This window comes from Pleurodeles waltl, chromosome 3_1, assembly GCF_031143425.1.
Source record: "Pleurodeles waltl isolate 20211129_DDA chromosome 3_1, aPleWal1.hap1.20221129, whole genome shotgun sequence".
Classification (NCBI taxonomy): Eukaryota; Metazoa; Chordata; class Amphibia; order Caudata; family Salamandridae; genus Pleurodeles; species Pleurodeles waltl.
Window position 1 is genome coordinate 960,268,647 of NC_090440.1, and position 72,089 is coordinate 960,340,735.

Genomic DNA, 72,089 nt, shown 5'->3' on the forward strand with positions numbered 1-72,089 from the left:
TCGCTTCCCAGACATGAGAAAACCCCAACCCACCGGACCTTCCCAAACAAAGAAATAACCCAAAACTACCCCCAACTAACCCATATTACAGAACTACCGCAAAGACAGACACCCCACAATACAATGACAAAACAATACAGTGCACAATGATACAGGACAAAATAGATGCAAGAGAAACTACAGCAACAGAAGACAGCACAAAAAACCAGTCCACCAGCACTCCAAACCACAGATCCAAACACACACAACCTCACTCTAAGACAGCCAAAAAAACAGTGACTAAAACAGAAAGTGAAACTAACTTTGTAGTTCTTGGTGTGCAGCCTGGCAGCACCATTACCGCACTTCCTGTGGTGATGTGTCATGTTTTTTGTAATGGGTCATTTTTTCTGACGCTACAGGCCAATGCGTTGTTATTTTTATGTCGCTTGACAACACAACATGAGGACGTTCATATGCATCTCATGGTATGCGTCATTTTTGGCAGATGCAATGCTTTAAAAAAACAGGCATTGGGATAATGTGTCATTTATTTTCACACAATGTCTGTAATAGGTGTGAAGATGTATGTTGTCATGTGTACCACATGTATACATTTTCACAGAGATGTGGATTGTTGTCTTGCCTGTCAATGTTTGTGTTGCACATACCTCTCCCTTGAAATGTGTCCAATGTATATGTTGTAAGTATACATGGGTCATAATACATGCCTTACAAGGATCAGACAATACATTGCCCTAATTTAATATACTTCATGAACACAACAACTTCAGAGGGTTGCCTCATGTGCAAACAATGTGTTGGCACCTCAATGCATTGCTTACTTTACACCCAGGGATGCCATGGACTAGCCATGGAAAGTGGTCCGTGCACCCACATGTAGGACTTCTCCCATGTAAAACAATATGTGCTGTATCCCAAAGTGTAGAGAGCAGGCTTTCACACAAGGATGGTGGGAGGAGGTTACAATGTGTGTTGTAGGAAAGTGCTGTGATGCTTACGGTCTCAATTACAAACTTCTAGCGTCAGAGAAGCGTATCTATTTCCCACTTTCATGTCTTCCCATGAGTACAGTATGTGTACTGTGACTGTTCAGATGTGAGTTATATGCATTATTGGAATCACACTCCGCAGAGAACACATTTGGTAAGTTTGCATTGCCAAACAGCTTGGAATAGTTGGCCCATGTGTACAACATGTTTATGCACATGATACCCTTGCTAACTGTACATCCAGGGATGCTGATGACTTCCCCTGGAATGTAGGCCGATTACCCACCCCTCTGGCAGTGCATTAATGTGACAATTTGATGTGTGCCCCAAGGGGCATACATCAGGCTGTTATGTAACAGGGTTAACTTACAGTTCCACATGCAGGCAATTGTTGGGAAGTGGTGGACACACATTTGGCACGGATATGTTTATATACATGACATGCATGTGAGTGGTATGTGTTCTTCATGTGTAATATTTTCAGCCAACTACAGTGAACTGTTCTGGGATATGACTTCAACAACCCTACAGATCCATTTATGGGTAATTTCACTCTTTCAGAACAACATCTTTGCTCATGTCGGTGAACAACATGTTACTCTCTGTTGATACATCCTACTGTATGTAAGTGTTAAGAGGTTGTTTCCACAAATACCAGGCCTTATGATGCATATTTGCATTTGTCCATATTCAAAGTTGTGGACTACACAAAGCCTGGGGCACCTAAGGGGTACATTGAGTTTGCATTTTGTGACAATGTTCTTTGCACATACACTTTGATTGTGCAATTATGCACCAAGTAGTTTTCCTCAGACCTCTTCTTTTAGCACACAGTCTGCATGGCATGGCTGCCGTCAGACAGGGATGGTTGGCTACACATCAGTGCACAGTCACATGCAGGAATCCAACTGAACAAATGAATGCCATGCCCTATTATCTACTAGGGACTTATAGGTTCTTAAGCTCAACCTTGCCCTATTATCTACTAGGGACTTACAGAGTCTTAATGTCAGTCTTGTCCTATTATCTACTAGGGACTTACAGGGTCTTAATGTCAGTCTTACCCTGTTATCTACTAGGGACTTATAGGTTCTTTATGTTGGACTTGTCTTATTATGTACTCAGGACTTACATGAAACTGTGTTTTAGGATGGTATTTGTTCCTTTTAGGCAGTAGTACTTCTCTGAGAGGAAGTGTGACAGGGACATTTATGTAAACCCAGGGCACAGGTAGTGTCAGTTCCCACATGCATCATTCATACTTGTTTGTGCTGGCCAAGCCCACAGGGGGACTTGCTGACAGTGTGACTGGGATGTTCATTGGCCTACACAATGTGTGTGCTTATGTCTATGGCCTTACATAGTTTCAAAATTGTTTTTTGAAGTGGATGTTTGACATTGTGTATTCATTCCCACACGTTGTAGTTAGTGTACTGTGGGCCTCAGGTGCCACACTGCTGGCAGTGTTTGGTTAATATGTACTTTCTCCCCATCTTCCTCATCGTCACTGTCCAGTCCTTCATGCACATCATGGTATTTGGCACATGTGACATTTGTAAATGGACATTTGCTCTTTTACAGGCCAAGCCCTATTTGCCGTATCATGACTACTGTTTTCAGGATGAGTGACTGTCATCCACACATCTCCAGACTCCAGTCACAGCACTTGTGTAGTCTGTGAGTCACCAACACACAGTGGCTGGGCCAGGTCAGTAGACAAGTATTTCAGCTGTCCTTCAGCATGTGTGTGTTTGACATGGACACTCACACACAGCTGCAGCCAACATCCTTTGTCAGATGCACAATATGTGTGGGTGGATTGAGTGATTTGTTCTGACAGCTATGAGTACAACACGCATGTGTTAACATGTCTGTGTCTTGATTGCCACATGCAGCTGGCAAGGTTGTGAGACATGTTATGTCATTGTTTGGCATACATGCAAGATGTCAACCTAAATGAGTGCAACATGCCTAAACATGCAGGTGCAGTGTCCTCTGTAGTTCACTCAGTATGTGTCATAACTGTGTGTGCCACTGAGGGATATGTTGTAAGTTATCATCTGTGATTGTGACATTCAGACACTTAGTTGTCACATAGCTGACACTGACATACTGTTGTAGGTACTGATTACTCTTCCACTTCCAAGGCCAGGCATATGTACAGGTTTCATCACATGGATTCACAATTTGTCTGCTGTCAAGTGTCAACCAGACAAACTTGTGTGATATGTGTGTTGCTATGTTAAATGTGTGTTCAACTGGCAAAGCAAATATTACACTTGCATATAACAGTGAATTGTGTGTAGGTTTTTGTACTACCTGAGTGTGTTCCTACTTGATTTCCAATTGTTGTGGCATAGTCATGCTTTCTGAGATGTGGATGAGTTGCTGATGCATTTGAATCTGACAAATGCTCCAAGACAAATGTGTGATCAAGTAAATTATTTAGGTATTGGTGCACAGTGCGGAACTGGGTTAAATGTTTAAGCAAAGAGGTTTTGCACAATATTTGTCCATCTGCGTGCCCCCCACAGCAGTATTTTGGGCATCTCTCTCCTGAGGTGAACTGTCATTGTCCTCGTCCTCCTCTCTGATCCTCCACCTGTTCATCCCAGGGAATATTGGTTCTAACACAAATGTTATGCAATATTGCATGAGCTAGTATGTTGGTGGTGCATATAACAGTCTCCCCACTGGTAAATCGAGGCATCCGAACCTGGACTTAGGGATGCCAGATGTCCTCTCAACCACAGTCCTTGTCTTCTGTGTGCCTCAATGTATGCCTTGTCAGTGTGTGGGTTCCCATAAGGTGTCAATACCCCCGGCTGGATGCAATATCTTTGGTCCACTGCAATGGGGGAAGAATGGCAGTCAGACTTTCCCTTGTGTTTCCTCCTGACTGGTCTTGCACAGTGTTTGTCAATGACGTAGAGACTCTGACTTGCGTCTTGGCTTGTGTGGGTTCCTGTTAGCATGCATTATTGTACTGATGTGTTGTGGTGCACCTTCCAGTGAGGGGTACAGCCTCAGGGGTGCAGTGATTGCGTGATTTTTGTGGCATGACACTTCACCCATGCAGGATGTGTGTGATGTTGCAGATTAGTTTACATTTGTCCTGTCACATATGACCTGCCAATGTGTCATGTTGTTTGAATTTAAACCTAGTTTGTATGGTGTGTGCCATGAGACGGGTGCTGTGCCCTGTGTGTTGCATGTGAACAGCCCTGAACATGGTACACCTCCCTTGCACACAGACCTATTATCCATATTCCCTGACTAGCATGCATGTGTGTCTGTAGACATCATGCTAAGTGCGACATAGTAGCTTCAGATGTGTTGCCATGTATGCGGCTAGAGTACATGCCCCTGTGGCACAGGCCAGCCCGGGTAGTGTTTTGCTGCACTGCCCTGCACCACTGGTAAAGGCTAGTGATGTGCCATGTCTACTAGATACTGTGCATTTCTGTCCTCTACCAGTGCTCTAGCACTAAGTGAGCTGCCAGGCTGCAACGTGGGCACGCTTGCAGCATGGTATAGTGATGCCTGCATTGTGGGGTGATTGTTTCTGTGCAATAAGGTGTCCCTTCCTGCCAATGGTGGCAATTTCCTCTTTCGAAGTGTGCTACAGAATGCAGCACACAAAGGAAAAGTGTACACAGAGTATCAATTATTTTTGTTTGTTGGACCATGGTAATCTCACACCTAAAATGTAAATGTAAATGTAAATTAGCTCTTGTATAGCGCACTACTCACCCGTTAGGGTCTCAAGGCACTGTACTCATACCGCTATGGAACCCCTCCTGGCTTTTCCCTGTGAGGCGCCCACTCCTGAGCACCCCCAGGGTGAAGCCAGGCATCCAAGTGCTGTTGGGGCTGTTGTGGAGATTAAGCAAGCTATTGCCCAGAGTTGCAGAGTGGGACCCATAAATTAGATTAGGCACCGAGGCGAGAATTATCTGGTCAAGGGGAATTGAGCCCAAGACCTGCCAAAGCAGGACTTGAACCCTGGTCTTGAGCCAGATCTCTGCTTTAGGGTCTGCTGCTCTAACCATTGAGCCACACTTCTCCACTACCTACCTAGGGTGGCATTGTTTATTGGTTCTGCCTCAGGTTTACAGATTGTCATAAATGTGGGACAGCACCAAAATGCAAGTTGTGTTGCAGTGGCATGCCCACAGCAAAACACACTGCAGGCCCCTTCCACACTACGGGGCATATTTACAAGTCCCTAGAGCCACCGGAGCACCACTTTTTGTGACACTATGGTGGCGCAGGGGCACTGCAACATATTTTCAAGGTGGTGCTAAGCCACTTTTTATGGTGAAACTCTGCCTTGTAAATATGGGCCCTTCTGATGCAGTTTTTTTCAGCAGAAGGGCATGCAATGGGTGTTGCTGTGGACGTTCCACTGCAACACCTATTGCTTTTGACGCTGCCTCAGATTTACAAGGAATTGTAAATCTGAGGCAGCGTCAAAAACTAATGCCATCCCAGGTGTGGCGTTAGCATGGTGCAACAAGGAGAAATACTTTTATTTCTCCTTGTTTTTGCCTGTTCCATGTGTGCTGCATTCTGCCAATAAACAACCATTCAATAATGACGATTTGCTACTTCTCTGTGTGCTGCAGGATGCAGCACACATAGAATTGCCAAATCGCCATTGTAGATTGTTTATGTGCAGGAAGCAACACCTTCCTGCACATAAACAATCATTCCCTTCAACGCAGACACCCTTGCACTTTGGTGGAAGGATGCCTGCGTTGGCACTGGCACCCAAATTTAGTGCCAGTGCTACGGGAAACACAGGGGTGCGCCGTATTATTATAAATATGCTGCATCCCTGCGTTTCAGGACTGAAGCAGCACGGTGCTGCCAATTTTGGCCACCACGTGCTGCGCCGATTCCTTGTAAATCTGAACCTAAGTGATGTGTGTGAACGGGCTGAATTCTTACGGCGGCATTGAGACACAAAAAGTGGCTTAACAACACCTTGTAAATGCAGAGCAGGCATTGCTCTACCCGAGCACCATTAAAAGTGACAGTCCAGTGGTGCTAAGGGCTTGTACATGTGACCCTGTGTGAGGATGATGTGCATTGGGTGTGTGGAGTAATGCATATTGCATATGTGTTGACCAGCGGTCATCCATGATTCCCTATCCATGTGTGGGGAGCGTGGTGTGTGTATTGTTTGCCCCATATATCGGTTGATGTTTGTGTTATGTAGTTGCTGCTTGCTTATCTACAAGAAGGCCATTGCCATAATGTCCGTCCTGGAAGCATTGATTGATTATGGAGTGCCTGAAGATGAAGGCATCATGCACGCTGCCAGGATATTTTGCTAGGACGTTGATGAATAGCCCCCGATAGTCCGCAATGGCCTGCACGTTGATGGAGTGCGCGTGCTTCCTGTTCCTGTATAGATGTTCTGTTGCAGCAGGAGGGACGAGCTACACATGTGTGCAATCCATTGCACCCAGGACATACAGGAATCCCACAATTGGATAGAATCCCTGTTTGGTCTCCTGCTGCAGTTGCTGGGTGTTAGGAAACAGGATGTGATGGTGAGTGAGGTGGAAGATGGCATACAGTAAAGTTGGCAGGAAGGCAGAGAAGGATGGTTGTGAGATACCACCCAATCGGGCTGCAATAGTTTGAAAGGATCCAGATGCTAACGTGCAGCACAACCAGGAACTTGGTCATGGGTGGTATGTTTGTCCCCCTGTCCGCTCTTTCCATGATAGTGGGTGGAATCAGTGGGAGCAGCTGGACTATGGACTGCTGCTTCAGACGATAGTATTGGATACACTCTTCTTCCCTGAGGCCAAGGATTGCGGTAAGTTGGCCATATACCCGCTCTCTTCTTCTGTGTTGCTTTTATGCTGCTATTGTGGCGGATGAGGGTTCTATGGTGGCACTTTTGGTGCTCAGCATCATCACTGTCGTCTCTTCCGGTTGCCCAGCTAGAGCAGGAGCAGAGGTCCATGTTGCCCTGTTGGTTGCCAGAGTGGCTTGTTTGTGTTTTCCTTATGTAGCAGTGCTTGAGCATCATTTTAATACCTGGCGTTCAAATTTTAAAGCTAGTCAGAGTTAGCGCCATTTTTCTTAGGTGCGCGTCTTTTATTGACAGGCATGTTAAAATGGTGCTATTGGGCTAGCGTCATTTTTTAGGAGGGAATGCCTACCCTCCATATCAGCGCAGGGTAAAGCACTGCAACTAAAAAATGAGACAAGCCTAGGAAAAGTGGCACTAGAGAGGTCTAGCATCACTTTGTAACTATGGTGCTGGCTTAGCGCCCAAACAAATGACGCAAAGGCAACGCAAAATCCTTGTGAATATGCCCCAAAGATTGCCTTGTCTTAACGGACACCTTCAGATTGAAAATGTGCTCATGTGATATGCTTGTATTTGTTTTGGCTTTGATATGTTGAAAGGTGAATGGAATTATGTCACTATGAAGAACATTTTATGAAGAAATAACCTACGGATAAACCACAGTGGTTAGAAAATTGTTATTACCAATTTTATTTTGGAAAATTGTTATGAGAAATTTTATTTTAGTGTACAATAATGAAATATTACATTTTTGTTATCAGTAAACAGATAATGGTTAGTATGAAAGACAGAGTTAGGGTGGAAGTCAGACTTTAAAATAAAGGTTAGATTATGGGTTAGATTTGTGGGCATGGTAGTCTACGAATAAGGTAACAAATAGAGCTAGATATATGTTATGGGTTAACACTGGGGTTGTGGTAAAACACATTTTCTTTATAAAAGTATTCATTATGACTGTATTATTATTTTTGACCGTCAAACGTTTTTAGACAATTCTTTATGGGGGGGTTCTTCATAACAAATTTTCTCAATCAAGGCATTCCTCATAGAAACAGAACACTGGTGAATATAATCGTATTTAAAGGGACATCTGCTGACTTATGTCATAACAGGTCTCAAAAACCAAGTAGTTTACATCATTTAATAAGGGAACTATCTAGAATACCTATTGGTAGTGATTGTTAGAGATATTGGACGGTGTGAAGTTAACTAGCTTTCCCCTGAGCTGAATGGTCCCTTTGATTTACCTGGATATCCGCATATTTATAATGCTCATCAATATTTAAATAAACATTGTTATAACCACAGAGTATATGATCGGGCTAATGGTACGTCAGTGGCCTGTGACACAAGTGTAAAGTTAGAGCCGGGCACCCATATTAAATACCTGGGTCAGTGTTCAAAGGATTTGTGAAAGAGTAAGGAAAAGTTTGTGATTTTTATTTTTTTTTGCAAGAAAAAGGTTCAGGTTCTTGTATTGGGATGTACCGTTTAAGACAAAAGTCTTGGGTCAGGTGGATAAAACGTGTTCTATTATGAGATTGAATAGTTTTATGCAGAGGTATGCTAGCTGCACCTTCCATCCAGCATCATCTCCAAGATCTGCAGGAACATTGTCAAATGAATAAAGGCCATTGTACTAGCACACCGGGCTAAAAAAACTAACAATCTCAGGAAGCCGCAAGGAGCCATGACATGGTCAAACTTAAAATCTAGGAAGAAAAGACCAGGAGAGACATCTTCTCAAGCCATTTATCCCCAATGTTATGAAATGGGAGGTTTGTGCGTAGGTGGATGCTGTTTAAAATTTGCTGCTGCGGCTGCCGCAGAAGGTTTAGTTGCATATCTAACCTTAGCTGGACATGTGTTTTACTTTACCCGAGCCGTTCCAAAGGCTCACCTGCCATGTGATAGGTGTCTCTCAAGCTTACTTTCATTTCAGATGCAGCACCCATTAGGATGAAGAGAACATTGTCTGCCTATAGGTTTGACTTATGGATATTTTCTGCCTATAGGTTTGACTTATGGATATTTTAGGTTGTGCCACTAAATATGCCACTAAATATGCTTACTGAAACCAACTGTAGTGTGTTCAGACACAAAAATCACAAGAAGCCAAGAAAAGCACATACCCGTTTGTTTTATTGAAAGAAATACAGTACAACAAAAAGTCCCTGGGTTGCTTATCTTAGTGGTACCAAGGCATCCACGTTGTGAGTATAAAAAGTGCGTTGTGGGGGTGCTGATGTGGGGCAGCCGCCCCTATAAAATGTACGAAATTACACCGGACCAGGGCTCCGAGGTCCAGCCACACACCCAGATCCCATCACAAAGCTAGTGCATCCTACAGCTATGTACAGAGAGAGGAGATAAAGGACAAAAGCCCTGTAGAGAAACACAGAAAGTGTTCTTTGTCTTTGAGCACATTTTCAAAGGCTTCCAATGATTGACGGTTCCTGTAGATCATCGTGTGGGGGGGTGTACGCCTGTGCATCCACATCACACTCTGCCCACTCCCTACTGGACTCAGGGGGCAAGGGGTGGGTGCAGGATCAGGGGGCCCCCAATCCATGTCACGTCGTTTGCGCAGTGAGGGGTATCCTCATCTTCGGGACTTCAGCGGCACAATCACTGCTGTCCTGGAAAACAAAGAAATGCAATGCAGAGCGATTACTGCACTGATGAGGAATAGTCCAGGTTAGTGATGGGTGGATCTAGAGGCGGGGCTGTTAAACCACAGGGGAAGGTCTTTGATTGGTAGAGCTGGGGGCAGGGCAGTTTAGTCATAGGAAAAAGATGTGCTTATTTTCCGAATCTATCTGTACATACTGACTATTTCACAGCAGGGCTTAAGGGGAGCGTAGTTTGGCCACAAAAGCATGAAAGTGTATATTACGCAGAGCGACCCGATTATATGAACATGTGTTTGATCAGTGTAGGTAGGGGTGGGATATTACTCCACAGCTCCAGCAATGTTCTGGGCAGGGCTTTGGTTAGCGTTGCTGATCACTGAAGCGGTTGAGGATGGCAGGCCACAGAAGCTGTTGTGTGTTGGCTGGAGCTAGATGTGGGTTTGCCTGACGTCAGAAGTAGGTACGTGAAGGCTTAAGTTAAAGAGTTGTCTCACCACATGGACAGGTGTGCGATGCATGTAGCAAGAAGCATGTGATGTGATAGGAAAGGATAGGGGTAGAAATAATAAGAACATGTCGGATGGGGACATCTGAGTGAATGTGTGTGTATGTGTAAGTGAATGATTGAAAGTGAAGGTCAATGGCGTGTGACGTGATGTCGCTTCCGCTAACCCTTGCATTTTGGTGATGATGTTCACGTAGTGACTAGTGAAGCAGCTCTAAAAGACTTACAGTGGCTATTTCTCACTAGAAAGCCAAGCTAGGCTTCAAAAAACATTTTATACGAGGGTTGCAGCTGCTTCTTTTCTGCTGAGAGCTGCCTTCGCCCGTGAGAAGACCTCCGATATACTTTCAGTGCAGTATTTTGAGAGGTTTGGAAACCCTCTCTGCCTCGATCTCTCAAGGGAAGATACCTCTCCGGACACTTTAATCACTTCACCTACCCCCTCTCTCTCATTTCCTTGCCTCTCCCCATCCTGGCCCCATTCCTCAACCCACCCGCTTCTTTCTTTCCTGCCTTCCGCTCTCTTCTCTCCCCTCTGGGCTTTTTGCACTCCCCTCACTCGCTCTCCTTCACATGCTCATGTTGGTGCCTTGAGCAGCGGATTGTCATGTGACTCCTCTGGAGAGCTGAAGGCCTCCTTTGTGGCTGCGAGCAGCGATGGGCACTGTGCCCTCTGCGCTCCACACACAAGATAGCCGGCTACAGCCTTGTGATGGTCCTCGCCCCCTCTCCCCCCTGCCCCCACTCTACTGCAAGAGAATGCCTTCTTCCATTTCCAGCAGTCATCCTACCTCGATCATCCCCCATCCCTCCTCGGCCCTCTACGACCCACAGTCAGCTTCTGCCATAAAAGACTTTCAATTCCGAGTTCATGTGTCCTCTAGTGTCCCTCCATAGCTATTCTCGACCCCCTACTCCCTGGGACATGCCATATGCTTTTACTGACCCCTCTCCCATTCCATCTGAAGCCCCTTCCCTCGGCTATATTATGTGAGATATTTGTCTAGTGCGTTATGGCTACTGGTATGGGGCTGTGAGCCCCCAAAGATAGCCCTACCCAGTGAGGCCTCTCCATATTCAGATCCTGTTCCCTGTAACCATCCGCATTCAGTAACTTGTCCTGTATGACCTTTTAGATCTGGCCCTTGCTTACTCAATGCCCTTGGTATTAACCCCTATACTATATAGCCAGCCAGATCCAAGCACACCCCACTGGAGCCCCCGGTGGTCAGTGGCCAAGCATCTTTCAAATCCACACCTTGAGATTTCTGCGAGCCAGTTGGTCCCCCCTGGAAAGAGAGATCCTTACCCTCCACTGTCCCCTCTGGAATCTCTTGGTATTCTTCGTTATCATCATCATCTTCACTTTCTTCATCTTCTTCCTCTTCTCCCTCAGCTTCACCTTCATAAAGAGAGAAAAGTATTTGAAATGTAGGTTTCCACAGCTGGTATATCAGAACCCTCCTGGGCCAGAAAAGCACTTCCGTAACATGATGCTATTTTCAGATAATGTCCTGTAACTATACTTAGATCACAAGTGTTTCACAATGGGTTTCCAAGGTTTTCCAAGGTTTATTCTCGATAAATGTGACTGTGAATTACATTGTGGCGGTGTTGTGCTTAGGGAGTTCTGAAGTGTCCAAGGTAACGTGTCCCTGCTGGCTTATGATTGGGATTATGGGTAAGAGACTTGGGCCCCATAAGAGGTCCTGCGCTGTAGGGTGGTCAACAATATGGAAGACACTTAAGTTGAGCAGCTATAAATCTGCATCCTGCAAAGTGAACTGAAATATCATCTTGGATGAGATCCCAAGCTGCTGACAGTGGCGACCCAGGAGCACAGCAGGGGCGGTTTCTGTTCAAGGGAGTTGGGGCTCCGCCCCTTTATGTCCCTTTCCCAGTCCCATCTAGGGCAGCTCAAAATAAAATCATTTTTGAAGCTACAAAAGTGCTTCATAAAAAAATGGATTTGCACACAGTCGGTCTTGCTGGCTAGGAGGCATGGTTGCTGCTCTCACCCCAGTCACGCTTGTTGTCTTCTGCAGCCTGCCTCTGCATTCCTGGCACCTGTCCCTCCCCTTGGCCCAAAGTGTCTACTTGCTGGGCTGAACAACCTCAAAGCCCTGATGCCTGTGACGTCATTATCTCGACAAAGGAATAGCTTGAATGAATGATCTCCACCCACTGGCAACGTGAAGATACATTTAACCCCGGGTGTTTCAGGCTGAAGCCCTTCAGCTCTGAGGCTGCACGTCAGTCAGGGAGCAGTGTCCCCACCCTTTCCCAACTCATCACAGGGTGGGGTGTGTCCCCAGGCTGTGACGATTTGGAAAAGGGTTGGGTAGAGGCTGCAGGTGGGAGTCTGCGCAGTTTATCATCAGGAGTTTTGAAGATACTCTGCGCAGATTCGAGGTGTCTCCTTCCTGTGCTGCATTTAGTACAGGATTGAGGGGCACCATTTCAGCCCTCTTTCCATATGTGTGGACAAAGTAAGTAACTAAAGAAAGTAAAAAAACAGTACCACCATCTGGTGAAGAGAGTGCTCACACAGCCCATTTAAGGCTAACATGCTGAATTTTGGTAGTAAAATGATTGCCATTGCCGAAGTGTGTCTGAAGGTGACGCTTTTAATGGAGCGGTCAATGAAAAAAATGAACTTTGTTCGTGAAGGAGCGAACATTGCAAAGAAGCTGCCTCTTAATTAAACGAAGACTTGTCTAAACTCCAGATTTTTCAAGTCCCCGGGGTTACTGGGCACGGTTACCTTTCTTTTATTTCATTGCACTATTCATAATATCAGTATATGTATTTACAATAAGTGCCCAAACCCATGCTCACAGTGCACAGCAGGAGGCCTTGAAAAGTTTCAACCTCAAAAGAGGTATTGAAATTTGTTGTTGGTATAGATGTTCATGTAGTGTGTTTTGTTTTACTCATTTGCATATAGATTTGGATTTAGACCGCAGAGGGACTTAGAAGAGAAAGGAACATATTATATGTTACACATGTTATACCTGCAGGCTTGCTTGGTGCAGGATGACATACCAAACTCTTCTACCACCACCTAACCCTGGCACTGCGGGGTGTCACTGCATTTTGCATGCAGTGCTAACATGAGATGAGCACAGTGTCCCTGCTGGGTTTCCTTCCGCTCTCAGCCAGCTGCACTGCACCGAATCGAATCTCTAAGGGTAAGAATCCATCATAAAACCTGACTGTGATGCCGACCCCTGAACTCATGCTACTCGCTTTTAACTGCAGATTCAATAGTTGAGCTATTTCACCAGCAACCAAATGGACATGCAAGGAGGCTTGAAAGCTAGAGGCCCGGATTCAACAAACTGAGGTGTGTTGAATAAAGTCAGCGTCCCTCATCCTTCCCTCACCCTGTGGTAAAAATCCAGTGAAGACTCTGCTTCTTGACTCGTGGCCACAGATAGACACCATAACGTACATTACACAATGTGTTCTGCAGCAGGAGGAACCAAGCCTACAGAGCTATCTCAACAACTAAAATGAAGACAGAGTAAGGTAAAGTCACGTTGAGTAAACATGCGTATTTATAAACAGATGTTTGAATATCTGAATGCATATGTGTTATTCATATATGTCTGCAGAAGAATATGATTATCTCTGTACCTATGTGTCATCAAGTTGTGATAATATCAGAGTGCCTCAACGAGTCTGTGTGTGTTCGTTGAAGTATGTGATTACTATGTGTCTATGTGAGTGACAGTCAGTTTCTCAGTGTTCCAATGGTCTTCAGTCACTGGGGGGCGTGGTGAAGTGATACAGGTGTATGCCGCCTGTCCTGCAGTATTTCGGATCGGGCAGTATTTCTGGATTTTTTGGGATGTTTTGTTTATAGTTTTTTTTTTTTTTTAATACACCTCTTACAGCTCAAATATGAGATAGCCACACAATGAGAGACCTAGGAAATCTAAAGGCTTGTGGAGGTGGGATCGAGTCAGTCACAAGTGGAATGGCTTCAATGTGTCTGACATATGTCAAACTCTTCAACTCATTTTTCATACGTTAGGGGGTTGGTGATGAAAGTCTTTAGTACATTATGACTGAACACTCCATTGTGAAGGTCCTTGGTACATTTATACCCGGACACTTTTCCTACAGAACTGGTAGAGTGAGAGCAGAACTCCATGCTGAGTGCAGCAGTTTATGAGCACTTGAGAAATGCCTAAGTTTTAACCCTAGTGGCCCCTGACACTTCTTGAGAGAGTGCACAGATCACAACCACCTTGTGTACCTCAGCTGTAAAGAACTGTGCTGAGTTTGGGTGCACAAAAACCTTCCAATGATGAAAATTCCTACACTGTGTGCCCCCACTGGGCCACATGGTTCTGTGAACAGTGGGTTCATATGGTTTCTCTTTGCAAAAGGGTAGTTAACTGATTACAACAGGCTCGAGCCACAGCCTCCTTCCTCGTCCTTGTGAAAAGATAGCAGCCTGAATTTGGACGGGGAAGGTTCACATTACACTTGCTGCCCTTCTTGGTACAAGGTGAGATACCTGACTTTTCAGCTCTCGCCTCACCCTCCAGGGTGGCACTTTGTATGCAGTGCCAACATCACATGCACATGGGGGTGTCAACGGAGTGGCCCTACTGGGCTTCCTCCTGCTCCCTGCCATCTAGAATGCAAGCAGGCAAAGCACCAACAGAAATAATCAATCACAAGACCTCCACTGAGCTTATTTATTTGGGTGTGTATGTATATTTGGGTGTAGCCCATTTGGGAAAACAACTCTCTCTCTCTCTCTCTCTCTCTCTCTCTCTCTCTCTATATATATATATATATATATATATATATATATATATATATATATATATATATAGAGAGAGAGAGAGAGAGAGTTGTTTTCCCAAATGGGCTTTGGTATTGGGAGGCAGGCAGTGACTTCCACTTCGACTGAGAGTTGGAGGGCTCGCCACAATACTGCAGGCTCATGTGGACAGGGGCTGCTTTGTCTGGGGCAGACAGAAGCCCTTCTTTTCCTTTGCCTTATTTTAGGAGCGGTGGTATGATGACTATGCAGGGCCACTGGAAGTATGTGACTTTGTGGCCGTGATGTCTTTTTGCGTAATAGATTTGACACATCTGCCACATAATCCACCATCTGCTATGTAATTTGCAGATTTTAACAAAAAATTTTTCCAGGTCAAACAGATCAAAGGTTGCTAAATAACCAGAGGGCACTTCTCAAAGGTTGCTTTTTCATTTTTCAGTGGCATATTGGTCACGAGACCCTTGCCCAGCCCCACCACTCTCAAACTTCACTAGCCGCCACTGGAGCACAGTGAAGGGGAAAGACAGGAATGCGGATAAGGGAAAGTAGTGTGGCTGCAAGAGGTTTGTGGGTGAAGAAGGTGCTGTTAATAGTAGTCGGGGTGACAGGAATGGCCACTGTTTGTGGAGAAAGGGATGATGCTCATGATGAAAACAATTGGATGGGAGGATAGCATGGGCAAGAAGGTCATGTGTATCTCAGGGGGATGGTGTGGCTGGATGAGAAGGTGGGGACAAGATGTTAGCAGTGAGTGAGGGAGGTTGTGTAAGTGGTGGAAGGAAAGTGGGTGAGTGGGCAGTGTAAGTAAAGGAGGCAGTGTGGGTGAGTGGGTAGGTGTGAGCGATAGAGCTAGTGGGGGTGAAGGGAGTTGTGCGGTGGAGAGATGGAGGAGAATGTGAGAGCAGGCAGGGTGCCTGACAAGAGCTATAGGCAAGAGGAACACTAAGTGGCAGATGGAGCGTAGTGTAGATTTATGTGGTTGGTGAGAGGTTACTCGTGTGGTAGATTGGGTGGTGTCCATGAGAGGGTAATCCGAAGGGCTGAGAAGGATGAGATGCTACTGAAGGTGAAGTTGTATGGCTGAAGGGATTCACGACAGTCATAGCTAGCCGTGTGGTGAAAGCAGCTAGCGTTGCTGGCTGCGTATGATGTGAAACAGGCGTGTTGTGTGGACGACGTAGAGTTAATTTAACATAGGGCAGAGGGGGCGCTAATATAATTTACTACCCTATCACATTCTTAGGCAACTATCGGAGTTGTAAAGCCCCCAGACTCTTGCCAAACAGTTTTATAAATGAAAACGTTCCAGGGAAGAAAAAAACTGATAGGAATGCACGTGAACATTTTCATAACCCGCTACTAAAATATTTGTTAGAAGTACGGTATGGACATATGTATAGTCAGAACAACGTAATAGTGCAATCTCTAATCTAGACTAATAACCCCCTCTCATAAATGCTACAGTCATGCCCTGATATACACAAATCAAGAGGTCGGGAACCCATACACAAGATGCAATGTATTAGCACCTACAGTGTCCATCAATTTGTGACAAGAAGAAAATAACGCGTCATAAGGTTAAGCGCGCTTTGGAATTGGCGCACGAGCTTCCATGCTCGGTTACTTTTGCCAGTAGGGGGCATCAACGCCTGACAGCCCAGGGCATTAATTAAAGAGATCTGTGTGCTGCTCGAAATACGATGCCTGCAGCTGGTGCCCTGTGCCTGGCACTCACAGGGCAAATAATCGGCATCTCACGAGATTCCTGCGAAGCTGCGATACTGGCACGTGTGACGCAGTGGCTGAACAACGTCATGACAGGTGGGCTGTAACACCGGCCGATGCGCAAATCTTGCACTTCCCCTCTATCTGCAACGCCCTGCCTCCTCCTGAGAATGCCTACCTCGTACAAGTAGCCAAACTGGACTTATCAATGGAATTCACCCCTTCTCCCACACGACGCCCTTATCTTAATGTCTATTTTTATCCCAGCTATACTTGCTCCTCTGTCACAGAACAAATTACTGCTTCAATGTATTTGTGAAACCAAGTGGCAATACTATATGCGAATAAATAAACGCACATTTCGCACCTGAGTTGATTCCCCTACCAGTATTCACCTTAGTAGTGTTTCTCTGTTTCGTTTTCTGGAGTGCCCACTCTATCAGAAAAACACCTCTGACGTCCAATCTGCTTTGCTGTTTGTGGAACGTTTGTCTGTTGCTATGCCCATGTTTGGCTTGCGTCCTGGTGGCTGTCTCCAAGGGTATGTAGACACTGCTCTTGAATATTGATTTTAACCCTGATTTGATCTTACAGCTGTCTGCTTAAACTATCGTTGCCTGTTCATAAAAATAGACATCGCAGACCTGCCAAATAAAACACAAATGTAATAGTGTGAGGAGTGGGCGCGCCATCGGACGGATTAGCTCCTCCCAAGGCAGGCTAGCCTTCCCTCATGCTATTGGCTGGTTGTTGCATTTTTCTGCCTCCTGGGGAGAGTTTGCATGACAGTGCACGATGGTCTAGTATTCAGCATTGGAAAAGTGCACCGCATCTTCTTCACACGTTATTCTTTATCTCATGTAGGTAAAGCAATTTTTTTTTCTTCCGGTGTGGGGTGGGGGCCGGAGGGTGGGCTTCATTGCAGCAGGTATTTTTTAATGGTTTAGGCAGGACCCAAAATGAAGGCGGGACCTACTAGGTTTACCAATGTTTGTTTAACTGTGGCTTCTTCAGTCACTCGTCCAGAGGTATCACTTTAGTTGTCATCAATCAAACTCAAGTGCTTGTTCCGTTGCTATCCTTTCTTAAAAAGACATAATCTGATAACCACCTTTGCAGGCCTTGGCCATGGCTAATACCCGTCAACTCCTGCTGCTTCCCTGTGAGTCTGTCGGAACCTCTCTGCTTTTCCCCGCTTTCTAGTGTATGTTTCAGCAGTGGTGTTTCTTTTACCCAAAGTTCAGAATCATAAAATGCGAACAAGTATTTGTCACCAGAGCGGACGAGGCACAAAATAGCAAGCCAAATACACAGCCTGAAAACTAGGGGTAAGGGGCTAGATGTATGACCTTTTGTTTTGCGACTCGCAATTTGCAATCCGTTTGCAAATCTCATATTGCGAGTCGCACAACAAAATGTACAACAGTGTTAACCAAACTGTTTGCGCTTTCCAAATGGGTCCCAACGGATCTGGCTCATGAATATTCACGAGGCAGGTCGCAATTTGCAACCCATTTTGGAATGGTCACCTGCTGGGATCAGCAGACCACCATGTCTGTGACTGCTTTTCAAACAAGCAGTTTTTTTTTTTTTAAATGCAGCCAGTTTTCCTTAAAGGAAAAGGGGATGCAATTCAACCAATAAAATGAATAGTTTTCTTTTCATTTTTTCAGAGTAGGCAGTGGCCCATGGAACCACTGCCTGCTCTGAAAAAACATTTTTGCATGCATTCACAAAGGAGAAGGGGTTCCGTGGGAACTCCTTCCTGTTTGCGATTGCGTTAACACCAATTTGAAATTGGTGTTAACCGCAATTGGTCTCAAAACAATCATATGTAGCACTGTGAGTTGCAATTAGGAATGGACGCCCTCGGAACATCCCTTCCTAATTGAGAGTCGAAACCCTGTTTTGCGAGTTGGTAACTGGATACCGACTCGCAAAATTGGGATTTGTACATAGGGAAATGCTTTTTGTTGGTCGCAAACCGGTCGATTCACGACCAACAAAAAGCTACGTACATGTGGCCCACAGTTTGTAATGTCTGTGTTCATTTGGTGTATTTCCTCAGGTAATACTTGCCAGACTTGTCCTTCCAATAGCTCAGCACTGTATTGTGCATACTAGACACTCTGTTGAAGAGGGTCTCGAATTGGCTAATGCGACATGAAAATGCAGGAATAAATGAATGAATGATAGCAATTATACCACCTTCAAATGGTCTCTTGTCACCAATCGTTATAAAACGATCTTCTAAAATAGGTAAGCTGTAAGTGCATTTGGTAGAGTTATGAGGATTGGAAGAGTATCTCAGATGCTTTAGTAGGAATTCCAGACTGTTGGAACAGCTACAGAGAAGGCCCGGCCTCCTTTGTCATTACTTTTACCCTGTTACCCTGGGAGAGCAGAGGAGTCTTTGGTCCTGGCTGCTTAGCATTCGAGCGTGTTGTTATAGATCAAAGCGGTTAGTAACGTGGTGTGAACTAAGTTGGGATCAAGGTGTGTTAAACTGATATATGCGAATTAATAGAAAAACAGTGTTTAAGTCACACTGGTACTTTTTCAGTATGGCTGTGTGTTACATGTAACTGGGCAACATTTGTCCTCCAGTGAACTGTCAGTGTTGGTGATTCGGGGATCTGTAGGGAAATGAACAGTTTCAGTTTTGCTTCCTTCGTTTCAGATCACAGTCACGGAAGAGGGGTCTGCGTACCTGTTCCGAAGTCAAGACTTCTAATTGCAGCCGTTACGCGCTCCAGGTCGAGAGTGAAGTGCTCCATGTTTTCAAAGCCCGGCTCAAGCTTCTCGAGTCTGCAGCTGACCGAAGCCTCTGTGATCCTGTGGAGAGGAAGGCAGGTTTCATCACAATCAATGTGAAGGGAGACACAAAAGGTGGCGGTATCTGGGTGGAGAAAATGGGAAATGGCAATATTGATAAAGAAAGAGGGAGAGAGTGTGTGTGTGTGTGGAGAGAGAGAAAGAGAGAGAGAGAGCGCGTGTCCCAGCGTAATGAAACAGGACACTCTTGAATGGCCAGAAGAGATTCCCATAGATCAACAAGAGTTTCTAGGTAACTACCAATTGTATTCAACTAGGTGTCCAACCCACCATTTGCTATTCCTCTTGTCCCAACCGTCTGTCACTGGTAGTAATGTCTAGCTGCTCTAGCTGCTCTAGCTGATCATATATTATCAGACAGCACAGGTTCCCTTTGCTCCTTCCAGGACCTAGGTGCACCCCCTCAACACCTTCTAGCAGCAGAAGCAGGTTCTAGGTGCCTTATTCAATCGTAAATAATCAGAACGCACATATTCTCCTTCCACCAACCTATCATCTACTGTAGTCAGCCCCAGGGTTTAGGTGCTCGATCACATCACTTACTGCATGTAACAAGAGATTCCATGTGTCCTAACCTATCATACACAGTCATAAGTGCCAGGATGTCCCAGCCTGAACCCATCACCTTCTCTCAGCAGCAGCAGCAGATTCTAGATGCCCCCGCCCTTGTGGCCCTTGTCCTGCACTGAACCCATCAACTTCTCTCAGCAGCAGCAGACTTTAGATGCCACCCTCCTTTTGCCTCATTGCCCTGGCCGGAACCCATCACCTTTTCTCAGCAGCGGCAAGTTCTAGATGCCCCAGTCCTTGTGCCCCCTTGTCCTTGCCTGAACTCATCACCTTCTCTCAGCAGCAACGGACTCTACATGCCCCTGTCCTTGTGCCCCCTTGTCCTGGCCTGAACCCATCACCTTCTCTCAGCAGCAGCAGGCTCTGAATGCCCCTGTCCTTATGCCCCTTTTTCCCGGCCGGAACCCACCACCTTCTCTCAGCAGGTTCTAGATGCCCTGTCCTTGTGCTCCTGTGTTCTGGTCTGAACCCATCACATTCTCTCAGCAGCAGATTCCACATATCCCTGTCCTTGTGCCACCTTGTAATCCTGGCCTGTACCCATCACGTTCACTCAGCAGCAGAAGGCTCTAGATGCCCCCGTCCTTGTGCCCTCTTGTCCTGACCTTAACGTACCACCTTATTTCAGCATGAGCATGTTCTAGATGCCCCATCCTTGTGCCCCATTGTCCTGCCATAAACTCACCACTCTCTCTCAGCAGCAGCAGGCTCTAGATGCCCCAGTTCTTTTGCCTGATTGTCCTTCCGTGAATCCATCACCTTCTCTCAGCAGCAGCAGGTTCTAGATGCCTCCATCCTTGTCCCCCATTGTCCTGGCCCGAACCTATCACCTTCTCTCAGCAACAGCAGGCTCTAGATGCCCCCATCCTTGTACCCCGTTGTCTTGGCCTGAACCCATTACTTTCTTTCAGCAGCAACAGGCTCTAGATGCCCCTGTCCCTGTGCCTCATTGTCCTGCCCTGAACCTATCACCTCCTCTTTGCAGCAGCAGGCCCTAGATGCCCCTGTCCCTGTGCCTCATTGTCCTGCCCTGAACCTATCACCTTGTCTCAGCAGCAGCAGGCTCTAGATGCCCCTATCCCTGTGCCTCATTGTCCTGCCCTGAATCTATCACCTTCTCTCAGAAGCAGCAGGCTCTAGATGCCCCTGTCTCTGTGCCCCCCTTGTCCTGAACCCACCACCTTCTCTCAGCAGCAGCAGGCTCTGGATGTACCCATCCCTATGACTCACTGCCATGCCCTGAACCCATCACCTCCTCTCAGCAACTGCAGGCTCTAGATGCCCCCATCCTTGTGCCTCATTGTCTTGGCCTGAACCCATTACTTACTTTCAGCACCAATAGGCTGTAGATGCCCCTGTCCCTGTGCCTCATTGTCCTGCCCTGAACCTATCACCTCCTCTTTGCAGCAGCAGGCCCTAGATGCCCCTATCCCTGTGCCTCATTGTCCTGCCCTGAACTCATCACCTTCTCTCAGCAGCAGTAGGCTCTAGATGTTTCCATCCCTCACTGCCATGCCCTGAACCCATCACCTTCTCTCAGCAGCCGTATGCTCTAGATGTTCCCATTCCTGTGAGTCAATGCCATGCCCTGGACCCATCACCTCCTTTCGGCAGCAGCAGGCTCTGGATGTCCCCATCCCTGTGCCTCATTGTCCTGGCCTGAACCCATCACCTTCTCTCAGCAGCCGTAGGCTCTAGATGTCCCATCCCTGCGACTCACTGCCATGCCCTGAACCCATCACCTTCTCTCAGCAGCAGCAGGCTCTGGATGTCCCCGTCCTTGTGCAGCTTGAAGCTGTCCACCTCGGAAGAGGTGTGGATACACACTGTGCAGCCACATCGCCTTTGTGAGCTGTCAGCCAGTGCGGGCGGTGGGGGCCTGAATAACTCTGCATTGAACTCCACTTCCACTATGTCTAATCCCCATTAGCACGCGCCCTTTCACCGCATGCCAGTGATGGACGCTCGCCAGGAGTGCGCTGAGGAATTCGAGGGCCACAACTCCAGCAGAACCAAGACCTTGTGAGAAGGGCATTGCCGCCTTTCGCTGGCCTTATTCACATCCGGCAATAACGAAGAATTTGATAGAGAAAGATACAAAGAGGACAGAGAAAAGAATGGGGCAAAGGAAGAACGGAAAGAGGGTAAATGCAGGAGGGAGTGGAGTGAAGCTACTGTGAGGGAGGAAGGGAAAAGGTGTTGACAGATTAGACTGATCCTCTGATTTAGGGTTCAGAACAAACATAGCTTGTGCTGGAAGCTTCACAGAAGAGTATTTATAAAAAAACTCTTTCTCTCAACATAACCCTCTCACTCCTCTGCGACCCCTTCATCATGCTCCAACTTCTCTGTCCTGACTAAATAACTCTGTCCCAGTGCAATTTCAAGCATTTATCATAATCCGTCGAGGAATGGCAGCTCCAGGGGCCGCTTAGAGTGCTACAGCCACTGCAAGACTCCTCTGCCCCCCCCCCCCTAGCCCATCGTCTGCTCCCCTTGCAAGACCCGTCTGCTCTCTCCCACAACTTCCCTCTGCTGCCTGGCCTTCAAGAGCCCCTCTGCTACCTGCCCATGGGGCCTTTCGCTTGCCTCCAGTACTGGTCCCTTTACTGCCTCCCCATAGAAATCTTCGTTTACTCCCCAACAGCTCCCTGTCGCCTCCCCTACAAGACTTGTCTTCTGCCTCTTCTACACCCGTCTGCTTTCTATCCTACAAAACCCCCTTGCTGTAAGCGGTACAGCTTTCATGAATTCAGCAGGCACAGGGGCCCAAAGGGATGAAGTGGTAATTGAACCCTGATTATTTCTGTATTTCACGTTTCAAACAGTGTCTGGGGGGGCATTTCCTTCTTTGCACCACGGCCAATGACACACTGCCTACACTACTGCTTGCTGCCTCCTTGGCAAGGTCACCTCTCACACCTCTTGCACAAGACCCTGCTGTCTTTTCAACAAGATTCCTCTGCAGCATCCCATGAAGAAGGGCTGTGCTACCTTCTCTACCAGACAGCTTGGAGCCTCTCTAAGGAGACCCTTCTGCTGCCTCCCCTGCAAGACCCCTCTGTTGCCTCCTCTTCCAGGCTCCTCTGCTGCCTCTCCTGCCAGGCCCTAGTGATGTTTAAACCACTGGGCTCATCTGCTGCCTCCGTTGCATGACTCCTCATTTGCGCCCTCCAAAACCCGCCTTATGTCTCTACTACAAGATCCCTCTACTGCTCTTCCTGGGATGCCACCTCTGCTGCCTCTGCCGCAGGACCCATTTCCTACCTCCCATACATGCCGACCACTGTCTTTTCTACAATACTTCCTAGAGGCCTCCCCTTCCAGTCACCCTGCTGGATCTCCTGCATAACTCTTCTATTGACTCCCCTGTAAGACCCCTCTGCAGCACCCTTGAAGATCCCTCTGCTGCTCCCCTTGAAGACCCCTCTGCAGCACCCTTGAAGATCCCTCTGCTGCTCCCCTTGAGGACCCCTCTGCTGGCCCCACCGAAGCCCCTCTGCAGCACTCTTGAGGACCCCTCGGCTGCATCCCTTGAAGACCCCTCTGCTGGCCCCACGGAAGACCCCTCTGCAGCACCCTTGAAGACCCCTCGGATGAATCCCTTGAAGATCCCTCTGCTGCTCTCCTTGAGAACCCCTCTGCTGGCCCCACCGAAGACCCCTCTGCTGCCTCCCTTGAAGACCCCTCTGCTGCCTTCCATTGAAGACCCTTCTGTTGCCTCCCCTTGAAGACCTCTCTGCTACCCTCATTAAAGACCACTCTGCCTCCCCTTCAAGGGCTCTCCTTTGCCAACCCCTGTTGTCACACTGCAGGATTCCTCTGCCCCTGCCTCTCCTACACAACCCTTCTGCTGCATCTCATTCAAGGCCCAACTGTTGCTAGTGCGCAGCCCATTATCGTGGCTCAAGAGAGTGCACACATCTCACCACAGCACACTTCAGTGAGTACAGCAAACATCTGCGGAGACTTACGTTTTAATGAGCTTTTTGGCATTCTGTGATTGAAGACAGCCCAAGAAGGAGACCCAGAAACAGCGAGACAGAAGCACACGAAGAGAAAGAGAGAGAAAGAAAGAGGGCAGGTTAGGAGAGCATGTGCTAGGGCTAGAGTCCGTTTTTAGAGTGTCACATGACCTGGGGTCAGGCAACCTATCTGTTAAATGGAAATAGGGGGTTTCAGCATTTCTAACCAAAGACCATGACCTGGATTAGTTATATAATGTTTCAGGGGATCATGGTCTGCATGAATGCTTTCTCATAGAAGATCAAGGACTGTGTCCAGCATACTTCCCCACTCTTTCACAGTGCACAACACGCCTCTTTTAGTGGAACAGTGTCGGAAGTTAGAACCTTCAAGGGCAGTTAATGACAAAGCCCCTCCCTTTCCAGACTTGGATTGTCTTGAATGGTGTTTCCACCAATCTCCTCAAAACACCGTTTATTTTCTGACTGAAAATGATCCAGCCTGTTTTATTAAAACTGTTGGAAGCCTGGAGGAGAACCAGCTCTCCAGCAGTCATCCCTGTTCCCACTATCACAAACAATTCACTTCCCAATTCTAGTCATAGCCAGGGCCCAAAATGGCCTCGGGAGAGAGTCAATGTGCTCCCTATGTCAGAGTTATGCGGCTCCAACTCTCCCATGGCAGCAAGAACCTCATCTACTGCTGGCGTGGACCCTTGTGGCCAATCAAATGCTGACTCTTTCACCAGGCCTTCATGAAAAGCAGATGTCTCTTAGCCCGAGTTCCAAGACTCAAAGATGACACTGTTCAGTCATGCAGTGAACCCAAACATACAACATAGGAGGAGAAAGATCTCTAGACCCATCCACCATGTAGCCCTTCCTTGAAGAGGTAGCATGTGCCCTACTATTCTGGATTTACTCTAAATACCTCCAACTGCTACTTTCCTAATAATATCCCAACCATTTTAAATTAATTTTTTGTTGTCCAATCCTCTCCAGAGCTTCCACAGTAAATTACACCAACCCCCAAACACAGGCAGACCAGATCTTTCACAGCCAAGATTGCTTATGAAAGGGGGAATCGCACAACTGAGACGAATCTTCACCACAGCTTTCACATTTGAGGTCACTCTTTGCCAGAAGATGCATAGTGGTGATCTTTCATCTGAGGAAACCTTCTTTTTTAGGGGTTTGAAGCTAATGTTTCTTGTTGGAGGCCACTTCAAAGTAGTTTACCTAACAACCATTAAACACCAGAGGCCAATAGCTGAATGCAACCTCATGTAACTCAGTACAGTCGGTCCAAAGTGTATTTCTAGCCCCAAGCTTTGAAAAAAATATGACTTGAAGTCAGTCCTCTGGATCAGTTAATCAGAAGTCACTTAAACTGTGCTCATCCACCCCTACACATCAATTACCATTAAATAATTTATCAACTAATTCTACGATTTATGTACATTATTGTAAATCATACCTTGATTATTGAGCTTCAAATTTGTTTTTACCCACCTGGAGAAAAGCAGCAACACCTGTCTCATCCATGGACTGTATGGCAGACTCCACCAGCTTGGTTGAAGTTTCTAGCTGTTCACGGTACCGCTCGAGCAGGGTCCGAATGAAGTCAAGCTTGTCTTCCTGCTCCTTGGTGATCCTTTGCAGCAGCTCGCTCTTCTTGTCCTCCAGTATGCTGTAGAGCACATCCAGCATCTCGTTCAGAGAATCTTTCTTCTGTCGACTGTTGTCCTGTGTGAGAAAATGCATCTTGACTCATTTAACCAGAAATGAAGAAAATCCAAGATAATAAAGACAAGAAGGATGACCAGCAGCAAAAACAAAATCCTTTTATGGACAAAAATCATTCTATTAGTTGGATGACCCAGTAATTGAATGCAGTTGATTTCACCCTAGGGCTATTCACAATTTCCTCTTCACCCAAACCATAAAACTCAAATCAAAAAAAGTGCTCCACTTACAGCCATGAATCTCTTTCAACATTACAGACTTCTTTCAACCCCAGATAAACAAGCAAATGGTTGACAATCCTACCAAAACATAGTGTAGATATTTACTTACCCAGAGCATTGGTGTATAAGCCTTAAGCCATAAAATAAAGAACTGGAGACAGAATATTGAGAATAAAAATAGCACATGACCAAAATATCATTGCCAAAAAAAAAAAGACCAAAATATTCAGAAGGTACATGTAAATATGTAAGTATAGATTTATTATTTCTAATTCCACATCAACATACCTTGAAGACATATTGATTGATATGATTTGAGGCACTGTAGGGGAGGATAAGCATGTGGGGAGATGTAAAGAAAGAGCATCAAGGTACATATGGGTGGAGTTAAGTATAAGAACATTTTGCTTACCCATAGAACTTACCTTCACAGTATTTTTGCCCTCAATATTCTTGCAACAATATTTTTGTCACACAATATTTTATTCAAACACCAATACCGATTAGGCTATACCAGCACACTGTTACTGCTCCAAGTTATACCGAACAGGATTTCCCACAGTAGTCCAGACAATCATGAATTGTCCATAATGTCAACCTAGATAACCCACACAGCCACAAAAGCAAATTGTACATCAACACAAACAACCAATGAAATCTACTCTGATATGTCAGGTAATATTTTGGAAAATTAAAGGTAATTTAGGTTTACATCTTGAACCCAAACCTATTTTTTATTTTTTTTACATTTAACTACTCTCAGTTTTAGATAACTAGAACAGTATTTGATTTTTGCTTCTATCTATACAGTGTGTGTCGGTAGTGTGTAGATAGGATTAAATGGAGCCTAGTGATTGGGAGTTGAAAAACTAGCTTTTAACTGTCTAACATTTGAATGCTTTAAGCCACCTTCTATATTTTTTAAAATATCTTTTTATTTGGTACACTATTTAGCAAACCTTTGGTAGGTGTTTGTGCAATGGATATAGACTTTTAAACAAGAGAAAGTAGTGGCTACTTCTATTTTTAACACCACACCTCAAATGCTATTGATATTGACTATGAGGACAGGAAACAAACTCTTCAAATTGGCTCTATGTCACTGGTACATATCTGCTGATAATATTTGAAGCCTTTTTACAGATTAAATGAGTTTCTGCTGCTGGGCTTTCTTTTTGCATTATGGCATCTCCAAACTCTACATATGGAAGACAGTCATACGCGTAAGTCCACATATTTAACCAGATATTGAGTTTGTCATTTTTTTATATGCTTTTACTGGGGAACGGTTTTAAAGAGAGCGTGAGAGATGCCTGTGCGACTGGAGGAACTGGTAGGTAAGAGATGACTGTGTGACTGGTGGAATTGTGGAAGAAGAGATATGCATGTGACTGGAAAAAATGTAAAGGAAGGGATGCATGTATGATTTGAGGAACTGTAGAGGAGGATACGCATGTGCCACTGTAGGAAATGTAAAGAAAGAGACGCATGTATGATTGGAAGAATCGTAGCAAGTGATGCATGTGTGATTGGTGAAATTGTGGAGAAAAAATGGTATGTATGACTTGAGGAATTGTACTGAAAGCTATGCCTGTTGATTGGAAGAATAGCAGAGGATGAGATGTATGTATGACTGGAGGAATTGTTGAGGAAGTGTTGTATGTATGATTGGAGGAATTGCAGTGGAAGAGCTATATCTGTGACTTGAGGAATTGTAAAGGAAGGGATGCTTGTATGATTTGAGGAACTGTAGAGCAGGATATGCATGTGTACTGGGGAAAATGTAAAGAAAGAGGTGCATGTATGATTGGAGGAACTGCAGAGGAAGAGGTGTATGTATGATTGGAGGAATTGTAGAGAACGATGCATGTGTGATTGGAAGAATTGTAGAGAAAACTATGTATGTCTGACTTGAGGAACTGGATAGAAAGATATGCCTGCTGATAGGAGGAATTATAGAGGAAGAGGTTTATGTATGTCTTGGGGAATTGTAAAGGAAGAGATGCACGAATGACTGAAGGAATTGTAGAGGAAGAGATTTATGTGTGACAGGGAAATGTAAAGGAAGAGATGCATGTGTGATTTGAGGAACTGTAGAGGGGGATTTACATGTGTACTGGGGAAATGTACAGAAAGAGATGAATGCATGATTGGACGATTGTAGAGAAAGAGATTGATGTATGATTGGAGACATTGTAAAGGAAGAGAAGCATGTATGATTGGAGGAATTGTAGATGGAGAGATGTATGTGTGACTTGAGGAAATTTAAAAGAAGAGATGCATGTGTGATTTACAGAATTGTAGAGCACTGTAGAGATGCATGTGTGATTAGAGGAATGGTAGAGGAAGTCATGCATGTTGTTAAAAAACGCTGGAAACTCGATTAAAGGAAATAGGACAATTCGTCCAGCAAGCATGCCAGAGTCTCTGCCCACACCCTTGATATAACCTGGGAATTCAGAATCCCTCAGTCACTCTCCCTTCTCCCTGGAGCATTCACTGAAACCAAGCTTCGGCCACTAGAGCCCCAGAACAAAGAGATACAATAAAGGCGTGTTCCCTTTAAGGATACCTAATAATTCCTGCTGTACACTAAACAAAAACGGAGTGGGCATTAACAATGGGCACTGCAGGGAAATGAAATAGAAAGAGGAGACAGAGTCACTCAGGGGATGTCACGCACTGGCATGTCCACGTGAACTAGCAGCCACATTTGAACAAAGGGACAGACATTTAAAGGGAAATGGATAGTAAAGTGTAATTGTAACCCGTTTTTGATTAAAATTAGAAAGCTAATTCACATTGGATTTAAAGACCTCGACCTAAAACAGATGCTTCCCTCATTCACAAGAAGTGATTGGTGAATCCTGAGATTCAGGGAGTTCCCACCTGCTATCCTCGTCTGCCCTAGGCGCTACTTCCCCTCATCCTAGCTTGCCGCAGTGGGCACCAGCCTTCCCATTTCCTTCCCCAGGGGCACTTTTATGTTGAACAGTTTGTAGACGCACAACCCTGTCCCACCCTACCGGATACCCACCCATCTCTCTGTGACTCCAGGTGATACTGAACTTGATCCTGCCCTCCCCCAGCTCAGCCCCATCTAATACTGATCTGCCTCAGCTGGTACAGATCCTGTTCTGGCCATCCATATGTAATGCCCTATGTTGCCTAAACTGGCACCCCCTTTCATCCTGTCACTTGCATTTTCCGATACAGCCCTGCCCCCACTGGAACACACCCAGATTGTGCCTTGCCAGCTAGTACCCAGTGACACTGGTTCCTGCCACAGCTGGTACCCGTCCTAGTACTTTTGGGACACCTGGATTTCCCATCATGCAGCAGTTTCCTGCTTTGGGTTTCATGCAAGTGACTCGGATTTCGAAGGGTTGGCTCATTTTGACATTACTCACCTCAATGGATTTGCAGGACTCTTCGAGCTGGCTAATAATAGCCTGCACTCGCTCATTCCCGGCCACCAGTGAAGAAATGCAGCCACTCAGCTCTGTCTGTGAGAGATCCAAACATAGAGTTAACCATGGAGTGCCAGCAGGAGACTCAGAGAGGTCAATGAAACTGACAGGCGAGACAAAGACAAGACATCAGGGCTGGGAGAGTGGGCTTTAACAAGAGTCATGAAGGTCATCAAAAGCGGAATAGAAGAGACAACAAGACAGCAAGGTGTTCAGCAAGAGACACGAGGAGCTGACTGTGACAAGGGGGTATGCAACAAAACACATGGAAAGTTCAAAAACACAGAGAGGTGTTCACCATAAGGAAGAGTCCTCATCGATTCAAGAGCGATAGCTACTAGTGACTAGTGGTGAGACTGATGTCTTCAAAAGGTTATACGAAGGGGCTAAGGGTGTTTGCCAGACACCACACGAACATGACAGGGTCCTGTTGTGACTCGGATACTCCTCACTGCTCTTTACAAAGCACCACTGGCCTTTGGGGCTAGATTCACACTGCAGCCATTAAATTAAATAGCTAAATTGAAAGTTATTGGTCAGAAAATCAGGGCTGTGCTAAGCAAAAGACACAGAGAGTTGAACAACAGAGACGAGCTCAGACGTTATTGAAACAAGGAGATTCAAATATGGGGAGCACAGCAAAAAGAACGGCTATGGGTGCTTATCAAGAGACTGCAATATCAGACACAGTTGTGCCTTTTAATTTCCATTTAATCTGAACGTAATTATTTTCTTGATGACTTTTATATCCACTGTTGGAACTAAACACAAGGGCTGATCCTGAAGCTAAAAAACTTCACGGTTAAGAACTCATATTGTCTATAAGGGATATGCCTTAGGGCCAGTGGCGTAACAAAGGTCCCTGCAGCACCCGCAGTGCAGGGATGGGCCTAAATTCCAGGGGGCCCCCTCAGCATAGTAACCTGGCCTGAGAGCTAATGAGTGGGTTTGGGACGGAGGGATACTTCCATGTACTTTGCTGGAGAGGCCTCAAGTTTCTTTATGCCACTGTTTAGATTAACTTTTAGCGCCGCATTTGCGTCGTTTTTTGTCGCAAAATCGGCGCAAACTTACAAAATACAATGGTATTTTGTAAGTTTGCGCCGATGTTGCGTCAAACGACGCAAATGCGACGCTAAAAAAAGTATAAGTATGATCCTAAGGGCTACCAGAGGCTCAGATTAATTCAGCTATTCCGGCCATCATTTTTTGTGCTGTTTAAGTGAGTCTTCCCAACTGGGAGGGGTATGCTCTGAGATGGGTCCCGAGCTCTCTGTGCCACAGTACTCAAGCTGCACCTCACTCATGAGGCCCAAAGAGGTCATCGGTCTCTGAAATAAAGAGTTGGTTCTGGACACAGAAAGTTAACGTCAGGCTCAGAGTATCTGGAAATGGATAGGTGGATAGATAACGAGACAGTAATAAAAATTGGGAACGCTATCGCAATCAGGCAGTGAAAAGGTGGCTAGATAATGGAACAAGAATAACGAGCTATAAGATACTGTGGAGGTGGCAAGATACTGGGATAGAAATGAGGGCCTGGCTAGATCCTGGGGACAGGAAAGGGAGACCTGGCCTTGCTTTGGGATTGGCATAAGAAACCAGTTTTTAGGAATGAGATATGCTTCAGAATTAAACAAGAGCTTCTTTAAATGGAGGTGACGTGCTGCTTTTTATAAACAGCTGGCGATGATGATGATGAAGTCTTTCCTGGAGCTTCCAAGAGCTAAGGAGCAGATGTTTATATATGAGTAGACCAGCACCCTCGGCGCACTGCGGCTACTAAAACACTAAATATAAACTCTGACTTAACCTCCTCCTGCTCTCGGTGTCACGAATTATTAATAAACACAGAAGAGCCGAAACAGTCGCTGATCATACCATTTGCCCTTCTCAGACAGCTCACTAACACACTGAATGCACTTGCTGACTTCCTGAGCACACTGACACACCCTCAGCGCCCTTTTGTAATAAACTCATTGGCTGTGACTTGATGGGCCTCTGGGAGCTGGGAGGTAATAGTAGGTGTTAGAAGGGGACCTAGAACTTTCCTGTCGGTACTCTTATTGATGAGACAGAAGTATTTTAGTCAGGTATGGTGAGGTGTCTGTTGGATTTCATCCTGGGTTTTTCAAATGTCCACACTGACAAAAACAAACAGACACACACTCTCGTCTCTGTTTTGAAGGACTTAAAATGTGATACTTTTGAAAAATATTGTATTATAAGTACCCCTGTCAATCCAGACTCACTTCCACTGTCCCTTAGGCCCCTCACATGTCGTGCTTCTCATATAATATATAATGTATGTTTACAAGATATGCAAGTGTGATTGTTGGGAAATCGGAAGTTCTCACCCATCCTCCATTCCCCTAGGTCTTCATGTAGGGAGATGTGTTCTGGTTGCAGTACCCCACCCCTCCCACACACACTTTTTGCCTGGTTTTAGTTGCAACTTTGACTGAAGTGCACTGGTTTCCTGCTAACCAGGTCCCCAGTGCCAGTGTTCTTTCCCTAAAACTAGACACCTGGTCACTTGATCCCCAAATGACCCAGCCCTTCAGCCTCCTATAAGTCCCTAGTAAATGGTACTCCAGGTACCTAGGGCATGAGTACTGAAGGGGGGCCCTCAAACCTGCAACAGAACTTGTGCCTCTCTGAGGGGCCCAGCATCAACCTTATGCAGACTGCCATTGCAGACTGTATGACAAAGTGTTCCCAAAATTGAAAACATGACATAGCACACAACCTGTGTGCCGTGTACCCTCACACTGCATGCAATATATGTAAGTCACCACTGTAGCAGGCCTTACAGACCTAAGGCAGGGTGTATTATATTACATGTGAGGGAATATATGCAAGAGCTATTATGCTATTACTATGCCTTTCTTGATTCCTAGACATAGTAAATGTACAGGGACGCCATATTAAATGCATGTGCTAAGCACTGGTCACTATGAGTTCCCCAGCTACGATGCCTTCTCTGAACCATGGGATGTTTGGTATCAAACATCTCAGAATAATAAACCCTCACCGATTCCAGTGATGGATGCATTAAGAAATGCACATAAAGGGCACCTTAGAGGTGCCCCCTGAAAACCTACCTGCTACTAGTGTGTTTATTGACTGGTCCTGACCAGTTCAGCCACCACAGATGTGTTTCTGGACTCCTGCAGTGAGAGTCAGTGTTCTCAAGGCCCAGAGACAAAAGCCTGCACAGAACAGAGGTGTTACCTCCTCTCCCAGGCGGGTGGTCATTCCAGGACGGGGAGCTTCAAAGGCCTTGCCGCCTTTGTAATGGGACCCAGGTCTCTCCAGATAGTGGAGATGACCAATCCCCCTATCCTGACCCAACTTTTTGGCACCAGGACAGGCAAGAAAATTTGTTAAATAAGGAGGAGTGCCCACTTCATGTCAAGTCCACCCCTAAGGTGGACGAGCTGAAGCGGACACTCCTTTCTAAATTCCTCCATCTTGTTTGGAAGAAATTAGGCCACTAAGGGTTAGGGTTATGCCCACTTCCCAGCGGAAGTGGTCATAAAAAGAGTGTAGTCACCCTGAAGGCGGTCAGCCTATTGGCAACCACCTGACACTCCTTTTAACGTCCATAAATTGAGTATTTGGAGGGCACCCCTGAACGCTAGAACTCAGATTTCTGACGACCTAAGAAGAACTAAATTCTACAGAGTCACATCAGCAGAGAAGACTGCAGACACCAACTGACTTAGACCCAGCCCTACCAGCCGTTCTGCAGCCCTCAACAATCCTGCGCCAAAAGACGACATGTCCTGCAGCCCAGCGACCTCCAGACCTTTGGGAGGACTGCCTGCCTTCGACAAAGATCACGATCTCCCGAGAACAGTGGACCTGTTCGAGAAGAAAACAACTTTAAAAGAAAAGAACTCTGCCCTGAGGAACCGAAGTCCAAGTGGCCCACCATTCCTGTGAAAGTTCCCCAGTGAATCAGAGTCCAAGTCCACCATGGGATGACTCCTGCCGGACTATGCCTCAAAGCCTGCAGCCTCAAATTGAAGACTTCTCCTGACCGCAGCCTGCCGGGGAAGTTGTTCTCAATGCCAAAGGACACTCCTGCACCTGGGGCTTCTGGGGCTTGGGGAGCTGGACCGTTGGTGTCCCTATGTCCGCTAGCATCAGAACTTTCCTAGGCAGCTGTGGGTTTTCTTTGTTCAGTCTTCCTGCAGCCTTTTTTCAAAACTGATTACTTCCATTGACTTGCATTTGGATTCCCCACTCTGTGTTGGCTCTCTGCACCCGGCTGCCCTTGTGTCACTGAGGGTGTAAGTTTGGTACTGCCTTGTGGCCCCCGTGTTTACCTCAACCCCAGGAGATCGACCCCTGACATCACTTTACTCACCTGCGAGCAGCACATCTTTGGTTACCCCCAGTCTCCATTGGTCAACATTGGACGTCCAACTCTGTGTTGGCACTCTGCACCCGGCCTCCCCCTTGCCGCTGAGGGTGTAGGTTTGGTGCTGCCTTGTGGGCCCCCCGTGTGCTTACCACAACCCTGGGAGACTGTCCCCTGACACAGCTTTACTCACCCGTGAGCAGCGCATCTTCGTTCACCCCCAGTCTCCATAGGTTAACATTGAGCACCCAACTCCAAACTCGACCTTTGCACCCGGCTGCCCTTATGCCGCTGTGGGTGCTTTCTTGGTACTGATTTGAACCTTGCCTGGTGTGGAAAAATCCCGAAGATTGGATTTGTAAGTTGTGTACTTACCTGCAATCTTGCAAAACCGCATTCTTGTTTTCCTCCCGTAGGTTAACATTGCTGAACTGAAAAATTGCACTGTTGATTTTTGAAACTTCAAAGTAGTTCTATTTTAAATACTGCTTACCTTGTAATGAAGTTCTTTGGTTCAAAGCATATATAAAAGCAAATGTTATTTTTCTAAATTGGTCTCGGATGTATCCATTGATTATGTGTATCACTTATTGCATCTGTGAGTACAACAAATGCCTAACACAACTCCTTGATAAGCCTAACTGCCCGCCCACACGACCACAAACAGAGCATCAGTCCTATCTACTTTAGCATTTGCAATACCAATTGGGAATCAACTGTAATCTCTGCACAGTGTACTTTTTTATGCACTATATACAGAGGAAGCTTCCTACTCTTCACATTACCCAACAGAAAGCATGTGTACCCAACCATTTAGTACATAATACAGTTTCTTAGGGACGTAAAACACCCCCAAACACCTCCCCAGAGCTACGCCCCTGACTGGGAGACAATTTCTGTGCTACTTCCATTGAGGATCCTGCTCAGCACTGCTCTTACTGAGGACCCTGTTGTACACTACTATTGTACCAGGCTATGTTCTGCACTGCTCTTGTTGTTGGCCGTATTCTGCTTTGCACTTATTGGGTAGGGTTTCTGATGTGCACCTTTTGTCCTTGATATACACTCTGGAGCTGGGCCACCTGACAGTCCTTGTGTGCCCCGAAAACCTTGCACATGGAACATGTGGGAACCTCGCACGTCAGGCAGTAGATGTTGATCTTCTCGTCCTCGTGCTCTTTGCACATGGGATGCTTCCCTTTCTTTAGGGGTCGGCTGTTGAGAAAAGACAATAGAAAATGGTTAAAAGAGTAAACTCTTTTAACACATGTCTGTTTGTCTACATGAAGAGCTGCTATCTACAATATAAAGACCCTACACTCTGGTACCTTAAGGTGAAAGCCAAACATGTGATAACTGGCAAGGAAGGTAAACAGTTAAAGTTTCCAGATTGAGGGCATTATTTTGAGTTTTTCAGATAGTATTCTCCATTATCAACACAGCGGATGCCCTGTCCATCATATTACAAGTACAAGCACCTGTGGACCCATCCCATGGTGTTTAACCATGGAAATGGGTCCACAGGATTCCCTAACGCCTGGTCTGACCCAGGCATTACATAATTGTAAAAAGCAAGCTTTGCACCATTATCTAGCCCCTCCTCCTACCAGTGCGTCGTTTTAGCATGGGGGATAAATATGGGGCTATGGGGATAGCACCATTTTTTAGATGGGAACGCCTACCTTGCATCTCATTGATGCAAGGTAGGTGCACACGTCCAAAAAATGATGCAAACTCCTATATTTTAACGCTAGATATCTCTAACGTCAAAATATAAATATGGAGTTAAGTTTGCATCTAATTTGCGTAAAATAAAATGGCACGAATTCTGCACAACTGAAGTATAAATATGGGCCTTGATGTTAGTATCCAGTGCTAGGGTTTTTTTTTTTTTACTAAAGATGTTGCTGAACTATGTTTTGGCACAAATATAAGGCAATTGGTGTTAGGTTTTACCTCTTTATTACTATAGAAATTGCCAAATAAATATTGACAGCATTTTGGAGACAATTCACTTCACCAGTTAAAAATATGATTATTTTTTTTTCATTTATCAACGTTAACCCAGATTTCTATATTTTCTCACCTTTCCATGGTCCCATCTAGTTAGATGTCCTTTGTCTATTTCCCCAGCTGCTTGTCATTTTTCTTATTTCCAGCTGTAAGTTTGTGCTCAGCCCAACATGGCATGTCAATCAGAAAAGGAAGAAGCCCAAATGTCTTCCAGTCCCATGGCCTTTCTCACAACAAGTTGTCTTTACTGCAATTAGCTATCTACAAGTTGTCTTTCCTGCAATTAGCTATCTTTCTGTCATTCGTTAACAATTTCTGTATACTGCAACACCAAAAGCAGATCTGTCTTATAACACCCACTCAAGTGGGCAGTTTACTGTGACTCAAGAGAATTTTAACTCCTAGGGAGCGTTTGATTCCACTTTGCCAAAATTCAATGCAAAGTGCATGCAACAGTAGTCCCTAATTGAGTAGGAGTTTTTTCTTAATTTGACACATAGGATTGCTTCTGACCATGAAATGTATTAATCAAATAGTGTGCAAGAGATGAAGTTCACAGCCATGAGAACTAGGTTCTCGTTTTCCCTTATTATATATGTTTAATGGTTTAAACTGTAGAATTGTTCTGACTCAATCATTAGCTACACTATGGTAAGACTTGTATTTAAATATATTTGTACATAGATGTTTTGCCTAACCGAATTATTAAATATGTAATGGGCGTTCTATTTCATTGTAAGATGCAATCATCGTGTTGTCCTGAAGACAACTCAGGCTATAAATAACCAATTGGTGTTGAAACATTGACCTACTGATGAATTTGTTGGTTGGGCATTCGAAGCCTGATTCACAAAGTTAGCTTACACTTTTTGAGTAATTTACACTTTTGAGTAAGTTTACTACTTGTGGCTAATCACAGAATCCAAGTGTAAGTTAGTACTAAAACAAGCACTGGCATAGCCAATAGGTTTTGCCTTTCTGTTTTTGCACACAGAACCCTTCTCTTGCACTGCCTTGGGCTGCACTGAATTCCGAAATGGCATGTTGACCGAATTTTTTTTCTCCACTCACAAGACTTTTTAGGGAAGGGGGTATGAGTTCCTCGGTAGAGGGAGGAAGCAGGGGCAGGGAGTTTCTGGTAGCCTTCACTATGACTTCCCAGAGACGTGCAATGAAAAGCAGGAATGTCAGGAAGGCAACAGTAAACCTCTGTTTAATAGGAACCCTATTTTCTTTATCTTCCGGGGTCAATTCTAGTCACCCCTTCCGACATAAGGGGACACGCTGGTGCTTCAGGTTTCAAGTGCAAACTAATGTAACCAAAATTGCAGACATGAAAATAAACAGAGGGCATGAACCCTTTTTGCCACTTTGCGATGGAGGGTATTTGTCGTGTTTAAGTAAGCACCATATGTATTTCACAGAAGACTGCTGTACAGATATACACAAAACATGCATCCTTATGATCACTGCTGGGACAGAAACAATCGGGCTGTAATTTGAAAGGATTTCATTTAGATTTGATTAGGCACCCGCCCTGTGTGTTGTTTATTTTATTTAATGTGCCTACTCAGCAAAATATTGTTTTGAGCTATACTTACTTAACATGGTCAGAAAGCACACTGCACAACAAGAGAGTTTCTACTATCCATGAGCATGGGACCGGGGAGGCTCGGTCGTGCTATCAGAAGAGTTGTTTTTCTCTTCTTTAATTAAAAAGTTTAAGAACAAAGGGATGGGCAAGGGGAAGCATAAGCAGCCAAGCCTCCCTAGTCAGAGAAAATATGAAAATGAAGGCATGCTCAGGAAGAAAAACCAGGTTCAACTTCATCTGCATTTGTTGATCGCTGTGTGCCTCCCGGTGGCTGATAGGGGCTTCGAGTTCCCGCTGCGCCCTGGTGCTGACAGCAAGGACGAGTCTGCAAGCTGCAGTGGCACGGGGAGTGGTGAACAAGGAAGAATGCTGTGCAAACAAACAACAGCAAGAGGGGGGAAAGAGGCTAGGGTGGCGGCAGTGTGCACCTCATGGAGCAGATGTGACAAGGTAAAGTGGTTCTAGGGTGCTTCTGTGTTGTCTGTAACGCACTGTCAAAGGACAGGCATCGGTATCCTTTGCAGAGACATTCAAAAGAAGTAAATACGTGCTTGGAAGTGATCCATGTGACTTGTAGCACCTTCCAAAAAAAGTCAGCCAGACAAACAGGGAGGAAGAAATGGTAGAAGACAGACTACAACCTGCAGAATGCATAAAGGAGTTCCTGTGCAAACTGCAAAGTGAAAGTTATAAAAAGGTAGATGGTCTCTTCAGCTGCGCCGGAGCCGAGATGCGTTTATTTCACTCAAGGTTTATTTCCCTCAAGGTGTCTCCCTTGAGTGGAGTGTGGGCATGAAATGAAAAAAAAAGTACCTCTTCAGCACAACGCTTGTGGAAGGACACTTGTTTCCAGCCACTCACGGCCAACCGGAAAGGATACTTGGTCCTAACTCCAAGGAACAGATGAAGCCCAGGAAGCCGAGGAAAGAAGTGAGGAAGTGCAACCAGATGATGTAGGAGACTGCTGCTGACCAATGAGAAGCAAGAAATGGAGAATGACCAGAGAAGCCTACCAATGGAAAGTAATGGGAAGGCTGTGGGAGTGATGTGAGCCCATTTTAAGATTTTTGTTTCTTAAAACAAAATATTTCACCACAGCATAAGCGCTGTGTAGGCAAAACCTAAAAACCATAGTGAGGGCCTGATTTAGAGTTTGGCAGAGGGGGTTACCCCATCACAAATGTGACAGATATCCCGTCCGCCATATTACATTGCCATGATAGCTCATGGAGATTGTAATACAACAGACGGGCTATCCGTCATGTATGTGACATAGTAACTCATCCGCCAAACTCTAACTCAGGCCCTCAATTAGCTAATCGCTAGTATTGCAACACGTCCCGAATGAAAATAGTTGAACTAAGGAAGTAAAATAAATCCCCATAGGAAATAATGTTAAATTATAATAACTTATGTGAAGTCATTCGGAATATGAATAGTTATAATTCAATATTAAAAAATGCAGATTTATTATTTAATTATAAAATATTTGAATACCCTATTTTGAATTATAAAATGAATGTAAAAATTATCATTGTTATTAAATATAACTAAATGAATGTTCATTAATTGTATGCTATGCTTCTAATACTTATTAATGCATGTTTTCTTTCTTTTTAATTTAAACTTTGAAAAAATATGTTTATTTAATTTGGTACATTTCCATTAATTAAAGATGTAACTTGTTAATTCATTTTGAAATAAATCTTTCGTTAATGGAAATATATGAAAGTAAATTAAAAATATTTTCTAAAGTTTAAATTAAAAAATAAATGCCTATCTAAACACATTTTATTATGCAATAATAATTATGAATTTCCTAAACCCATTATTTACTATGCAAGGGTGTTGCAGTACCAGTGGTTGGCCATGTGTGTTGCTGGACTTAGTACTATTATTTTTTTCTTTTTCAGTATTAGCTTACACTCCGATTTTGTAAATAATCAAAAGTAATAAACTTACTCGAAAGTGTAAATTACTCTAAGTTATCTTGGTGAAAAAGGCCTTGAATTTCCAAGCTCTCAATATATGATCTGCATAGCAGAACCAAGCACTGTTGTCACTGTACTGAACGGAATTGTAAAAACAGCCAACATTTTATTTGCTTTTCATAATTCAGCTGTGCTTGTTTACATTTATGTCACTAATAACTAGCACCATGCCATCAAATGGAGCACCTAAATGTTCTTCTAGTGTTCACTGATGAGAATAAAACTGGAACAAATTTTGTTTAAATTCACTTTTCTTGTTATTTTTGGGATTTATTCAGTTGTGTAACTGTTTTAAGCTCACTAACCACACGTCAATAAATATCTATATTTCACCATTCTACCATGCACTGCTTGCACCCTTTTTATATTTCATCACTTATAGTATCTGAAATCTGAAATCATAGCATTTATAACAACAATTATGACCCCTCAAATCCCATCATTTCTGAGAAAATAGTGTATGGTAGAGTGGGAAGTTATAGTTATTGTGTGGTTAGCGACCTTAAAACAGTGTGTATGGAACAGTGCTAGTTATAGCACTGTGAAGGTGGTCCATAAATTGTACACTTAAGGTACAACTGTAACTTTAGAAACTCTAATGATTGCATATTCTTTAGCCTCATGAAGTCAAGCTAACTATGATTTTGCAATATGAATGGTTATCTCACATATACTCGCCCAAATACCTCTTTCAGGTGTTTTGCACATTGCCCTGGCAATACATATAACAAGATGACCATCTCCACTCCTGGTGGCTCTTTGTGCATGTACCATGTTAAAAGTAAAAAAGAAATGCAAAAAATAAAAAAGTTAGGAAGAAAAACTATATATTCACATATTGATTAGTAATCATGAAAATCAATCAAAGATTGCAAAAACTGTATTTTTTAATGTTTAACTCGGAAGGTTAGAGTTATTGATAGCAGTCCTGGTAAGGTTAGAGTCAAGGTTGTTTTAAGGGTTAGGTCAAAGGTCGTGGTTGGGGAGTCGGGCTTCTGGTTGAATCTCTGTCTAGTCTAAGGACAGCATTCTGGTTGCTAGGGTAGAGTTTGAGTTCGCAGGTACTTTCTTCATTCTGGAATTTGTTGTAATGGCTTCGTTTAATCTAAAATGTGTTATGATGGATTCTTTATAATGTTCAGCGCAGTGTAAAATGTTTTATTGTCATCATGGATTACTTCTTTTCACTGAAGGCATCGTTTTGCATTCTTCTGCATCACATAGATCCGTGTTCAGAGGACTGCCATTCCATGCATCCACCTGATCACCCCCTTTGCACATATTTTTCTGTGTACATTGTCCTTGCAATGTATACCGCTGCCTGACCTTTTCCTGGATATTAGGCACGTATGCGTGCAGTACTCTGGTGCGTTGATTAACAGACAGCAAACTTCTGCATATTCAGGCCCATATTTATACTTTTTGACGCTAAACTGCGCTAACGCAGTTTAGCGTCAAAAAGTTTTGCGCCGTCTAACGCCATTCTGAAGCGCCATGCGGGCGCCGTATTTATGGAATGGCGTTAGACGGCGCAATCAGACCGGCGCTGCCTGGTTTGCGTGGGAAAAAAACACGTAGACCAGACAGCGCCGGCGTAGGGGGAAAATGGCGTATGGGCGTCTTAAAATGGGGCAAGTCAGGTTACGTCGAAAAAATCGTCTTAACCCGACTTGCGCCATTTATTTTCGACGCCCATCCCCCATCAACATGACTCCTATCATTGTAAAGATAGGAGTCATGCCCCCTTGCCCAATGGCCATGCCCAGGGGACTTCTGTCCCCTGGGCATGGTCATTGGGCATAGTGGCATGTAGGGGGGCACAAATCAGGCCCCCCTATGCCAAAAAAAATTATTAAAAAAAATACTTACCTGAACTTACCTGAATGTCCCTGGGGTGGGTCCCTCCAGCCTTGGGTGTCCTCCTGGGGTGGGCAAGGGTGGCAGGGGGGGTCCCTGGGGGCAGGGGAGGGCACTGTGGGCTCATTTTGAGCCCACTTGTCCCTTAACGCCATGCCTGACCCAGGCGTTAAAAAGCGGCGCAAATGCGCCGTTTTTAGCCACGCCCACTCCCGGGCGTCTCTTTTGCCCGGGAGTATAAATACCACGTAAAGGCCTGGGAGTCATTTTTTAGACGGGAACGCCTCCCTTGCATATCATTAACGCAAGGAAGGGGTTCACGCTAAAAAATGACGCACATTCCGGGAACTTTGGCGCTATTCGCCTCTAACGCCATAGTATAAATATGGCGTTAGTTTGCGTTAGTTTAGCGTCGAATTTGCGTCGAAAAAAACGACGCAAATTCGGCGCAAACGGAGTATAAATACGGCCCTGAGTTCTGTTTAGAGCACATTGCCCCGAGTACCACAATCGGCGCGCGCAGCGCTTGCACTCTTGACAACTTAATGCACAACACCCAAACGTAGCACACATGACAATGACCACAACCAAACGTAGCACACATTAAAAAAGACCACCTCCTGCCCTCCCGACAGCTCCGTGCGCTACAGCTGAAGTGTGTTTATGGGTATGGTCGCCTGTGCACTTCACCGAGCGTGCAGTGTGGGTGCACGCATGCGCCTTGCCCTTAGGTTAAACAGTGCACACGTGTACAGCGCCCACACTCTTCCTACCTGTGGCAGTCCTGTTTGTAGATGTCGATGATATTCTCCACCAGGAGGTTCCTCTGCAGGCCGTATACCCCATGTCGGTCAAGTATAACTTCGTGACGACAGGACGGACACCGAAAACGACCCCCTGACACGGAACTGGTGCGCGTCGACCAGTATGGGTTCCCCGCCTAGACAAAAAAACACAAACCCGGTGTGAATGTACAGGCCTCAGTGGACAACCAATTAGATGTCCTAGCAGCTTCGATTAAAACATTTCCCTTTGTACAGCGGGCGCCCAGGGAACTCCAGGGCCATCGGAAAATACAAACACGTACAGAAGCAATAAATGTTGTCAACTATTAATGAACAGCACACCCAAAAACTCCAATAGCGCAGACAGCGAGTGCACTGCAAATAAATTGTATCGCATCACCTCTGAAACAGCACAAGGGTGTGGTTTAATATCTTATTCCAAATCAAAGCTTTGCTAAAGTCATATTTTGGGAGACGGTCACAGATGGCCTCTCACACTAGGGCGCACGGTCGGTGAAGCATTCTTATTGACGCTCGCTGTGGTACCTGGGAAGGAAATGAATCTGTGCTCGCCCTTCTTTTGTTAATGAGCAGTTCAGTGTGGAGATGTCTGTGCTGTGTGTGAATATTCGATCAAGGTCATCGAAGAGAAATTCGAAGATATGATATAGGGCTGGACTGAGCAAGAAGGTCCGATGCAGAAAAAAACACTTCTCTCACCTCAGTTTGTAACAAGCATTTGCAATGCAATGGGTCTCGCATTTGCGTTGTAAACTCCTAACCGGACTTTTCTTGCCACTTAAATTGAAAATAAAAAGTAAAGCAGTTTCACATAGGCGAGCCGATTCACAGCCCCACCGCTGCCATGAGCATCAGCGTGAAGAGACACACAAAAGGAAAAAGAAGTTCACTGGCAGTCAAACATATGGGCAAAAGTTTAATTAGCCATGTAACAGGGGCGATAGCCAAGGCGGTAACTAAACCACCCCAAGGAGGCACAAACGTAAAGCATTTACTAACAAAAATAATGGATTTTGAAGGGCAAGCCCACGAACGAGTGATAGTGATGGGCGTGAGGTGGGTGTTGTTAAAAACCCAGACACATACCAACAGGTGTGCGCTGCTATACTGGACTAAAAAAAGCAGTGCTTAATTTGAGCCAGTGGGTTCCAGCAGGACTCATTTTTATGGAACTGGCACTTATTTTTCAACATACATGTAAACCAAAGCAAGGGAGAGAAAAACACAAATGTGTGAGAGAAGGGGGAAATGAAAGATGGAAAAACAGTGACAAAAGGAGAAAGCAAAGATGAAAAAATCCAATCAGCAATACTAAGATAAAGAGGTAGGGAGTGTCTGGTAGTGGATTAAAGAGGCATGAATGAGATCGAGTTAAGACTAAGCAACCTTGGTATTAGGTACAGCAGGGGTACTTGCAAACATTTTCCCAGGTGCCACAAAGTTTGGTTTGTGATGTGACCAGGGGCCGCATTGATGCTAGGTGGGGGACGAAGGGTGCAGTATGGTGGGTGAACTGCATAATGTGAAACCAGAAAACCTGGTATGAATCCTGGCTTCCCCACTTTAGCAAAATGTGTGATCCTAAACAATTCTTTTATTTCACTTTCCCTCCTTTACCTTCATTAGTGCATATAAGAGAACCTCAAAATACTTGACTTCAGGATGTGTGCTGTGCAGAACCTCCTCCTGTATTTAATTTAATGAACTATCCTGTTCATGTGTAATAAGAACCCAGGCCACCCAAAGAGTTCCCATAACAACTGGCTTGCCTCTTAATTCACTATTGGCATTGTTTTCAGGGTGGGTGGGGGGCAGGAGGGGGGAAACAACTGTATGCTAATGAAATACAGTTTTGATTTTTGAAGAGACCTTACTATATTTATACAATTTAGCTGTAGTATGTCTTTTAAAATTGAGGCTTTCCTAAAGGTTCAGGACATCCTATTTACTTCTTTTTTTGCCTCCAATTATCGTTTAAATAAAGGATTTCACTTAATTTAACATATTTTTAATCATTGTGCAACGTTGAGTAAACAGCAGCCCAGTCCTCCTGTTAAGCAGGGGGCCGCATGTAGAGGTCAGGAGGGCCGCATGCTGCCCCCGGGCCGAACTTTGAGTATCACTGTGGTACAGCAACCTTCAATAGCGCCAACTGCGAGCCTCTTTGGACCTTGCACTTATTCTTTTAAAAGATAAGCACTGCAATAAATATCTAAGCTCTAATATAGACATGTACTTGTATGGACTGCACAATATTGACTACCAACATATCATCACAGAGTTAATAATAGTAAATCTGCACTTCCTTACTTATGCTTACTTTAGTGATATGCTGGGTGATGATATTGTGAAGTGCATATATGTGTGCAGGTCTGACAATATTATCACATACAACCAATCAATAAAAAACAACCAAATACACAAAATAAGTGAGCAAGCCCCTCTCAAAGTCCTCACAGTCTATGATCATACGAAACAGATCACAATTCTGGGGCATCCCTGCCATTGGCCTGATTAATAACAACTCAACTCTTAACGATTTCACAACTTTGTTAAATCCAATTGATAACCCTTTTAATTGTACATTGTTTAACAAAGACCCAAATACTAATTAACAAAGTATCTTCCGACACCTGCATAAGGTTTGCTTCATTTAGCGTTGAATGAACAGATATGAATGAATTTAAATAAATTCAATTTTTGACTTAATGCAACTGAAGATTGACTAGTGCCCACCACGACCCCTCCGTGCTAATACAAAATCAGTCCATTTCAAAACAAAACAAAAGTCATCCTCTAAGCAATTCAATAAGTTCAGACATATTAATTCAGTAACAGTTAATTCTGGACTCAATCTTTGTGAGTGCTGTACAACATCCAACCACGAGCTCTTTATGCAGCACTCAAAAATCCTCTAAGCGAAAGACCATGTCATGGATAAGGTCAGATCCTGTCTACAGGTTTTCTAATGGGTTCAGACCCAGCATCTACACTCGGGAGAGAAACAAGGCAGCTCTAGACTCCATTGAAAGTCACTGAGAGCAGTATTCCAGGAAGGATCCCTATGATACCTCAACTTGGCACCAAAACCATTTTAGGCCTGATGTGCAAAGATACTTTGAGGTCGCAAATCCCACAATTCACAAAACCAGAGATTGCGAATGCAAAACACCTTTGTACTATTTACATAAGTCTTTTTACAAGTCAAAAAAGTGTTACCGACTTTTTGTGGCTTTGTCTGAATCTCAAAGAGCAACAGGCATGAAAGGGGTGTATCCCTCTTATTTGTAACTCGCGTTGGAAAGAAATATATCCATGGTCTGTAACTACATTAGTGGTCACAAACTGTTGATCAGGTACCGTCACCTCATAGGGATGTGGGATCTGATTTGTAAATGAGAAGTGGTCCCAATGAACCATCTTCCTCTTTGGGAATCGTGATGGCCTCGGAGGGAGCAGGCAGTACTCCACAGGACCAGTACCTGCTTTCCAAATGTCTTATCAAATAGGGAGTTTCTCTTTTTTTAAAGCATCACTGGTGCTTTTAATGGGCTGGGCTACTTTTCATAAAAAAATGTTTCCAGTTTGGGAATGCAAATACAAAGATGGAGGTGTGCTGTCCCTTGCAGGCCCGCATCCCTGCATTTGCAGACATTCACAGAGGGTCACACATTGCGACTTGATCATTTATATTCATTGGTCAAGTCATTTTGTGACCCCACCCCCCATTTGAATGTACAATTTGTGATGTGTCCTATTAGTACATAGGATGCATAACAATTTACATTCCCATTCACACAATGGCTGGGGTGCATAGTGCACATTTCTAGTTTGAGATCGGCAGTAGTACATCAGAATCAGGACCTATGCCTCTTCTAAGCTCTAAAATACTTCAAACTGCAGTGGTAGTTGCTGACTTTAACCTCAGATGAGGGGCCCTTATTCCCACCTACAGCTGGAGATGATGGCCTCTTGTTTCTTTTTGAGGCTCACGGTACTCCCTTCACTCTAAGCTTCACCACAGCAACCCCTTCAGAGAGATACTGCAGCACCCCTTCAAAACTGTGGGACTAATGTTGAGCCGGATGGTAATATAAATTCTTCTTATATCTGGCGGAATGCTAAAATCTGAGGAGAATCCACTGATGAAATTTAGTCTGTCATACTGATCCTATTGTGGAGATAACTACACTTGTGAATTATACTACAATTTTAGGGATTCCTTTGGAAATTAGAGGATTTTCAATTAACACCCACCTAACAATCTACTGTTTTTATTGTTGTTTTGTTATTTTTGATGTTTATCCAAATCTACTATTTTCACAGGATACCCGATGCTAGCTTTAATCAGAGCTGGGGCCATATGTGATTCCTGTGAGGGGTTCTGGCTTGTCTACTTGTCAGAGCCCCTCACAGATCACCTCCTACAACCCGTTAAACCCTCATTCCTATCTTCACTTGTTACTGAACCTCCACTGTCTCCGTCAAAGGATACAATACTTCAGTTGTCTCCAATGGGGTTGATTCAATCTCTCCTCTCAGTTGAAACCATCCGGTCTCTTCTCAAGGACACAATACTCCAACATCCAGACAAAGACTCCAATTCCAAGTATTACTAAACCACCACTCGCTCCACTTTTCTGAAAATAGTCCTACCAACAGATATGTTATGATATACATCCTGTTTTCCCAGATGTTTGACAAGACTTTCCTCTGTCTCTCCAGAAGTTGAGATATTTGTTTTCCTCCTGCAGCTTCCTCTGGAATGGTTGATATCACCCCGGGTTGTGAGATATTTGTTTTCCTAAATTGCTGATGTCTCCCCAGGTGTTGACATATTTGTTTTCCTCCCACGCCTTTCTCTAGAATAGTTAATGCCTCACCAGGTATTAAGATATGTGTTTTCCTCCCACACCTTTCTCTGGATTGGTTGATATTTCCACAGGTGTTAAGATGCCTATTTTCATCAATGGCTGATATCTCCAAAGATGTTGGGATATTTGTTTTCCTCCCATGCATTTCTCTGGATTGGTTAAAGTCTCTCCAGGTGTTAAGATATTTGCTTTCCTCCCACCTCTTTTTCTAACATGGTTGATGTCTCCACAGGTGTTGAGATATGTATTTTCCTCAATGGCTCATGTCTCCCCATGCTTTGATATACTCATTTTCCTTTTACAACTTTCTTTGAATGGTTGATGTTTCCCTAAGTTTTGAGGTACTCGTTTTCCTCAATGCTGATGTCTCCACAGATGATGAGATATCTGTTTTCCTCCAGTTTTCTCTTGAATGGTTGTCATCTGCCCAGATGTTCGGATACTTAATTTCCTCAGTGGTTGATATCTACCCAGGTGTTGGAATATTTGTTTCCTTCCCACCTATTTCTCTCGAATTATTGATGCATCTCCTAGTACTAAGATGTTTGTTTTCCTCTGGCACCATTCTCAGAAATGGATGATAACTTCACAGGTGTTGAGATATTCATTTTCCTCCATTAGGGATGTCTCACCAGGCACTGATTTGCTTGTTTTCCTCCCAACATCGTTCTCTTGTATGACTGCTGTCTCTGCTGGTTTTTAGATATTTATTTTCAACCCATGCCTTTCTCTGGAATGGTTGATGTCTTACCAGTTATTAAGAAATGTGTTTTTCTACTACACTTTTCTCTGGAATGGTTAATGCCTCCCCAGGTGTTTAGATGTGTGTTTTCCTCTCATGCCCTTCTCTTTAATGGGTGCTGTATCCAAAGATTTTAAGATATTTGTTTTCCTACCATGCCTTTCTCTGGAATGGTTGATGTCTCCCTAGGTTATGAAATATTTTTTCCTTGATGCCTCATGTCTCCACAAGCGTTGAGATATTTGTTTTCCTCTCACACCTTTCCCCGGAATGATTTCTGTCTTCCTAGATGTTAAGATCTTTATTTTCCTCTCATGCCTTTCTCTTGAATGGTTGTCATCTGGCCAGATATTCAGATATTTAATTTCTTCAATGGTTGATATCTTACCAGATGCTGAAATATGTGTTTTCTTCCGGCACCTTTCTGTAGGATGGTTGATGTCTTGACATGTGCTGAGGCATTTAATTTCCTCAATGGCTCCTGTCTCCCCAGGTGTTGAAATATTTGTTTTCCTCACACATCTTTCTCTGGAATGGCTGCTGCCTCTGCTGGTTTTTAGATATTTGTTTTTCTCCCACGCCTTTCTCTGGAATGGATGTTGTCTCCACAAGTGCTGACATATTTTACTTCAATGGCTGATGTCTCCCCAGGTGCTGAAATGTTTTTTTCCTCACACACCTTTCTCTTGAATGGCTGATGTCTCCCCAGGTGTGATAAGAATTTCAGACCCTGATGTAGTTCTGTCATTCCAGAGGCAGAGATATTTGAGACGTTCTTTGGGCTCTCCAGATCGTGAGTTCCCTGTTCTCTCCACTGGTAAAATCTCCCCCATATTTTAGACATCAACCTTTAGGTCCTCGGACCTTGGTAACCAAAGAGCACATGACTTTGGCATGTCCTTCTCCTGGGCTTCTATCTTTGAATACTCTTAGAAAGTACAGAGGGATGCACCGAGCCATAAGTAACCCAGACTACAAGGCAGCAAGTTTGGCACCCAACCTTGCACACCACAGTCAGGCGAATTATGATAACAACAATGACTAAAAATACTCCAGCATCAGCTGACTGAGGGGAATATCCAGGCTCTGGCCCAGAGACAAAGATGTGCTTCCAACCTGTTTAGCAGGAGCACAAGTTATTGGTGCCCCGGACCGCCATTGTAGTCAGAAGCATGGGCAGTAGAGCAGTGTGCTCAGTGGTGCTTAAAATAAGTGTATGGAGCGAAGGTTTTACGTAAAAGCCCACGGCTTGTGCTGCTGAATGCTGGTTTTACAGAATACCAAGGCTGTCTATTCTTGATTCCACCTCATGCTCTTTCTTCCACCATCGCCCACCTCCTGCCTATTTATCTCACTCTTGAGGCTTCTTTTTCATCCACACATTCTCTCTGCCACTGTTTTCCTAGCATGCTCTTCCTGCTTCTTTCCCTCCTTAGTGGCTTTCTCTTGCTGTGGTCCAAAGTGCGATGATGAAAAATAAGTCGTGGCCCATCTGTCACAACTCCTGGCACAAATTAAGCACTGTGACCTTTACCCTTGGTCAGGGAGTGCTGGCAATAAAGGGACAGGGTGAGGCTTTGGGAAGGAGAGTGGCAGCAGAGAAGGGGTAGTGCTGCCCTGGTTGGAGTAAAGGGATTGTGTGTGCTTTGGTCCCTAAACTGCAGGGCTGGAAGGGACAGACTAAAGCCCTGGTGAGGGGAACGCTGCTGGTGAAGGGACAGGCTGAGACTCGTCAAGGAGTGCTGCGCGGGGAAGAGAGGGCGTGTGCTTCGGTTATGAGAGTGTTGGGCAGAGAAGGGACAGGCTGGACTCCCATCGGGGGAGCGCTGGAGGTTAAGGGGCTGCGTGTGCTCTGGTCTCGAGAGTGCTGAGCAGTCTAGGGCAGTGGTACCCAACCTTTTGACTTCTGTGGACCCCCATTATATCATTACTGGAACCCGGGGACCCCCATTGAATCCTTATTGGAATCTGGGGACCCCCCACTAAGTCATTACTGAAGGCTGGGGACCTAAACTGTTAAATAATATTTTATTTTCTAAGCAGTTGCGGACCCCCTGAGGAGGCTTCACGGACCCTCAGGGGTCCCCGGACCACAGGTTGGGAACCACTGGTCTAGGGGCAGCGGGCCTGGAATGAGAAGGCGGGGCGACAAGTACAGAAAAAGACCATGGTTTATGCCGCATAGCTGAGGGACTGGAAGTGACGTGTCAGGCTTAGCTCTGATCGGGAGAGGGCCCCTATTTAAGGGGCAGTGTGTGCCTTGCAAAGCGGACTGCTGGACAAGCACTTTCCATGCAAGGGGCAAGCGGAACCCCGTCCAAAGAATGCTCTGCATTGAAAGGGCAGACAAAAATCCAGGCAAGAGTGTGAACTGGAAGTAGCCCCTGGTCAGGGGCGTGACAGAGTCCCCTGCAGCCCCTGTGGCACAAGAGGGGCTCCAACACATATGGAGCCCCTAAGCCTTCAGTGGTGTAGAGAGCCACCCGGACTCTCCTTTATGGTGCCTCAGGTTCCGCCATCCGGATGGAGGGCGGAACCGAGGTTAGGTAATAAATCAGGGGCTGCGCTGACGCAGTTTCCCTTAAATCCAGAACCAGTGTGCACATGTGGTCTTTTATTCGCCGACACAGCACACTGCATCTCACCACATTACAAGTGGGACCCCATTCAGCCCAAGGCAAATGAATATCTGTGAGATGTGAGAAACTCATAGGCCTCTCTTCACATTCTGCAAGTGGAGGGGGCTCATTTTGCGTTATGCCACTGCCCCTGGCCAGGAAAGTGTGCAAAACTACCGACAATGCCCTAAAGAGAACGTGAACTCCCCGCCCTGCCCGTTCCCTAAGCCCTGTCCGCCGGGACTGACCTGGAACACGTCGTTGGCACATTTCCTGCACAGGTTGTGCTGGCAGGGCAGGATCACCACGGGCTTGTTGAACATCTCAAGGCAGATGGGGCAGATGAGCTGCTTCTCCAGGTTGTCCATGGGGTTAGAGTCCCTTATGATGTCCGTCTGGAAGTCCATCCTGCGGCCCAGGTCCTCCGCGCAGGGTCTCTCTCGAAGGCAAGTGAAGCGCTGCGACTCCCGCTGCTCACTGGCTGTGCACTCTCGGCCTGCTGCCCTGTCTCTGCTTATCCGAATGTCTGCTGGCGCTCTCTGCTTGTCGCCTCCTCGGCTCCTGGTGCTGTTCTGTAAGGTTCCCAGTTTAGCGTCACACTATATCTGCAGATCTTGTTACCGGTCTATATATATACATATGATTTGCCCCAGGGTCACGTGTCTACAGGACGGCTCGCGGATTCCTCCGGCCATGGTGGCCGGGTAAGGATTGGGTTTCCTGCGGCCCGAGAGACACAGCTGGGGTGTCACATGCAACAGTGCGCAATCCTCTGTCACCCGACGGCCGACACCTGTAAACAAGGGGGTACAGGATGTTCAGGACTGCTGGACAACATCCCACCCCTTCCTGGGATCCGTTTGTGCGGGATTACAACAACCCCATCCAGCCCTCTTCCAAGGATTCGGATGGCTAAACATACGCTTTCTATGGATTCGGCCGTGTGACTGTCCGGACTGGGGCAGCGCGTCACTGCCAGCCGGTGCCCTCTAACCACAAGGTCGGTAATTTACTGAAAGGCCGGTGAACCACTTGGAAAATCGGTGACACGTTCCTATGTGGACGATGAAACTTAAAACAAATAAATACACAGAGATAAAAACCCAAATTACCCTGGAACTGTCGAAAGTGCTATTAACGGTAAGGCTGCAGAGCTGGTATGAAATACAGAACATGTATGCTAACGCCTGTTCAGCACCCCTGCCTGTCCTAAGGCATGGATGTCATTTGGAGGCCACAGAGCCAGGGGCTGTTACCCTTGGCGTCGCCCTTGCGACCTCTGGCCACCTCGGAGGCTCAGTGACGGCTGGAGTCGGGGCAAAGTGTGTGTTTGGGAGGGGGGCACAAAAAAAACGTAACTGCCGCGCCGCCGCTAGTTTGTCAGAGGTTACAATAGCAGTGACGAGAACAAGGGGTAAACAGTACGCACCCTGGGAAACAGGGATTCACACTTTCAGGGCTGCATAACATATATATCCCGAAGTGCAGTATACACTCTTTAGAATACATCATAAAATTGAATAAATAACAAATTAGAAACATGCACATTTTAAACAACTTGCCCTCATGTTTCATAACAGTGACTGTATGAAAAATTATGTTTTTAAACTGATTTCTACTGGAGACAATGCCTTACAAGCGATCATAAATCAGCATTTATTAACAATAAGATGTAAAAGGAGCCAGTTCATATTTAAAATGTGCTCCCTCGTGAAACACTGATAGATGGACAGGCGGTCACTAAGCCTAGCGCGAGGTAATTGCAGGTGAACGTCTGAGGATCTATCCCTCCCTCGGCTCTGACAGATTGACAGCACTTGGCCTGCTTACTGCCAAAGGTAATACCAGGGCAAGTGTGGTCGGTCGACACGCAGGGCTGTCAACTCTGTAGGTGAGTCTAAGCACTGGACAATCAGCGACCTAAGTCCTGGATGGAGCCTGGACCTATTCCCAGTGGTCAGCCAAATGTAAAGCATAGGTAGCTTTTGCACCCCAATCCCTTGAGGACACATATAGGAAGGGTACACTATCAATACTGACCTACAGGATCTGTGATGTCCACCTGACCATCAATATGCCTTTCATTTATACTAGGCGAGGGAGGTGCCCCAAGAGCCAATATTGTAGTAGCTTGGTGAGGCAGGCATGAGTAATAACAAAGGGACAGAGGTGTCACCCAGTTCCCATTGCCATGTCCCTTTGTATTTCTGACCAGCCAGTTGGGTTGTTTATTATCCCAGATAAGAGCCCGTTTCTCAAACCTCATTTTGTACTACGTACAGTAATACTGTAGTAGTACTACTTACTTACTACAACATACTATTCACAAACATACAAGTGTGAATAACCACCTCTCCTTTTTTGTAGGGATAACTTCACTATAGTACATTTACTAGGTAGAAATAAAGTTGGGAGTTACAAAGGAGAGTGGCTGGAAAAGGGGCATTCATACTACTAAGGGGAAGTATTGAGGGGCTTAAGGAGACGTTTAGGGAGGGGCATGCACCAAGCCAAAAAACAGTAAGCCCATCGCTATTCACAAACTGCAGTTCTAAAGTTACTGAAGTCAAAATATATTGCAAACTGTAGTAAATGTACTCCAGCTCAGAGTTGGAGCATGTCCAGCAGCCCACATGGCCAACAGCTGGTACTGCAACACCCACTCATAGACTCATAGAAAATAATGGAGGTAGGGACTAACTAAAACCTCATAGAGAATAATGTTAAATGAAAATACATTATTTACTAGTTAAAAATATAAATACGTGTATTTTAATGTTTAAATCATATTAAAATATATATTATTTTATTATTTAAAAATATGTTCATGATTTTTATGAATTTTGATAATAATGGAACATTAACTTTTATTAAAATATAATTAAATTACTTTAAATTAGTTCTTTACATCACTTTTAATAATTTGTTATCTTTTTTAACTTTTGGTGAGAAATGTATTTTTTTAATTTAAACTTCAGAAAAATATTTTTAGCAGGATATAGTTAAAATATTTAAATGTTAAATTAAAATAAATGTAATAGCAGGAAGAGCATTTTTTGCTTTGCGAATAACTTTGATGCCGTTTGTCAAATGTCCTCAAAACTTTTCAGACATTTTTTATATACCTCAGCTCCTTCCTGTGAAGATTTGGGGGCGATCTGTCAAGTTGGGGCAAAGTAAAAAGGGGGTCCCAAAACACACTTTCCTGCAGTACCTTGCTAGGCCCTTTTTGCAGCGGTACTGCAGGAGTACTGAGGTAGAGTAAAAATCGAATGAAAAAAATACAAAACTTGAAATTATGGGGTGGATGTCTGTGGTTGAGTGAGCAACCATGGGAGGTTGGCCAGCAAGAGGAAGTTGGGCGCCCACACCAACACCCTATTGGGCTCCCGCACCATCCCTCCAAAAGTCATGAGCAGCAGGGGTTTGGCTGTGTTCAGGGGGCTGGGCATAGGTCTGGCCAATAGCCAGGTCATGCAGTCACCGCCTCACCCCCTACTTCACACAGTCAAAATCTGTGCTCCATGAGGGAGTTGAATGATTGTGATCTAAAAAAAACTGAAATTCACTTAAAAAAGCAAAAGATAAAGTGAGGTTATAGTTAGCTATGGTATTAAGATCTTACTTTACACCAAAAAAACCTCAGAAATTCACTGAAAAAGCCAAAGGTTAAAGTTATGTTATAGCTAGGTAAGGTACAATGATTTTATCCTATATTGAAAAAGCAAGAAATTCACTGAAAAAAATAAAGTTTAAAGTGACGTTATAGTTAGGCCTTGTAATATTATAAAGACGATTGTTTTAAAATAAAAAAATGTTGGAATTCACCAGTTATAGTTTACTGAGCTAACTATAACCTGCTCCCCCGCCACTTACTGCTTATGACCTCATATATTACACCACTCATGATCTGTAAAATGACATGACTGATGATATCACACAATCATTGTAACACCGACGTTTAGGGTATGTGGCCTTGAAGCAATTCAACACACTGCAAGTGTGGACAATTTTCTGTTCACCTTAATGGGGATATATGCTTCAATACATCAGATGGCCAGCAATTATAAGTGAAGAGATTGACAGGTGTAGATCTGTCCCTGTAAAGACATTTTCTTCAAGGACTACACGCCATACTTTAGTAAGATACACAACATATGTTCCTGAAATGTTCAGTACAGCACTATATTCTACATTATTCAACAATCTCCAAATGTTTCAATATTTAAAGAAGTTTTGCAAACATTTATCCACACTTTCTTAATGTCCTCGAAACACAGAATTTGTCTATAGCTCTGTATTACAAATATTTAGTATTGGCAAATAACCAAATATCCATTGGTGAATGATCTATTGCTAATAGACTTTTTGGCATTTCTCACAGATTTTTTGGAACAGGCTTTTGCTTTAAACCTCAACTTAGGTTCAAACAATTCTCTGCAACCCATGTTAAGTGTGCTCAGTCTTTTTATTGTTCAACAAGGAGTAATACTTGCATCTCAAACTTTATTGATTTCTTAGCTGTGCATCACATCACTTTTGACATGCAAAATCATGCTTGTCTACAGGGCGTGCAGCATTTCCTCTTCATTAAACCTTTTTATAAAAGTGCCCTTTGTTACCTAGTTTATGCATGGAAAGTTTTGAGGTTATACGTTAAGAGGGGACCAAGAAATAGTGCGGACCCAGAACACAAAATCCCCATGCACATTCCATAGACATTTTGGAAGCTAGATCTTGGTTCATAAAGCATGTTTTTTGTTACTTGGTGTAAATCTGTGCAGTAGGTGTGGAGATCTTAAGTCTTAAAAATATTTGTTATCTGGATGGCTGGCTTTGAGGGACGCTTGCAAGAGTTTCTTGATCCCAATTTAAAAATGTAGAGTGTTCTGACTGGCCCTGGGGACTTTTTTCCTTGGGGCAGTGTTCTAGGGATGCCCTGCCCCCAAGGCCTTGTCTGGGGGTTATTCATCCAGAAAAAAAATCAGTGATCCTGTTAGAGTCCCACAAGCTTACTTGGATAGCAGCTTCAAAAAAATAATAATAATAAAACGCCTGCTAATATTTGTTGAATTTCAATAACTGGACCATTGGGGTGGCTATAGCCAAGGGTTCTACGTTTAAATATATCAGGAGGGGGCATGAATGGGGTCCCCCTCCCTGAGCCAGTATTTGCCCCAGGGACACCCTTCACCGGGGCTAATTTAAAAATAAAGGAGATGGGCATTTGCCCCCATGACTGCACCACCATTAGGCCAAAGCACCCAATTCCCCAGGGCTAATGTCTCTAAATAAGGGGAAAAGCTGTGGCCCGCTCCCCAAGCCTTTTTTGGGCCAGAAGGACCCCCATCATCCTTGGGCCAAATTACTAATAGAAGGGGGTAAGGGGCCCTGCACCCCCCTCCATGTGCCAATTTCGGACCGAGGACCTCATTCATTCCCCAGGGTGCAATAATCTACAGTGTTAACAAGGCAGGGGGGTGAGGTATTGTTACCTTAGGGCATGAGATTTAATTACTAGGTATAATTATAAGTGATAAATTTAAAACGTTATTGTAAGGAAATGCCTCCTTGGCATGGTTACCACCTAACTTTTTGCCTTTGCTGATGCTAAATTATGATTTGAAAGTGTGCTGGGACCCTGCTAACCAGGACCCAGCACCAGTGTTCTTTCTCTAAACTGTACCTTTCTCTCCACAATTGGCACAACCCTGGCACTCAGGTAAGTCCCTTGTAACTGGTACCAAGGGCCCTGATGCCAGGGAAGGTCTCTAAGGGATGCAGCATGTCTTATGCCACCCTGGGGACCCCTAACTCAGCACATGCACACTGCCTCTCAGCTTGTATGTGCTGGTGGGGAGAAAATGACTAAGTCGACATGGCACTCCCCTCAGAGTGCCATGCCAACCTCACACTGCCTGTGGCATAGGTAAGTCACCCCTTTAGCAGGCCTTACAGCCCTAAGGCAGGGTGCACTATACCACAGGTGAGGGCATATGTGCATGAGCACTATGCCCCTACAGTGTCTAAGCAAAACCTTAGACATTGTAAGTGCAGGGTAGCCATAAGAGTATATGGTCTGGGAGTTTGTCAAACACGAACTCCACAGTTCCATAATAGCTACACTGAAAACTGGGAAGTTTGGTATCAAACTTCTCAGCACAATAAATGCACACTGATACCAGTGTGCAATTTATTGTAACATACACCCAGAGGGCATCTTAGAGATGCCCCCTGAATACCTACCCAACTTCTAGTGTAGAGTGACCAGTTTCTGCCAGCCTGCCGCACACCAGACATGTTGCTGACCACATGGGGAGAGTGCCTTTTTCACTCTGTGGCCAGGAACAAAGCCTGTACTGGGTGGGGGTGCTTCTCACCCCCCCCTGCAGGAACTGTAACACCTGGTGTTGAGCCTCAAAGGCTCACCCCTTTTGTTACAGCGCCCCAGGGCATCCCAGCTAGTGGAGATGCCCGCCCCTCCGGCTACTGCCCCCACTTTTGGCGCAAAGGCTGGAAGAGATAATGAGAAAAACAAGGATGAGTCACCCACCAGTCAGGACAGCCCCTAAGGTGTCCTGAGCTGAGGTGACCCCTACCTTGAGAAATCCCCCATCTTGAGTTTGGAGGATTCCCCCCAATAGGATTAGGGATGTGCCCCCCTCCACACAAGGAGGAGGCACGAAGAGGGTGTAGCCACCCTCAAGGACAGTAGCCATTGGCTACTGCCCTCTGAGACCTAAACACACCGCTAAATTCAGTATTTAGGTGCTCCCTAGATCCCAGGAAATCAGATTCCTGCAACCTGAAGAAACAAGAAGGACTGCTGACCTACAAGCCTGCAGAAAAGGAGGAAGACGACAACTGCTTTGGCCCCAGCCCTACCGGCCTGTCTCCAACTTCGAAAACCTGCTCCAGCGATGCATCCGACAGGGACCAGCGACCTCTGAAGCCTCAGAGGACTGCCCTGGACTAAAGGACCAAGAAACTCTCGTGAACAGCAACCCTGTTCAAAACCAGCTACTTCTTTGCAACAAAGAAGCAACTCCCAAAGACTTCACGTTTCCCACCGGAAGCGTGAGACTTCACACTCTGCACCCGACGCCCCCGGCTCGAGATTCAGAGAACCAACACCTCAGGGAGGACTCCCCGGCGACTGCGAGCCCGTGAGTAACCAGAGACGACCCCCCTGAGCCCCCACAGCGACGCCTGTAGAGAGAATCCAGAGGCTGCCCCTGACTACGACTGGCTGTAACAAGGGACCCGACGCCTGAAACCAACAGTGCACCTGCAGCCCCCAGGACCTGAAGGAACCGAACTTCAACGCAAGAGTGATCCCCAGGCAACCCTCTGCCTAGCCCAGGTGGTGGCTGTCCCGAGAAGCCCCCCCTGTGCCTGCCTGCACCGCTAGAGTGACACCCAGGTCCCTCCATTGTTTCCTACCTGAAACCCGACGCCTGCTTTGCACACAGCACCAGGCCGCTCCTGTGCCACTGAGGGTGTGTTTCGTGTGCCTACTTGTGTCCCCTCCAGTGCTCTACAAAACCCTCCTGATCTGCCCCCGAGGACGCAGGTACTTACCTGCTGGCAGACTGGAACCGGAGCACCCTTGTTCTCCATAGGCGCCTGTGTGTTTTGGGCACCTCTTTGACCTCTGCACCTGACTGGCCCTGAGCTGCTGGTGTGGTAACTTTGGGGTTGCCTTGAACCCCCAACAGTGGGCTGCCTATGCCCCAGAACTGAGACTTGTAAGTGTTTTATTTACCTCCTAATCTAACCTTACTTACCTCCCCCAGGAACCGTTGATTTTTGCACAGTGTCCACTTTGAAAATAGCATATTGTCATTTTTACAAAGACTGTACATGATATTGTTTTTATTCAAAGTTCCTAAAGTATCTAAGTGAAGTACCTTACATTTAAAGTGTTTAATGTAAATCTTGAACCTGTGGTTCTTAAAATAAACTAAGAAATGTTTTCAATATAAAAACCTATTGGCCTGGAGTAAGTCTTTGAGTATGTGTTCCTCATTTATTACCTGTGTGTGTACAACAAGTGCTTAACACTACCCTCTGATAAGCCTGCTGCTCAACCACACTACCACAAAATAGAGCATTAGAATTATCTACTTTTGCAACTATCTTACCTCTAAGGGGAACCATTGGACTCTGTGCACACTATTTCTTATTTTGAAATAGTATATACAGAGCCAACTTCCTACAGTTATGTTATGATTAAAGTTTTCATCTAACCATATCACTTTAATGTTTGTTTTTTCAGTGAATAGATAATATATATATATTATTATATATTGTAGGAAAGCACACTTTTTGACATGGGTAGTCCGCACGTTTTGCCTGGTATCTGATGTAATTTCGACTGAAAGTGCACTGGGTTCCTGCTAACCAGGTTCCAAGTGCCAGATCTCTTTTCCCAAAAAATGCACAGTCATTTTGTCAGAGTACCTTGATTCGATTCCCTCAGGAGCGGAAAATTAATCCTTAATTCCCAACCCAAGCTACTTGCAATGAATAGTTTCTCATTTTGAGCACCCTGGAAGGGGAAACGGGAATGGGATAAGAGAGACTGCCTCAAAGTTCCGCTTCTTCTTTTGTTCAGTCTGCTAGACTCTTCTATATTTATCTTGAAGTGACACCTGAAAGATTACAATCACAATTACTAGGGACACATTGTACTCTTTAACACCTATAACATTACCAACAATTAATTAGGTTTTTTCTTCTATTATACTCCACACTCTTTACCTGCAGTTTTTGAGGAATTTGCCTCTCTCTTTCTCTCAACTGGTATATATTAGTATTTATAATAAATAAATTACATGAAGGAATATTTGATATTCGATTGCGATAACAGTCAATTTGATGTTTTCTTGTTGAATACCATTGTCTCTGTAGGCATGTATTATTAGTTCATTCTTGCCTTAAGTTCCTTTTATAAATAGTGGTTGCTATATATATATATGTACATATATATATATATATATATTTATATATATATATATAAAATTAAATACTGTCATATGACTTATGAAATTGGAATTCTTATTGACTGTCTTTTAAATGTTCCTTTGTAGGTAACAATGCTTTTTGTTTGAGATTCTTCTTGTAATGTTTGCTCCTTGAAACTCAGCCGACAACTCTCGAACACACTGTTGTTTACTAGGTCTGTAGCATCAAAATACAGTTATAAATAGGATCTCTGACGTATTTTGGAATTGTTCCTATCAAGTGTTTACATAGATTCCAAGCGGAACTCTCAGGACACTGCGAATCAACTTCAAACCTTCGACGACTTTAAATTGTCAAGAATTATCTGAGACTTAATTGAATTGTTCATTAATTCTTATGGATTATGGTGCCTTCGCAGATAACTTTCACCTCAGGGTTCTTCTGACCTATGGTGCCTATGCCGACAACTTTTACTTCAGGATATGCGCTCTCATAGTTTGCCTCCGGACTCCAGTCAGAATTCAGTTGAAGTGCGCGTCGCTCAAGCAGCGCACGCCTATTAACAACTCAATTGTGGAAGAGCAACACTAGAATGCTAACTGGTGCCAGCACAACCTGACGGCCATCTTGGATGCCTCTCAATGTACAATAACTGTAATATAACTCAACACAATACTTTCCAATAAGGATGCCGTCTCTGCCACTGTGGATACCTTTTGAATTGCAAATATTTTGCTCTTCTCCCACTCTTCCAACTCATGGGGTTCTTGACAGTACTCCCCCTCAAAGAACAGTTCTCCAGTTTAGGTTTGTCTAAATTTGTTTTGTGAAAGTTATTTATCAGTCTTGAAGCATGCAAATTATTCTGTGGTTCCCAAGATCTTTCCTCTGTACCACATCCTTTCCAGTCAATCAAATAGTACAACTTGCCCTTTCTTATTTTGGAATCCAAAATCTGATGGGCTTCATATTCCTCTGCAGAGTTAATCTGAAATGGAATTTGAGGAGTGTAAGATCGCAAACCTGGAGGACTGTTCTTTAACAATGACACATGAAAGACTTGATGTATTTTTAAATGTGACGGTAAGTGCAGTTTAACTGCCACTGGATTAATCATTTTATCCACTTTGAATGGACCAATGAATCGAGGTTGAAACTTACAATTCCCTTTAAGATGTAAATGTTTTGTGGATAACCAAACTTTATCACCTCTTGTGAAAATGGGGCTCTTTCTTCTTCTTTTATCAGCCTGAACTTTATAGGACATCTTTGCTTGTGTTATGTTTTTCTTAGCATTCACTAGGGCAGTTTCTAATTTGTTTACTAAATCTACAACTGCTGAAACTGTGTTGTCTACGTTTCCCCAAATTACATTAGGGTGCCTGCCTTGGTTTAGATAAAAGTTGTAAACCTGGTGGAGGAATGCACAGCATTATTATAGGCAAATTCAACTGCCCAAACCAACTCCAACAATTCCTCCTTCTGATCAAACAGGTAGAATCTCAAGTATTGTTCTAATTCTTGATTTACTGTCTCAGTTTGCCCATCTGTTTCTGGGTGATAGCTGGTAGAAAAACATGACTCAATTCCTAACCGCTTAGTGAAAGCTTTCCAAAAGTGGGAAATGAATTGGTATACCCGGTCAGATACAATAATTTTTGGAATCTCATGAGCTCGTACTATATGTTGTGTAAATAGCTGAGCAACTTGTGAGGCTCGAGGAATATTCTTTAAAGGGATTAAATGTGCCATCTTAGTGAAAGTATCCACAAAAAAACAAAAATAATTATAACCCTGACTATTGGGAAGATCTACTATAAGATCCATATTAACAGTATGCTATGGCCGAGGAGCTGTGGGTAACGGTCTTAAAAGCCATTGTGGAGCTGATCTGTTGGATTTTCCCCTTTGAAATTTGTCACAAGTTGACGCATATTGTCTTATCTGAGCTTTCATTTGTGGCCACCAAAAATTTCTTTGTACCAGTTCTTGAGCTATTTTAAACCCTTTGTGTCCAGCCAATTTATCATCATGGCAAGCTTGAAGGACCTTTTGTTTTAAATCTATGGTTGGTATATACAATGTGCCCTTATGATAAGGTAATCCATCCTTGATCACTCTTTCTGGTGTTTCCTTGGACCACTTCAACATCTTTTCTTGTGTCAAAGCTTCTTGAAGCTCTTGGGTCAAGTCAGCATAATGAATAGTGGATACAAACTTCTCCTTGGGAATAATAAAAAAAAAATTCTGGAATTTCCTTAGGTAAATTCACATCTATTCGAGATAAAGCATCAGCTTTGCCATTGGCTGTTCCAGGCCTAAAGGTAATGACAACATCAAAGTCTGCAAAATAAAGGGACCAACGCAATTGTCTGGCTGTTAACGTGCAGTCAGATTTTAAAAATTGTAAATTCCGATGATCAGTGTAGACAGTGACCTTATGCCGAGCCCCCAATAAATGATGTCTCCATTCACAAAAGGTTTCCTTGACTGCCAAAAGTTCCTTATCAGCAATGGAATAATTTACTTCCAGTGGGGTAAATTTTCGAGAGAAGTGAGCTACTGGATGCAATTGTCCTGTAGTTTTATGGCGCTGGAAAAGAATACCCCCAATTGCGGCATCAGAAGCATCAGCTTCCACATAATAGGGTCCATCTGGACTGGGGTGTAGTAGAATTGGAGCTGCAGTGAAGGAATCTTTCAAAAAATTTAAAGCCTTAATTGTCTCCCTGGACCACTCAAACTTCACTCCTTTTTTTAATAGATGAGTGACGGGACTGACTGTTTGTGAGAAGTTGGAAGTGAATCTTCGATAGAAGTTGGCAAATCGCAAAAAACTTTGGATCTCCTTAACGCTCCGAGGAGGTGGCCAGTCTCACACTGCCTTAACCTTAGCAGAATCCATACTGACCCCTTTAGATGACAAAATAAATCCAAGAAATTCAACTCGTTCCACATGAAACGCACACTTTTCCAATTTTACATAAAGATTGTTTTCTTGCAATCTTGTGAGGATTGATCGGACATATATTACTTGTTCCTGCACATTGTCAGAGAAAATTAAGATATCATCTATGTACACCACTGCAATTCAGTCAAGATAATCTCGCAATATGTAATTTTCAAAATGTTGAAAAGCTGCAGGGGCTTTACATAGCCCATATGGCATCACTTAATATTCAAATAATGCATATCGAGTTCGAAAGGCTGTCTTCCATTCATCTCCAGATGCCACTTGTATTGAATGATATGCACCTCTTAGATCTAATTTGGTGTATATTTTAGCATTTTTGAGTTGGTCAAGGAGGACTGACACCAGAGGTAGTGGATAACAATTCTTGATGGTAACCTGATTGATGGCTTGATAGTCTATACAAGCCCGAAGACCCCTATCCCTTTTTGAAAAGAAGAACAGACGGGAAGAGACTGGAGACTGGAAAGGACAAATAAAGCCATTGGCTAAATATTGATCTAGATATTCTTTCAGATGAAGATTCTTTGCTTCAGTTGGTGCATATATTCGACTACATGGAGAATAGCTCCGGCTCCAACTCAATTTTACAATCATATGGTCAATGCAGCGGTAATTTCTCAGTCTCTTTTATGTCGAAGACGGTAGCTAAATCCTCGTATTCCTTTGGGATTTCTGCAGTTTCGATAGCACAGATCATAGAATCATGCAATGTGAAACAGGTCACTTGTTATCTTGCAGTCTCCCCCACACGATCATGAAAACAATTTTCTTTACAATATGGAGAGTTCATTTCAATTATTCTCTTACTCCAATCAATCTGAGGGTTATGCTTCGTGAGCCAAGGCAAGACCAAGATCAATTGAAATTGTGGAGCATCAATTAAGTTAAAAATGATTTGTTCCTGATGTCCTCCAAACCCTTATAATCAAATGGGTTCAGTTCATGGGTGATTGGGCCGGAGGAGAAATTGGTGCCATCTACCGCTTCAAATCGGTTTTCTTGATAAATTGAATTCCCAAATATCACAAAAGTTGCCCGTAGCTCCATAATCAATCATGACTGAGATTCCCTGAATTTCTTTATCTTGAATTTTGGCGTAAACTGATTGTACCAAATGTGGCGCAGCCACCTGCAAGGTATTTGCCACATGCTGTTCTGTGGGAGTTGACTTGGCTTCTGCTTTCATCAGGGCAACTCCTCGTACTGATGAAGCTTGCCTCTTCCCAACTGCCCACTCTTTGGTTTCTTAGAATATTCTTTCACAAAATGCCCCCAGATGCTCCACAATATAGACACAATTGGTTTGCTCTTCGCTTTTCCTTTACTTTTTCTTCCTTGGTCAAAGGTCCTCATATTGAACCAATTTGTATTGGTTCCTCCATTGCTGCACCATCTCCTCCTCTTGTTTGTTCACTTTTTACTCGGTCAAATCTTGGTGGGAGGGGACGATAATCTCTTCTCTTCTCAGCTCTTCTTTCAGTTAGTTGATGGTCAATTTGCAATGCTAAACCAATTAATTCTGACCCTTCAGTAGGTCTATTTGGGATTTGCACCAATGCATCCTTCAGTTCATCTCTTAGACCACGATAAAATATAGCAGCCCTTTTTTATTCTGGCCAGTTGGTTTCTTGTATGAGTTTATTCAAAGGAGCCAAATATGCGATGAAGTCTTTGTTTCCTTGCTTTATTTCTAAAAGTTCATCATCTGTGGCTTGTGCTGCAGTACGCCGATCCAATAATCCCAGAAAATCTTCCTTGAAGTTTTGAAAATTATATAAAATTGGATTATTTATGGAAACAATTGGCATGGACCAAGCAGCTGCATCACTAATCCGATAAAACAATATAAGTGCCACCTTGGACTAGTCTTCAGAAAAGATTATGGGCCTACACAAAAAAATGTAATGAGCATTGGGTTAGAAAAAATTGCCTTTTATTTGGATCTCCACCAAAGCGCTCAGTCTGTGCAAGGGGAATGATGGGAGATACGGCATGAATCACTTGAGTAGAAATACCTGGAGTTTGGAACTTACTTGGATTTTCTGAAAATGCTGGGTCACTAGACTGGGAAATGGTTCCTATCTTATCTATTCTTTGTTTAATCTGTACTGTCTCTTCTATAGTGTGGTTTAACTGTTTGTGCAACCCTTCCAAAATGGTAGCTAAAACCTTTACATCAATCCCCTTGGCCATTCTGCTCAGGAGGTAATCTATTTTCCCAGTAAATACTTGGGAGGCACTTCAATCTGTCAGAGTACCTTGATTCAATTCCCTCAGATTAATCCTCAATTCCCAACCCAAGCTACTCACAACTAATAGTTCCTCGTTTTGAGCACCCTGGAAGGGGAAAGGGGAATGGGATAAGAGAGACTTCCTCAGAGGTCAGCTTATTCTTTTGTTCAGTCTGGTAGACCCTTCTATATTTATCTTGAAGCGACACCTGAAAAATTAAATCACAATTACTAGGGACACATTGTTCTCTTTAACACCTATAACATTACCAACAATTAATTCGTTTTTTTCTTCTATTATACTCCACACTCGTCACCTGCACTTTCTGAGGAATTCGCCTCTCTCTTTCTCTCAACTAGTATATATTAGTATTTATAATAAATAAATTACATGAAGGAATATTTTATATGCAATTGAGATAATAGTCAATTTGATGTTTTCTTGTCGAATACCATTGTCTCTGTAGGTATGTATTATTAGTTCATTCTTGCCTTAATTTCCTTTAGTAAATAGTGGTTGAGATATATATATATATATATATATATATATATATATATATATATATATATATATATTATTAAATACTGGGGGAGGGAGCTGTTTGGAGATGGAGGGGCAGGCTGTTCCAGGACTTGGATGCTGTGTAGGAGATAGAGTGGCCTCCGCTACGGCTGCGATGGATGCAGAGGGTGTGTGCGAGGCAGACTGTAGTTATCTTGCTGGGATGTAGGAGCTCAGTCAATGGTTGTTGTAGGACGGCCCTAGGTTGTGGACAGCCTTGTTTGCGAGTGTGAGGATTTTGAATTGGTATCTCTTCTTGACAGGGAGCAGTGGAGGTTCCTGAGGTGTGGAGTGATGCTTAAACTCTTGGGGAGGTTGAGGACAAGTCTAGGTGCGGTGTTCTGTAGAGTCTGGAGTCTTTTGAGTAGCTGGGAGGACACTCCAGCATAGAGACCATTGCCATAGTCGAGGCGGCTGATGACCAAGGCATGCGTGACAGTCCATCCATCTCAAGATTTGGCAGAGCATACAGAGGGTGTAGAAGCAGGAGGAGGTCACTGAGTTTACTTGTCGATTCATGGATAGTTGGCAGTTTAGGATGATGGTGAGGTTTCGTTCATGGTCTGATGGAAAGGGTGTTGGTCGGAGTTCTGCTGGTTACCAGCTGTGGTCCCATAAGGAGGTGTTCTTACCAAAGATCAGGACTACTGTTCTGATTTTTAGTGTTTAGTTTGAGGCAGTGGTTTTTCATCCATGTTGCTATGTTGGCCATGGTGTTGCAGAAGCTGGCTTTGACACTGTGGGGGTCTTTAGTGAGCGTCAGTGTTTTGGAGAATATATTCAGTTTGTAGGATTGGGTGATGTCTGCGAGGGGGATCATGTAGCTTTAGCACACTCTGTACGTCATAGTAAATGGTACCCCTGGTCCCTGGGGCATGAGATTCTAAAGAGGGCCCCTAAGGGCTATAGCATGAATTGTGCCACTCTAAGGGACCCCTCACCAAGCAAATGACAGGCTGCCATTTCAGGCTGCATGCCTTAGTGCAGACCAAAGTGAAAACACAACATGGCACACAGCCTGTATGCCCTATTACCTAACACTGCATGCAATATATGTGAGTCACCCCTCTTGCAGGCCTTACAGCCCTAAGGCAGGGTGCATTATATTACATGTGAGGGCATATTTGCACAAGCAGATATGCCCTGCTTTGTCTTTGTCGATTCTCAGACATAGTAAGTGACCCGAGAAGCCGTTTTAACTACATGTGCTGGACACTGGTCACTATAAGTTCCCCAGCTACATGAGGGCTTCACTGAACATAGGGACGGTTGGTATCAAACATTTCGCATTGGTGAACCCACACTGATGTCAGTGTTGGATTTCCTGATACATGCACCCAGAGGGCACCTTGGAGGTGTCCCCTGAAAAACTACCAACTACTAGTGTGTTAACTGACTGGTCCTGAACAGTTCAGCCACCTCAGCCACATTTCTGACCCTTTAAGGTGAAAGCCAGCCTCTCGGGGTCCAGAGACAGAAGCCTGCACTATTCGGGGGTGTTCACACCTCCTCCAGGCAGGATGGACATTCTAAGGCAGTAAGCTTCAATGGCCTGGTCTCCTTTGTAATGCAACCAGGTCACTCCAAATGGAGGACATGACCAACACCCCTGTTCTGACCCTACTTTTGGCAGAAAGATAGGTGACAAAATTAGGCAGATTAGGAGGTGTATCTAGTTCATATCAGTACCACCCCTAAAGTGGACGAGCTGAAGTGGACACCACTTTTAAATTCTTCCATCTTGGTTTTGAAGGAATTAGGCCACTAAGGTCAGTGTTATGCCCACTTCCCAATGGAAGTGGTCATAGAAAGGGTATAGTCACCCTAAAGGTGGGCAACCCATTGATGGCCACCTGGCACTCCCTGTAACACCCCTAAATTGAGTATTTAGGTGACACCCATGAACCCTGAACCCAAGAACTCAGATCCTGATGACCTAAGAAGACAAAGGACAAAGAAGAGCTGCATTGGCAGAAAAAAGGAGAAGAAGAAGCAGCTGACCTGTTCCAACCCCATTGGCCTGTCTCCATTCCTCAATGGACTCTGCATCAGTACCTGGCTTGTACTGCAGCTGAGCCTCCAGAAACCCAGGCGGACTGCCTGCCTTCAACAAAGACTCAAGACCAAAGACTCAAGACTCCAGTGAGCAGCAGACCTGTTACCCAACCATCTCCGGAACCACAAAGACCCAACACCTGAAGTCACCACTGCACCTGCCATCCACGATCCGAGGTGAAGCGAACTACCAGTGCCAACAAGGTTCACCAGCTGTCTAGAGTCCAAGTCCCTCATGGTTTAACCCCTCCTGGTCTCCCTGAAGTCCCCTGCAGTTTCTGCACAGCCAAAGATTTGAGGAGTGGGAGATGGTCGCCCATGGGAGTGAGGCAGAGGGCCTGGCAGGGTTTCACCTGCTGAGCACAGGCACATGCCATGTACATTAAAGATTGCCAGCCCTGGTGGTTTGGATGAAGGGCCTATATGGCGAGCAGACCTTGCAGGCAACCCCGCAGAACAATCGCTCTCACTTACTAGTGCTTCCCAGACTGACCTGTTGGTGTGGTCCTGACCCTTGCCCAATTCTTACCTTAAGTCTACAAGATTGGTCCCATGAGTCGTCGTAAAGTGCTTGTTTGCTCAATGCGTTTTCCTTCCATAGGTTAATACTGAGGATCTCTGAAATTGCAAGTGTTGATTTTGCAAGTGAAAAGAATTGATGCTTAAAACCGTACTTACCTAATAATGAAGTTCTTGAGTTAAAAATATATATAAAAAGAAGTGCTATTTTTCTGAATTGATCTCCGGTTTATTCTTTGCACATGTGTCTCATTTATTGCCTCTGTGAGTACAACAAATGCTTAGCACTACCCTCTGATAAGTCTAACTGCTCACCCACACTACGACAAAATAGAGCGTTAGTACTATCTACCTTTGCCTCTACAAACCAATTGTGGATCCACTGGACTCTCTGCATGGTGTGCTTCTTTTTAGTGCACTATATAGAGAGCCAGCTTCCTATATATGTATACATATATATTTAGATATGACCTTTTGCCTGGGGTAGCACTTTCCTGGAATAAACACATGGAAAGATCATGTGCTTCCTTTATATGCATTCAGTGAGAGAGAGAAACATCATGCTTCCTGAAACAAAATGTTGCTGGGGGTCGCGTAACTAGTTAGCATGGAGGAGTCTCCGAACTATATAGAGAGCCAGCTTCCTACACACATATATATATAGTGGAGTGGTAAATGGCTTTTGTCATTTTACAGCTCAGCGACACTGTGTCAATCCTATGCTTAAAGATTTTGCTGTACAAATGGCAAAAGACTTTGGGGGTCATTTTGACCCTGGCGGTACGGGACCGCCAGGGCTAAAACGACAGAAGCACCGGCAACAGGCTGGCGGTGCTTCCAGGCGTATTTCGACCGGGGCGGCGGTATTCCGCCACTTTTGCCCCGGCGGTGTTAATCTGCCTGGGCAGCGCTGCTTGCAGCGCTGCCCAGGGGATTACGAGTCCCCGACTGCCAGCCTTTTTCTGGCGGTTTGCACCGCCAGGAAAAGGCTGGCGGAACGGGGAGTTGTGGGGCCCCTGGGGGCCCCTGCACTGCCCATGCCACTGGCATGGGCAGTGCAGGGGCCCCCTGACAGGGCCCCATGCAGCTTTTCACTGTCAGCTATGCAGACAGTGAAAAGCGTGACGGGTGCAACTGCACCCGTCGCACGGCCGCAACACCGCCGGCTCCATTTGGAGCCGGCTCCTATGTTGCAGCTGTGATCCCCGCGGGGCCAGCGGGCAGAAACCAGGTTTCCGCCCGCCGGCCCAGCGGGGATCTCCAAATGGCCGCAGCGGGGGTGCGGCCGCATGGCTGTCAGATCAGCCGCCCGCCAAGGTCATAATGACCCCCTTTGTCATTATCTAGCTCGGCGTGGATAGCACTGTGCTGATCCTATGCTTAAAAACCTTGCTAGATAAGCAGACATTTGAGGTGAGCAAATCTAGAGTGTCGCTGGTGTTGCAGAGTGCTCCTTACTAGAGCTGCTCTCCACCTAAATTTGGGAACTTCCCAGAGTTCTCCTTTGTTTTTTGCATAATTTATGCGTCACTCTAACCCTGAAAGGGCCTTGTTTTGACTTATACTGGGTGCTCCCTTGTGTCTGGACAAAGCTAAACCCCTCTGAAGAGCTCTAATGAGAGCGAAACATGTGTCAGGGGTTACTTTACTCATTCCAGGTTCGCTTGGATGGTATTTGACCAGTCCAAAGCTGTAATACTGTGCCTGGAGTGGTAAATGGCTTTTGTCATTTTACAGTTCGGCGAGGATGACACTGTGTCAATCCTATGCTTAAAGATTTTGCTGTACAAATGGCAAAAGACTTTGTCATTATCTAGCTCGGCGTGGATAGCACTGTGCTGATCCTCTGCTTAAAAACTTTGCTAGATAAGCAGACATTTGAGGTGAGCAAATCTAGAGTGTCGCTGGTGTTGCAGAGTGCTCCTTACTAGAGCTGCTCCCCACCTAAATTTGGGAACTTCCCAGAGTTCTCCTTTGTTTTTTGCATATTTATATATATATATATATATATATATATATATATACATACATATATAGGATATAGGCCCTCATTACAACCCTGGCGGTAAATGCTGCCTACCGCCGTGCTGGCGGCCGCCAACATACCGTGAGTGCGGCGGTAATCCGCCACGGGTATTGTAACCCACACATAGAATCCCGCCACTATACAGACACCTACACAAGTCCGCCACACCAAAGGTCAGTGATAAACTGGCAATGCAAAACCCACACCGTTACGTCAACAGGAATACACCCACAGTATCACAACCCACAAATCATCGCAGCAGTCTTTCAACCACGGTAAACCATTGGTCGTACACACCAACGCGCTCAAAATACACACACTAACAAAAAAACACCACATTGGACAATTCAAAATACACACACCTGACACACATACACACACCACACCCACACACCTAAACCACAATAAAACACACACCCAAAATACCCAGAACCCCCTACAGCGAAAAAAAAGAGACCAAGCTCAGAGAGACAAGCAAGGAGCACCCACTCAATCAGAGGCACAGGCCACCATCACCCATACACCATTCATGCACATCGCAGCATACACCACAACACATCACCCCACACATCACCCAATACATCCTCACACATATCACTCACACCACATCCATGGCACCCCAAAGACACCCCAGGTTTTCAGAGGAGGAGCTAAGAGTAATGGTGGAGGAAATCATCAGGGTAGAGCCACAGCCTTTCGGATCACAGGTGCAGCAGACGTCCATTGCAAGGAAGATGGTGCTATGACGGAGGATCGTGGACAGGGTCAACGCCGTGGGACAGCACCCAAGAACAAGGGATGACATCAGTAAGAGGTGGAACGACCTACGGGGGAAGGTGCGTTCCGTGGTATCAAGACACCAGATTGCTGTACAGAGGACTGCGGTGGACCCCACCTCCTCCTCCACAACTAACAAAATGGGAGAAACAAGCCTTGGCGATCATGCATCCTGAGGGCCTTGCAGGAGTACCAGGAGGACTAGACTCTGGTAAGTCGAATATTTACTACTATGTCCCCACCCTACCTGCATGCCATCACAAACTCCTACCCCTACCCTCACCCCCATCACTCCACCAACTCACATATACCCCACTATCACAACCCACCCATCCCAATACCAAGCCCTACATGCAACACCAGTGCATGGACACCCATCACAGACCTGCATGGACACCCATCACCACAGCATGCCCAGTAGAGAGACTCACCCAACCCACAAAATGAGCACTCACACAAGGGCAAGCCGACAGGGAAATCACAATCAGAGATGGAAACACACCCATTCACAATATGGCCCACGCAGATACATTAACAATGCATTTGCATCCCAACAGGACACCTACTCAACGTCACCGGAGAGGAGGTGCAAGCTACATCCAGCCCCCCTAAAGAGGCCCACAGTGACGACAGTAGCTCTGCACGCCTGGATCACGATGACCAACCTGGCCCATCAGGGACCTCTGGACAGTCGGTGACCCTGCCACAGTCCCAACTCACCACAGAGCCTTCCCCCTGAGGAAACACCAGCACAGCACCCACCCAGCGGGCCCATGCCACTGTCCCCAGGACACGTCAATCAGCAGTGTGTCCACCACTACAGGAACCCCATGCAACCCCACAAACACAGCACGATCAGGGACCTGTGGTCAGTGGCAGTGGGTACACGGTTCAGGGGACAGAGACACAGGACAACAGTGAATCTGGGAGGACTGCTTTGCAACAGGGGGACGACAGGCCCAGGGAACCCACTCTCCATGAGGCACTCTCCAGCATCCTAGGAGCATACCACCATTCGCAGGAGACCATGGGTCAGATACTGTACAAGTTGCAGGAGACCCAGCGGCTGCAGGAGGGACAGTACTTGGGGATCAGGGTGACCTAACAAAAATCCAGACCATCCTGGTCACCATTGCAGGGGTGCTGGCTGATATGGGCAACACCATGAGAGAGGCAGTGTCACAACAAAGGGCGCCTGACACTAGCCAAACCGAGGAACAGCCTTCCACCTCTGCCGGTGCTAGTGGACAGGAGGCCCTGCCACAGGACCAACAGACCACCAGCACCCCACCCCCTGCAGAAGGAGAACCACCCCGCAAACGGTCCCTGCGATCCAGGCAGAAGACAGAAAACATTGCCAAGACCCCCACCAGGAAATAGGACTCTCCTGATTGTCACCCTTCTATCTCACTCTGTCACCCTGTCCACCTTTAACTGCCATTGCTCCCCTTCCCATGCCTCCTTGGACATTGCACCTGTGATACCAAGGGACTGGACTCTACCATGGACTTTCCTCCTCCATCACTCCAGCCCCTTGCACATACCCCTATACCTATTAGCACCTAAATAAACACCCTTGAAACAAATAACAATCTGGAGTCAGTCTAATGATTCACAAATGTATTAGTACACCATTATCAAAGCATTGCAACGTACATGTACAGCGAAATATACTACAGGATGATCTTTGGTAGGCAGCAGTACATATAGCAGGAGCAAGAATGGGGCACAGTGATCTGAAAATAGAGATTCCAAAGGGAACAGTCAGTAGCCATAGACATAGGGAAACAGGCTGCCATGTACAATGTCCAACAG

General features: G+C 44.9%; 1 protein-coding gene across 1 annotated transcript; it reads right to left on the bottom strand.

The window, feature by feature from the left end:
• Positions 1 to 8,945: 8,945 nt before the first annotated feature.
• On the bottom strand, positions 8,946 to 50,780 carry TRIM63 (tripartite motif containing 63). Its single transcript, XM_069223992.1, has 9 exons — positions 50,412 to 50,780; positions 41,897 to 42,063; positions 34,715 to 34,883; positions 29,240 to 29,335; positions 25,375 to 25,608; positions 23,872 to 23,894; positions 19,203 to 19,327; positions 11,273 to 11,365; positions 8,946 to 9,464 (listed from the first exon to the last, which is right to left on the bottom strand). The coding sequence occupies exons 1-9, from the start codon at positions 50,568 to 50,570 to the stop codon at positions 9,454 to 9,456; spliced, it is 1,077 nt and encodes a 358-aa protein (XP_069080093.1). The 5' UTR covers positions 50,571 to 50,780; the 3' UTR covers positions 8,946 to 9,453.
• Between the last annotated feature and the right edge of the window lie 21,309 nt (positions 50,781 to 72,089).

Coding starts and splice junctions, on each gene's coding strand:
- TRIM63 (XM_069223992.1), bottom strand. CDS start 50,570: ATGGACTTCCAGACGGACATCATAAGGGACTCTAACCCCATGGACAAC. Junction 29,336..34,714: donor GTGTATATCAAGGACAAAAG/GTGCACATCAGA, acceptor GATCTCTCACAG/ACAGAGCTGAGTGGCTGCAT. Junction 11,366..19,202: donor AAGTCTTGACTTCGGAACAG/GTACGCAGACCC, acceptor CTCTTTATGAAG/GTGAAGCTGAGGGAGAAGAG.